Here is a 59,532-nt window from a genome sequence, read left to right as displayed (position 1 = left end):
TAGTTTGGTACTTATTTGATATTCATATAATGGTGCCCTTCTGAACCGAACCGATACTAAAACCGAAACGAACCGAATCGTTTAACATTCGATTCTAATTTAGTACACTTTTTATAAAACCGAAAATACCGTTTCCGAACCGAAATTCAAAACGCCCACCCAAATTTAAAATCCATGTTAACAATTTTATATGGATACAATATATTCCTTGGTAAATTATACATGTAAACTATTGATCAGGATTATAAAAAAAAAGTAAAAAACGATTTCTTTATTTATTTTAACCGAACACCACTTCAATATTTGTAAATTTATAGATTGAAATTTTACAAAATAAAACGTATGTTTTTAGATTTTTTTTCACTTATCATATTATTTTAATTTTTAAAAAATATTAAAAATATGCGAGATATATTTCTCTAGCCAAAAAAAAATCCTTGTTCTCATTAACAATGTTAAAAAACTGAACTTCGATGGATTCTCATTAACAATCCAAGTATGGATTCTCTCAAAATTTTACCATAAATTGAGAATATTTGGATATCTTTATTATTATTTTTTTATTTGAAAAGAAATTCGAACGGATCGATACTTGGGTTCAAACATTTAAAGCTAAAACGAATTAAATAACATCTATTTATAGATATAATATTAATTGAAAACGATAAGATTATATAAACAAATAGAAAATAAAGTATAAATGGCACTAAGATTTGGAGGCCACAATTGATTTTTTTTATTGAATATTTCATAAAATCTTTTATTTGTTATATAAGAATTTATGTTTTTTTTTTATCACAATGCATGTGATGTGAAGAGTGGAATCGGTTTGAAGACATTTTGACTAAAGCCCTTCAAAATGGCAAGTTTCGAGTTTATGATTTTATATCCTTTAAATCATATAAATTTGGGCGGCATGAATACTATGGCACATACTAATATATATATATATATATATATATATATATATATATTATTGATTGGGGGGCATGAATACTATGGCACATACAAATATATATATATATATATATATATATATATATATATATTTTATAATTCAGAAGTTTACGTAACCTTTAACCTAACTATATCTTTCAAAAGATTGGAAAAATTCAGATGAATACTCTTTTTCAAGTTTGAATTTGAACCTCAGATAAAAATATGTTTTACATATTATTTTACTACCAGACCATCGAATCCTCCTAGATACATACTAATCTATATTATACGGAAGGAAATGGATTCTCGTATTCACAATAGGATATTTAAGGACATTTGCACTCTATTCAAAGAGATCGATAGGGCTTTCCAACCCAAGATGGCGGCACTACGAGGCTCTGCGCTGGAGTTCATTAGCTACTCGATTTGTTTATGACTCTCAAACTCTTGATTTTAGGAATTTTAGGAAGATCTTAGGTTGCATGTTTTTTTTTATAATTAGGAAGTTCACCGGGTCTTCGGTCCGACTACATTTTCCATGGTCCGAGAACAGTTTTTAAAGTACATTTAAGGGCCCAGAGAACAACACCTTAAATGCACCCCCTCCTTCCCCAATAGCTGGATTCGAACTGGTGATCGGAATTCCAAGAATAACAACCTTTCAACCATTCGCCCACTGCTCATTGGGTATCTTAGGTGCATGCTGCTCAAAAGTTGCATAGTCTCCGCAGTCACTCCTACTCATAGGGGATCTCACACTCTTGTAAACAAAACATTTGTAAATAGAAATACAATCTTTAATAAAAAAAATCATATAAATTTGAAGAGACCGTTAGATCAATTTTTTAAGCAAGCTGAACTCGTATTCAATTTACCATTTTGTTCATAACATTTTCTTTTATAAATAGCGATGTAAAACGGGTTGGATCGTCCGATACGATCCAGAACTATTCGAATTATTTTATTTTGGATCTAGATCGATACATCCCTTTTTTAAGAGTAACAATATCCCAACTCGGTCTAAATCGCTCTAGTTCTCGAGCTAAAAAATATGAAGTATAATATAAAATATTAAAATAATAATAAAAATTGTTTAAGAATAATAAAATAATAAAAAACATAATAAAAAAATATTCTTTTCTCGCGAGCCACCTCGTTCGACCAGCTCGTCATATAATGCATCCTGAAATAACGAGAAAAAATCCAAAACAAATCAAACTGCTCTGTAGTTTCCATCATTTTCTCTCCTTTTTTGTTCTTTTCCGGCTCCCAATCGCTTCTGTTTTTGGATTTAATAAAGGTATATCTGACAAAGGCATTTTGACGGGCAAGTGATGGAGGATATTTAGAATCCAATGCCATAAATAAAGGGGAGAGAAATTAATTGATGGAATGGTTTGGGGTATTTCAGAAAATAATTTAAAGTATCCGTATATTGAGAAGAGAAAAAAATGAATTTATAAAACGATTTATAATTAACTCGTAATTTTATTCCTAAAATTTTCTATACTAGAAATTTAGGATTTTTGGCTTAGATTTTTTATAAAACACTGAGAGGATTTAAACGACTGGGGAATGACATGTTAATACAAGCCATTAGAAAATTTGTATAATAATATTATATAATAAATTTGGATGTGGTTGGTCAATTTGTAGAGTGCAAAAATACTTTAATTTTTAAATTATGTTATCGTAGTTTATTTTAACGATTAGAAAAATTATTTGAAGGTAATAAAAAACAGAAAACAATTATTTTTAGAAAATTAACAATTAAAGAAAAAAATATCTTAAATAGTTAATATAAAATATACTTTAGATAAGATACCTCTAGAAACCTTTTAAAAGGGAATTATATTAAAACTATTTTAGTTAATATCGAAATTAAACAAAGATATAGTTCACAACATATAAATTGTGATATTGAAATTAAATTATTCTTCTAGAAGTTTTTTCAGGGATAATTCAGCAATTTTAGTGTTTTACCATTAAATTATTATTGAGCATTACGAAGGGACAGACTTCATTTCCTCCAATTTCTTTGTATCTTCCTGATTTCTCCCTCTCCCTTTACGGAAGTATATCCTTCTAAAATCTCCGATTCAGCTTCCATTTTTGCTTCTAGGCCATGTATAGCTTTCACTGGTCGTACAGTATAAATGCTTTTGCATACATTCGTTTTCAAATGAATCACAACGAAAATTTTCCAGATTTTCAAATTTTCTGTGGAAACTCTGTCGTGGGATTCTTCACCCATTCAGTCGTTGCAAATGGCGGCGATGCTGGGGCGAGACGAAGATATGGTCCATACGATGAGCGGAGGCAGGAGCTGGGGCTCCACCAGTCACCGGAGCATGGCGCAGGCCGACGAGGTTTTCGGGAACAACTTGAGGCGAGAGGACGACGAGGAGGAGCTCCGGTGGGCGGCGATCGAGCGGTTACCGACGTACGATCGGCTCCGGAAGGGAATGATGCCGCGCGTGACGGACACCGGAGGGATGAGGCTGGAGGAGATCGACGTCACCAGACTCGGGCCCCAGGAGAAGAAGCAGTTGATGGAGATGATTTTGAAATTCGTAGAGGACGACAACGAGAAGTTCCTCCAGAGATTGAGAGACAGAGTCGACAGGTGAGTCGAAATCGACGGTCTCTAATTTGAAACTTTGATTAGTTATGACTAAATGCGTGTAATTTGATTTGATCTTTTTTATTTGGGATTTAGGGTTTCGATCGAAGTGCCAAAAATCGAAGTTCGGTATGAGAATTTGGCAGTGATGGGAGATGTGTACGTTGGAAGCAGAGCGCTTCCGACTCTCTTCAACGTCACCTTGAACACTTTAGAGGTGACCTTTTTTCTCTTTTCCCTTTTTGGTCCTTCTTTTGTTTGTTTGATAAACTAAAACAAACTATGAATTATCTCATTTATCAAAACAAAAACATTTTTACTTTACAATTATTATAAAAATTCAACTATTATTTTTTAGAAAAAATATCAACTATATAAACAAAAACATTCACCTTGAATTTATTATAGAAATATATATATATATATATTATTAATTTTAAAAAATCAATATCCTAATTTATTCAAATATTTACTTCAAATTTATCATAAATAACTATATATAAACTATACAATTCTAAATATTATAATAAAAAGTAAGTATTTGTATAAATTTCTGATATTGTAATATTTATAATTTGTATAAATATTAAATATGATATTTAGAATGATATAGTTTATATATACAATCCTCTTCCTCTATAAGATATTTGTATACAAATTTTACGTTAAAACTAAAACTAAGTATATTTTATTTTTTTGAATTCGTAATTATATATTAAAAATTGATAATATTTGTGATTTCAGATGTTTTAAATTATAATTTTTTTTATAAAAAAATCAGTAAAGAAAGTTATGTAATATATAATGCATAAATTTTAAAAGTAAAATAAAAGATTTTGTTTTTTATTTAAAGTTAATAGTCGAATGAATTTTATAATAAATTCTTCATGCCATTGTTCTATTCCTTTTTCCATTTTTCGTGGGCTTAGTTTTTTTCCCAAAAATATTTTCCTTTTTGAACTTTTTGTTCATACAACAAGACAATGTGTTGATTCGTGTTACACAGGCAATGACATAATGATTAATTCTTCAAATTGATGCGAAGCAATTTAAGATAATCCTTCCTCTCTCTCTCTCTCTCGTTGTATTTGACCCTGAATACCAATAGGTTCATTTCAATTCGTATCAAAATCCTTAACAATTTTGAGCAATTTTCATGTGAAATTGTTGTGGGTCTTATCTTATGTAAGGTTACAACTTTTTACGAAGATGCAGTTTTTACTTACGCCCTCTGTTTTATTGTAAAAAGAGCGTTCTTGGCTTTCTACGCCTTGTCCCATCCAGAAAGAGGAAGATTCAGATTCTTAAAGACATCAGCGGCATAGTCAAACCATCAAGGTAAAGCAAGCTTGTGTATTTGCACTGCATCTAAGAAAATAAAAAAAAATTGTGTATTTGGCGTATTTTTGTAGTACTTCAGCATCTTTGTTGTGACGAACCATCCTCTAGGCCAAGCTGGTTTGAACCTGAGTAATGGATGAAAGCTAGTTTAGGCCTCTGTTCTTTGCATTTTGCCTTGTGTTCCTTACATTTTTGCGTTACTTGTTGATGCATACTTACCTATGCACGTCATGATTCCTTTTTGTTTTGATGGTTGTCCAAATGGAAACACTTTCAGGATGACCCTTTTGCTTGGTCCACCAGCTTCAGGGAAAACAACACTGTTGCTAGCTTTGGCAGGGAAGCTTGACGATAGCCTAAAGGTCGGTTTCACTTGCACATATGTCCGAGTGGACGGGTCATTTTTTTTACAATAATCTGAAATAGTATAGAAATACTGAGCTGGAAGTTGCAAACAGATGTCGGGGAGGATAACATACTGCGGTCAAGAGTTTAACGAGTTTGTTCCTCGAAGGACATGTGCTTACATTAGTCAACACGATCTTCACTTTGGCGAAATGACAGCGACAGAGACACTGGATTTCTCAGGCCGCTGTTTAGGTGTTGGGTCTAGATATGATCTCCTGGCTGAACTCTCAAGACGGGAGCAAGAAGCAGGAATCAAGCCAGACCCTGAAATTGATGCATTCATGAAATCAAGTGCAATAGCAGGGCAAGAGACTAGTTTGGTTACCGACTATATTCTCACGGTAAGGTTTTGCGATTTTCTTTCTATTGTGCCCTTTCTAACAAAGTCAAAATGAGAAGGGCTCATCCCTAGAAATGTCCCTCTGACAGATACTTGGGTTGGACATCTGTGCTGACATACTAGTTGGAGATGAGTTGAGACGAGGTATTTCCGGTGGACAACGGAAGCGTCTAACAACAGGTAAAATTCTCTCAAGTCTGATTAGAGACTTTTCTCAATGACATCCTTGGTACAAAATAATGTTGGATTGGACGGAGATCCCTGCGAATCATTACAGATATGATACACAGTAACACAGCTGCATTTTTGTGCCGACATACTAGTCGGAGATGAGATGAGACGAGGTATTTCCGGTGGGCAGCGGAAGCGTCTAACAACAGGTAGACTTTTCAGCTAAGTCCAAGTAGAGTGTTTCTTCTCAATGGCAATCTTGCTACAAAAGAGTAGCGGACGGAAATCCATGCAGATCATTACACATGCGATGGATAACTGTTGCTAACCATGTGGTTTTTTTATTCTTTTCTGAAATGAACAGGAGAGATGCTGGTAGGGCCTGCTACCGCTCTTTTCATGGATGAAATATCAACCGGATTGGACAGTTCCACAACTTTCCAAATTTGCAAGTTCATGAGGCATCTGGTTCGTTTCCTGGATGTCACTACAGTTATTTCGCTTCTACAACCTGCACCCGAGACATTTGAACTGTTCGATGACATTATCCTGCTTTCAGAGGGCCAAATTGTCTACCAAGGTCCGAGGGAAAATGTTCTTGAGTTCTTTGAATTTATGGGTTTCAAATGCCCTGAAAGGAAGGGAGTTGCAGACTTTCTGCTAGAAGTTACCTCTAAGAAGGACCAAGAGCAGTATTGGTACAGGGAAGATCAACCTTATAGCTATATTGCGGTACCTGATTTTGCGAGGGGGTTTAATTCTTTCCACATCGGGCAACACAGTGCATCAGAACTTAGGGTTCCTTATGACAAATCCAAAATCCACCCTGCAGCATTGGTGACAGAAAAATATGGGATTTCAAACATGGATCTTTTCAAGGCATGCTTTGCTAGGGAATGGCTGCTTATGAAACGGAACTCATTCGTTTATGTGTTCAAGACCGTCCAAATAACCATCATGTCCTTGATAACTATGACAGTGTTTTTCAGGACAGAAATGCCCGTTGGCACAGTGAAAGACGGTTCAAAATTCTATGGAGCATTGTTTTTCAGCTTGATTAATGTGATGTTTAATGGAATGGCAGAGCTAGCTTTGACAGTGATGAGGCTTCCAGTTTTCTACAAGCAGAGAGACTGCTTGTTCTATCCTCCTTGGGCTTTTGCTTTACCAGTGTGGGTTCTCAGGATTCCGATATCACTTCTCGAATCAGGTATATGGATCATTCTTACGTACTACACTGTCGGTTTCGCTCCTTCTGCTGGCAGGTAACTTGGCTTCCTGCATTCCAAAATTCACCATGGAAAATTCCATTACAGTAATTTATTGATATATCTTGAACTAACCAAAGTTATGTTCGCTAGGTTCTTCCGCCAGTTGCTGGCATACTTCTCTGTGAATCAGATGGCCCTCTCCTTATTCAGATTCCTTGGAGCCGTTGGAAGAACTCAAGTCATTGCAAACACGTTATTTACCTTCACATTGCTTATTGTTTTTGTCCTTGGAGGCTTCATCGTTGCAAAAGGTAAGTAGTCTACCTCTTTAGATACCATAACCAAGTACGGAAATTTTACTAACTGTAAACAATGTTTCATAATTTTGAACTTTTGGATCCCCTCTCAGCATTCCAAGATTGTAGTTATCCATAAGATTTTCCAATTTAAAAAAGGTTATCTTGTTTTATTGACAGATGATATCCAATCATGGATGATATGGGGCTACTACGCATCACCTATGATGTATGGACAGACTGCTATTGTTATGAATGAATTTCTGGATGAGAGATGGAGTATGGTAAGATTTTACGCAGTTTCTTTTTCTTTTGGTTGTAGCGTTTGCCTACTAACCGACTTGATCTTTCCCCGATCATTGTGATGCAAATTCGTAATGTTACATGATGCAGCCCAACATGGACACCCGCATAAATGCAAGAACGGTCGGCGAAGTCCTCTTGAAGAGCAGGGGTTTCTTTACACAAGGATATTGGTTTTGGATCTGTATTGTAGCGCTGCTTGGATATTCAGTACTGTTCAATGTTCTTTACATTTTAGCTTTGACTTACTTGAATCGTAAGTGATCGTATATTGAATTTTTTTCTCTTCTCGACTCGATATGAAGAGAAAATCTTGATGACAAACCTTATGTTTGCTGAATATCTATTTCCAGCTCTTCATGACTCCAAGGCAACGGTTGTGGAGGAAGACGACCACAAGAAACGGCATAACAGTGGAATAGAAGGTTTAATATTCTCTACTCTTTTTTGTTAAAATATTCTCTACTCTTTATGTTCCATATTGTTGTTTTTGTGACTTATTAGACGTGTCCAAACATCTACATAATTTCTCCATTTTCCTAGTTCCTGACTCTGTAGAAACTTTGCAGGTAATCTCGTAGAACTCAAAAGTTCTTCTAATCAGGGACCAAAGAGAGGAATGATTTTACCCTTCCAATCACTTTCTCTCGCATTCAACCATGTGAATTACTACGTGGATATGCCTGCGGTAAGCCATTCTGCCTCAAATTCGATCCTTTGCTTTTTTAATTTAGAGCATTTGTGAATATCAACTCTTACATGTGTAACCTTTGAGTTTCATGATTCCTTTTCTACTGCAGGAAATGAAGACTCAAGGAGTTCAAGGGGATCGTCTTCAACTACTAAGAGACGTTAGTGGGGCTTTCAGGCCAAGCGTATTGACAGCATTAGTTGGCGTTAGTGGGGCGGGCAAGACAACCTTGATGGATGTCTTGGCAGGTAGAAAAACAGGAGGCTATATAGAAGGGAGTATTAACATATCCGGGTACCCGAAAAACCAAGCTACATTTTCCCGCATTAGCGGCTACTGTGAACAAAACGACATTCATTCTCCAAATGTCACTGTTTATGAATCCCTTGTTTATTCAGCCTGGCTCCGTCTTTCCTCAGACATAGATGCAAAAACACAAGAGGTAATTATAATACCTCCACTTCCTGCCTTCTCATATCATTTGTCAAGTTTTTACAAACCAAGGTGACTGTTGCAGTGGTGTTTAGGGGTGGCACACGTTAGGTATCCGAGATTTTCCGGTTATCCTAATCCGAACCTGAATGCATTGGGTCTCATGAGATATTTCCAATCTCGGAGCTGTTTTGGTCGGTTATACAAGATAATTTTTTTATCTACGTCGATATCCTACCTGAGTTTTAATATGATATTTTGAATTTTTAAGAATTTAACCGATTTTTTTTTATTACTGAACACAAACCCAAAATTTCAAGAGATTTCAGTAGATTTTTATGTAATATATCTAAAACCTAAGGGCAAACCTGTCATTTTATTGTTCATTCGGGTACTCGCGGGTAATATCTGATTTAGGACCCAATTACACAGAAATCGTTTTCTTCCAACCCTAGTGTTCCATATATGTGTTATGTGTTGTTTTTATCCTTGGCAAGATCATAGTCTATAAATGGATGTTAACTTCAGAATTCTATAAAAACTGTTGTCTTTTGATATGATTTACAGATGTTTGTTGAAGAAGTGATGGAGCTGGTTGAGCTGAAACCCCTCAGAAACTGTCTAGTTGGTCTCCCCGGGGTTGATGGTCTTTCAACGGAACAAAGGAAAAGACTCACCATAGCTGTTGAACTGGTGGCTAACCCATCTGTAATCTTCATGGACGAGCCAACGTCCGGTCTTGATGCCAGGGCTGCAGCCATTGTCATGCGCACTGTTAGAAATACTGTGGATACGGGAAGAACTGTGGTCTGTACCATTCATCAACCGAGCATAGATATTTTTGAAGCCTTTGACGAGGTCTGGGCTCCTGGCCTGAATTCTCGTCTCTTGTCTCTTTTTAGTTTCACACAAAAATAGGTAATTCAGAATGATTGACAAACATCTTGGTCATTGCAGCTACTATTGATGAAAAGAGGGGGACAAGTTATATATGCAGGAAGTCTGGGGCGCCACTCGAACAAGCTCATAGAATACTTCGAGGTGATCATTTTCTTCTCTCACGTACTTTGCTTTCTGATTCTTTGGTCATACACATTCAATGCAGATGAACTAATATCTAAAACCGTGCTTAAAGGCTGTTCCTGGGGTTCCAGAGATCAAGGATGGGTACAATCCTGCGACATGGATGCTTGATGTCAGTACTCCATCAATGGAGACGCAACTGGGCGTCGACTTCGCTGAAATATACGCCAACTCCTCGCTATATCAGTGAGTATCAAAAGATCTTGGAGAGTAATCTGTTTCTCTTACGCCATTTCACGGATTAATCTGATTGTGAGCTTGCAATGTTGTTTAGGAGAAATCAGGAGCTCATCAAGGAGATCAGTACTCCACGACGGGGATCAGATGATCTCTACTTCCCGACCAAATACTCGCAATCGTTTTCTACTCAATGCAAGGCTTGCTTCTGGAAACAGTTTAACTCATATTGGAGGAATCCTCAGTACAACGCCATCAGGTTTCTCATGACGGTTGTCATTGGCGTCTTGTTCGGTTTAATTTACTGGCAAAAAGGAACAAAAATGTGCGTAACCCGTTCTCCATCGCTTTCTTTCAATCGTTTAAAACCGTCGATCAGAGTGACTAATTTCTATGCAAATCAAACCAAAACAGAGAGAAACAACAAGACCTGAATAATTTCTTTGGAGCAATGTATGCTGCCATTATGTTCCTCGGTGCCACCAACGCTGTTACCGTTCAACCCGTCGTTGCAGTTGAACGGACAGTCTTCTACCGTGAAAGAGCAGCCGGATTGTATTCTGCTATTCCCTATGCATTTGCTCAGGTACCCTTCAAATACTTTCATCTTCTTACCGGCAGATGACCCTTTTACTAAATCTAACCAGAACCATGCTAATAGATTTGGTTTAGTGTCAAGATATCTCCTTTTTCATCATCCAAATGGAGATTTTCCGCAGTTATGTTCAAACAGAAATCTGAATCCTAATTCTGCAGGTGGCGGTGGAAATGATATACAACCTTGCACAAGCGGTTATTTATTCACTTATCCTTTACTCCATGATCGGATATGACTGGAAAGTCGTCAAGTTCTTGTGGTTCTTCTATTACATAGTTACATGCTTCATCTACTTCACACTCTACGGTATGATGCTCGTCGCATTGACGCCAAACTATCATATTGCCGGCATCTGTATGTCCTTTTTCCTCGTTCTCTGGAATCTCTTCTCAGGTTTTATCATCCCCAGACCGGTTAGTACTCTTCTACTCTAAAAGTAAACACATCACTCAATATGATATTAACATCGCATGCAAGTTTAGTTCCGATGGGTTTTTATCGTTATGAAAAACATAATCCAAAACATTGGTCTGAAATGCATTCTGTGTTGGCAATACAAAGTTGAGCTAAAAGGAAACCGCATCCCCCGGTTATTCAACCGAAAATGTTGCATCAGTTCAATGTTTTGGATCACGAAAACGTAATATGGCTGTATTTTTGTACGAATTCTTCGCTTTATCAAACATGAACAAGAAAAACTGATTTTTTTAACCGAAAACAATGTAGGAAATACCGGTATGGTGCAGATGGTACTACTGGGCATCACCTGTAGCTTGGACACTATACGGAATCGTCACATCTCAAATAGGGGACAATGAAACATCCGTACAAATCCCGGGTTTGGGAGACATAAGTCTCAGAGTGTTGCTTAAAGACGGGTTAGGCTTCGACCATGACTTCTTACCAATTGTGGCCATAGTTCATGTGGTCTGGATTGTTGTCTTCGTTTTCGTCTTTGCAATTAGCATCAAGTACTTCAACTTCCAAAAGCGATGAACGAAAACATTAAATTTATGCACCACTCGTGTTTTGATACATTATATGTATCCTTGTTTAATTATTTGATGGATGTACGCTCTCCGTCATCTTTTTAATTATAAAGTAAATCGTCCAAAACCTGAGACCATGCTTATCGAATTTATATATATATATATTTTTTGTAAAACATAATAAGCTAACAATTTCGTAAAATAATTATAGTTTACGAATCAGGACAGACAAAAGCTTCTCTCTTTTATACATACGGAAAAAATTGTATAGAGAGAAGATAAGAAAAACAAATGAACAAACATCCAAAAGACAAAATGTGTGAACGCCGATTGAAGTCAGAAGACAATAATCTTGGACATGTCTAAAAGACTAAAAGTATATATACATATATAGCAAAAATATATCTATCTATATACTTTATGTTTTGGAAATTAGAAAAAAAAAATAGACTTGTTAGTTTTCCGACAAAAATACCTATATTATTGATATAGAATGCGTTTAACCTCCAAAAACTAGGTGGCGAGATTAATAAAAGAAACCAATGTATGTTGGCTCTTGTCAGAGTTAAAACAGACTTTCATGGAACGTTCTTGAGAGTTAAATTGATGCATAGTTATTTTTGTCGGACATAAGGGTTTTTTTTTTTAAAAAAAAAAGGTCCATGAAAAATTGAAAAGATATTCCAACATCGGCTTGCGAAAAGTTTCCAGATGCATGCACTAAAAACGGCATTGGAAGAATAAATGTGAGTGGGACTCTTTCACTTGGCAGAAGATGATACATTTTTAAATATTTAATTCTAAATATTTTAAAAATTAAATAAAAAAATCAAACAACATACAACGTATACATGTATAAATAAAATGTTGGTGCTCAATTCTCTTATGTGTGACTGATTGCAGTGGCAATAACCGTAAATCACACCTTAGTCTACACGTTATAGTTAGTCTCCACCAAGATATTATTATGATTATCTTAATTGAGTTAGATGTAATCTAACTAAAGATAATAATAGTTCAAACTTCTCATTTTTTTTTATTTCGTGATATATGTTGAACATAAAGTATAAAATATGTCATTTTATTAGATTCAACCATTTTCTCGTTCATTGAATCAAATAAAAAATAATAAATAATACTCATCTGTAATACGAGCATGTATTTCTACCGTAAGTTAAAAAGAGTAGACATAATTAAACCTGTTTAATGAATTAAGGTATGCTTTTTTTATTATTTAATTCTTCCTTTATTAAAATTTGTTTTAATAAATTAAGCTACACTTTATTTTATTTTATTTTATTTTTCGTTCGTGTAACTTCTTTGGATGCATCAGCAGATGGTCTCTGTATGTTTCGTGGTCCAATTTGGGAGTATTTGAAGCAGATTCGATCCCATGGAGTTGCGGCGCTTTCACCCTACAAGAAACTGAGATTTTTTATTTTTTATTTTTATTTTAAATTTTAACATTAATTTTTTTAACTGAGAGATTTTGTTAGAATAGTTTAAAGAAACGCATACCGTATACGTATACGGTATACGTAATATATATATATATATATATAAAATCAAAAAGAAAAAATTACACTTTCCAATGAATCTCACTTTAAATCAATAGATACATTTTTAATTTTATAAGTTCTTAAAGCATAGAGTTAAGAAAGTAATATTTAAAATTATACAATAAGAGCTTTAAATTTGTATCACCTTTTTCCCAAATTTTTTGGATTAAATTTAAATTACTTTTTATACGCCTTCTGATGACATAACCAAATGGCAAATTTTACGGAAAAAGATAAAAGTAGGGGAAAAAAGAAAAAAAAAAGAAACGAAACTCTGCTTCCCCTCCGCCGTCATTGTCTCCCTTCCGTCGCAAGACGCAACCACTGCGTTTGCGTTTTGGACGCAAACGTCCCTTTGTTGTTCTTTCTCTCGTTTCAATCTTTCCTTCTAGACTTCTACTTTACACTTTCCCCTTGGAAATAAATAATTTCCCTATTTCACCAATCGCCACCTCTTGCCGCGTGTAGATTCCTCTGCCGAGTGGACGGGTCAGCCGTTAGTTAACGGCGTTAATTGACTCCGTTACGACGCGCCGCACAAAAACGACCCTCACGTCTACTTCTTTTCTTTCTCCGTGCACACATGTCCGCGGCCCCAGATTCCTCTTCCCTCCACATATATATTCTCGTATTTCGATACATTCCACGAAAATTAAATCTCTTCGGCGACCCAAATCCAAGAAATTTAAATTTAAAAAAAAAAAACCGAGAAAGTTTAGAGCTTTCTTTTTTTCCGGGTAAGAGGTGTTCGGAAAGTTTCGAGCTTTGAGGCGAGGAATAGTTTGTTTAACTTCGCAAAACACAAGGTGATTCCATTAATCAGCCGACTCACCGTTTCTTCATTTTTGTTGTCTTAGCGTTTGCTTGTGTCGTGATTGTTTTGGTTTGTCTTGTTTCCAGATGAATTTGTTGTAACAATGATTGTTGTTTGTTGCCAAGGGTTTTTATTGTTCCTGATGTTGGCGATGGCTTAATTGCAAGAACATGGTTGAATTTGGTCTGTCCTCGATGGATGCGGGTTTCGATTTTTGGAATCTGGGTTTCAGCTAGAATCACAGTTTGTTAACCAGAGATGAATCAATGATTAAAGGGTTTAGAGTTTGAATTACACGTGCTGTTGTTGTTTATGGTGGTGAAAGTCTATGGAGTTTGATGATGGTTTTGTTTGTGTTCTTGGATTCAATCTGAGATTGTTTATTAAGAATTCATATCATCAGGTTCCTCTGTATCAGTATCTTCATTGGTATTTGAAATGCCAATGATCAATAGCAGAATGGTATGAGGTTTGTGAGCTTTGATAGTGAGCCTATGATCTCTTGTGAGCTGACTCGTGGAACAAGAAAATGTTTGGTTCTATAACATTTGATTAGTTTACTTACTGCTTTTGATTTTGTTGCAGATAAGATAAAGCGGCTAACGCTCTGGACATTGCATATGGTTAGGACATCAAACCCACTTCATTCTAACTCGATCTTGTCCTAATGAGTCCCCAAGTAGAAGACGAAGTGCCTGGTCGAGGACCATCTAAGCAGCGGTCTCGGGCATGGACCGAGGGATTCGGGAATTCCCCGGATAACCTGAAGCAACTCCTTATGGCTTGCTCCCGAGCTTTATCCGATAATAGAACCGATTATTTCGAGATCCTGATCGAGAGAGCAAGATCCCTAGTGTCAATCACTGGTGAACCCGTCCAGCGACTCGGAGCTTACTTGGTGGAAGCTTTGGTCGCAAGGAAAGCGGAGTCGGGGTCGAACATATACCAATCCCTCCTATGCAAAGAGCCGAAAGGCAGAGACTTGCTCTCTTACATGCAGATTCTTTACGAGATCTGCCCGTACTTGAAGTTCGGGTACATGGCAGCGAACGGGGCAATTGCCGATGCATGCAGAAACAAAGACTGGATTCATATCATCGACTTCCAGATCGGTCAGGGAACACAATGGATAACTCTCTTGCAAGCGTTAGCAGCCAGACCAAACGGCCCTCCTCATGTAAGAATCACGGGTATCGATGATCCTGTCTCAAAATACGCCCGAGGAGAAGGTTTGGATGCCGTGGGAAGACGCCTCGACCACCTCTCCTTCAAATTCAACATCCCAGTCGAGTTTCACGCCCTCCCCGACGAATCCATCCCCGAAATCACACCCGAAATGCTCGGCATCAGACCTGACGAAGCCGTAGCCGTGAACTTCCCTCTCCACCTTCACCACACACCAGACGAGAGCGTGGATGTGACCAACCCACGAGACGGGCTGCTAAGAAAAGTGAAATCCCTCAACCCGGTGATCACAACCCTGATAGAGCAAGAATCAAACACGAACACGACGCCATTCCTGACGAGATTCGCGGAGACACTGGACTATTACTTAGCCATGTTCGAGTCGCTGGACGAGACGCTGCCGAGGGAGAGAACGGAGAGAATAAACGTGGAGCAACACTGTTTGGCGAAGGATATAGTGAATGTGGTGGCTTGCGAAGGAGGGGAGAGAGTGGAGAGGCATGAGCTTCTTGGGAAATGGAGGTTGAGGATGACAATGGCGGGTTTCAGGACTTACCCTTTGAGCCCATTTGTGAACTCCGTTATCAGAACGTTGTTGCGTTCTTACTCTCCGGATTACACTCTGATGGAGAAAGATGGAGCCTTGCTTCTGGGTTGGAAGCACAGATTTCTCATCTCTGCCTCGGCTTGGCACTGAATTTTATTTTTCTTTTTATTGCGGTGAAAATAAATAAATTAAATGTATGTTGTTCCTGCTGCAGTAAAGTTTTTCTTTTCCATTTTTGGTTCCTTATAGATTCGGTTTTTTTACCCAAATAACCCACTTGGGTCGCATCTATTTCATCTGTACACCACCGAAAACATAACACATTTTTTTTCCCTGCGAAAAGACGAAATTACCCTTAATGAATTACGATATTTATCCGTTCAAAAACAACTTCGTTATTACGACTTCGTAATTAAGTCTAAATATAGTTACAATTGATTCTAAAAAAGGTGGCAAAAAATCATCTGTCTTATTTTTAGTTGTATATCAGTTATATGTTAGTCGTAATAAAGTCGCAAAAAATAAAATGAAAAGGGTATTTCAGACTTTTCCCACCGAAAAGTGGGTTAAAATTGAAAAAAAAAACATTTTTTTTGGGTGGTGTACACTGAAATAGATGCGACCCAAGTGGGTTATTTGGGTGATTTTCCCTATAGATTCCCTTACAATTTGGTTTCTAGGATTTGTTCCAGGCATTTAATCATTTGGTTTAGAACGCGTATTTGTTTGGATTTTCGTAGGGTTATCAAACGAGCCAACTCAGATCGTTTTTGGCTCGTCTTACTATATTCAAATCGTTTTGGATTTAATTCGTCAGACTCGTTTTCTAACGAGCCAAAAAAACTTTCACTCACATCATTCGTCAATTTTTCGAGTTGAATACTCTTGAATGAGTTGTGTCAATTTCTGAATTAAATGAATCAACTCGTTGAACCAGAGACAAAATATTTTTTATTCCTATTTATTTTTAGTTTAAAAAACATATAAAACTTCAATATCATAAACTATGTAAAAAAAGTGTTGGTCAACGGTCGTAATTTAAAAAGATAGAAAAAAATAATCTAATTATGGTTTAATAGAAAACAAGTTAAAAACATTACAACAACAACAACAAAATATATCTCAATAACATTTATTATGATCGAAACTTTAAACCATAGATTGTTCCTCCTCCTTTTCTTCCTCCTGATGAATATGCATACCCATGAATCATATTATAGTATAGTATCGACATCTAAGAATTGAATATTTGAATTTTGTGTTAATTGATTATGATTCGAATTTTATTTTATCATTTAGTTTGAAACTTTAGTTATTTTTTTAGAACCCATTTTTTAGGCGATGTTTGTAAAGATATATTATTCTTTGCAATAACAAGTATGAAAATGATCTCTTTTCCATATTTATACTCTGATTTTTATTTAATATTTTCAATTATCATCATGGTACTAATTTATATTATAATATATGATATATAAATCAATAAATAAAAATAATATGTTGAACAGTTCACCAATTCGTCGAACTAGTTCGTTACGGACACGAACTCGACGAACTGACTTGTCAAACTCATTTTTAAATGAGCAAAAAAATCATGACTCAATTCGTTCATATTTTGGCGAGTTACGAATCAACTCGGGAGTTAGTCTCGTTTTGATATCTATGATTTTCATTTGATTAATAAAGAAATAATTCATTTTCTAAAGAATAATAATTAGGATGGCCATTTGGTGTTCAATTTGATTATATGCAAGTCATCTTTCGATGTGAGTATATATAGGTTGGACTAAAAAAAATATAACAATTCAGATTTATATAAAATTTGATTCGGTTTTATTTCAGTTCGAGGCTGATTGAAATTTTTTTTTGATAAAAATAATTTTTAAAAAGTTAGTTTTTCATTTATTTTTATTCAATTTGTCAGTTTTAAAGAAATTATAGCTATTTCTTATTCAATATTGAATTTAATTCGGTTATATTTATATTTATTCAGTTTAAATTAGTTATTTTATTCGGTTATTAATCAAATTGATCTACGAATGTTTCGATGATTAAATTATTTTTTTAAATCATTTATTTTAGTTCATATGGTGGGTTTGGGTTTAATTGATGTTTGGGTCGCCTTTTTTAAATTAAATTCAAAAAATATATATTATAAAGAATTTATGTTCGATTTCATTATAGCCCAAAATACAATATGGGAAAGAAGTTTTAGATTAATTTATCTCGTGCTATATTAAACGAAATTTTGGATATTTGATCATTGACGTATCAATGGGTATTGAATGGCATTGTTTGGCAAAATTGAATGTTGCCGTAAGAGTTTTGTAAGAAAACGAGCAATTCAATGAAAAGAGACATGAAAGTATGGTATCCAACTTTTGGATCCGATCTAATTGCGTCAAAAAAAATTCTATATAGTAAAAATATAAGAAACTCTTCTATATAAAAATATATGAAAAAAAGTTAAAAAAGAAATTAATGCATATTTACAGTTATTTAATATAAATGCACCGACAAACTTCTCAAAAAAATTTAAATGCTACAAAATATATCAAAATAGTAATAAATGATTGGCATATCTATATCCTACATTTTTTTATAAGAATACTATATATTTCGTCGTAATAAAATTTTTTAATACTTTCAAATTTAAAAAAGAAATATATTTATTATGATTTAAATAATTGATGTATTGAAAATATTCTTAATTCGCAATTATATACACCGAATTCATAGAGTTTTCTGAAATATATTTTATATTCGTGTGTGTGAAAACTAGTATCTGAATCACCTTAGTATAAAAAGAATATTCTATTTCCAAAAAAAAAAGAATATTCTCTATCACATCGATTCCTAGATACAATCTAAGCATTTAAATCTCTAAAAATTATCTAAACTCGTTTCTCGAAGTACCATAAATCACATTATTATCTTTTTTTTTTTTATTTTTCAAGTCTATTTACTACCTTCGGAATCCTCTTCCAGATAAAACCTTTAAATAAGGTATAATTTATTTGTTTGTTTATTCATGCACCAGTTGCGTAATATTTAAGATTATTATCTCCCGATAATAATATAAAATATTTTCCACGTGTCAAGCATCGACTCAATCTGAATCTGACGTGTAAGAAAATTAGTTTCCGATTTAAGTTTCAAAGAAGTCAATGTTACAAGAGGAAGAAAGATGTATATCGCAAAACCAGTAAAAAAAAAAAAAGAGCTGTCCCTTCCTCCATCTATAAATACGACAGAAACAGAGCTTCCTGTCTGTGCAAAAAAAAAAAAACCAGTAGTCCACCGTCTCCGCGGAGACCGAATCCACGCCGAATTTTAAAAAAATCCAAAAAAACATGGATCCGGGTTCGGCGGCGGCGGGGGATTTGCGGCAACCGTTGGTGGAATCTACGGCGAAGATTCCGGCGGCGGAGAAGGAGAGGCTTGGCATAGACGCGATGTTACAGAGACATTGCGGGGAGTTTGGTCGGTGGCAGATGAAGCACTTTGTGCTGACGTGTCTCGCCTGGGCGTTGGAGGCGTTCCACACAATGGTCATGATCTTCGCCGACAGAGAGCCCGATTGGAGGTGCCGGGTCGGGTCCGGATCCGGTTCGGGTTGTGGGGTCGGATCTTCTGTGTGCGAACTGGATCGGGGTTCGTGGGAATGGGTCGGGGGACGTGGAAGCTCGACGGTGTCGGAGTGGGGATTGGTTTGCGGCGAGAAGTATAAGGTCGGTCTCGTTCAAGCCATCTTCTTCGCTGGCTGTATGATCGGTTAGTCTCTCTCTCTCTAATTTTGTTTAATTTAAAAGGGTGATAAATCAAAAAGGTTTAAGCGAATTTCGGGAAAATTTTTAAATTTTTATTTATGTTGAGAAAGAAGACAACTCAAATTCTCTGTTTGAATGTTGCTTTTTTAGGAAAAAAATTATGTTTTTTTTATTCTTAGCATGCTATTATTATTATTATTATTATTATTATTATTATTATTTTTACGAAAATTTATGTTTTTTTTGGAAGGTGAAAAAATTGGAAAAATATCAAACCTTAGGGCAAAACATTTATTTTTCGTAAAAAAAATAATTGTATTTTCTTTTGTAGGATAAAACTAAACAAAAAGCATATTTTATTGTTATTTCCGTGGCTCTAGGTCTCTGACAAAATCAATTGGATAGAACTTTTAATTAGTTAGAGAAGCTCTTGTGGCACATGTTGTCCCGATTCTGGCAGCCAACACCACGTGCCCGCTCACGTGACCCTTTTTTAAAACTCCAAAAATACAAAAAAAATTACTCCAAGCCTAACATCACATTCAATTTTTTTTTATTAATCGATCCTGTATTTATATCACATTGATTGATGTCTATACCTACACCCTTTTCTTTATTTAATTTATATTTATAATAAATAAAAGAGACTTATCACACCTCCACATCCACATTAAATTCCCATCTCTTCATTTTTAAAAATTGTGAATAGACGTACACATTTAAAAACATTATCACTTCATTATAGATAACTCCGAAATAATATAATTACAAAGTACATTTTTTATAGTACTTATCGTATATTATATACTTCGGTAACTGGATAATTCCACGTTGTCGTGCTGTGTGGTCAAACTCGCAACTGACCCATCTGATTTTTCCACGTTTTGCAACCCAACTCCTTATATTTTACTTTTGTACAAAAGTCTAAATCCACTTTTAAAATTATTATTTTGTATGTATGCTTTGAAAGCAAAATGTGAATGACATCACGAGAAGATTCAACGTAGGAATATAAAAATAAAATAATAAAAAAAGTTAGTAGAACACGAATCTCGTGGTGATGATTCGGTCTGCTGATGTGATATGACTGATGAATCCGGGAAGTCGTAAACATGTGAATAAAGCTGCAACTTTCTTTTTTTTTTTTGCTTCGATATTGATTATGGACTTTTTATTAGGCATTTTATGTATCCACATGTGGTCGCATATACGATCGTACCATTAATTAGAAGTTGGGTATTTGTGAGTATCTAAATTCTAATTTCGTTATAAACAAATTTATAGTTTTTATTAAATATGAGAGTTACTGCAGTGATTTCAATGAGGTTAATTTCATCTAACAAATATTAGTTTTTTTTTAATCTCTAGATGTAATTAGAACTCATCCGAATTCTCTGAGTATTACAATATTTTTTTTATACAATTGAAAAGTTTACCGAACCTTTAGATTTTGTTCTAGTAGAAAGTGAGATGTAAAAAAAAAATCGTATTCATATGCGCTCCACTAGTAGCCGTTTAGAATAAGAAATAGATTGAGAATTTTCTTAGTCCGGCTGCTAAAAAAAGCTCGGATATTCAAAAAGCATATTCCAAAAATATTTTGTTGCATTGTTGCACATATTTGTATCGTAAGCATGTCAATGTCCAACTCCATCTTTGAAGTCATATCATTATCCACAAAGATAGAGAATCACGTGCCCATATGTATATATATATGTATATATAACAAAGTCCCCACCTTTAGAAGCCAACTATGTTTATATTGAAACAAAAAACACTCCTTTTTTTTTCCAAGTGGCCCATAGAATAATGATACAAAAGGGTTTTTGTTAAAAAGCGTAAGAGCTTTGATCTAACAATGGAGGTTTTCTTGAGAAAATGCAGGCGCAGGCATATTCGGACATCTCTCGGATTCGAAACTCGGAAGAAAAGGCTCATTGACAGTAGTATGCCTCCTCAACACAGTCTTCGGAATCGCGACTGCGTTTTCCCCGAACTACTTGACCTACGTTTTCCTCCGCCTCTTGACTGGATTCAGTACCGGCGGTGTAGGCCTTTGTGCGTTTGTGTTAGCCACCGAACCCATTGGACCCTCGAAACGTGGAGCCGCTGGAATGTCTACCTTCTACTTCTTCTCCACGGGCATTGCTCTTCTCTCGGGTATCGCTTATATCTTCAAGTCATGGCGAGATCTCTACATAGCGACATCTATCCCATCTTTGCTGTTCCTGGTTATCGTTATCCCTTTCATCTCCGAGTCCCCGAGGTGGTATCTTGTGCGAGGAAGAGTGGATGAAGCTATGAAACTGATGCGGGCTATTGCTAAGAGTAATGGACGTTGCCTTCCCGAGGGAGTGGTTCTCGTTATGGACAACGAGGAAGAAGAAGAAGATGATAACGAAAAAGGGTACCCGTATTCAGACGAGAATCTACCACTTTCGGTCCCGAAAAAAGCGGTTGAAGGTTCTCTTAAAGACGTGATTCGCTCGCCCCTCACGCGTATACGTCTCGTATTATCCGTTTTCATCAGTTTCACGGTCTCTGTTGTTTACTATGGGCTCAGCCTCAATGTTGTGAACCTCAAAACCAACCTCTACCTCAATGTACTCCTAAACGCAGTCGCTGAAATGCCAGCGTTCACCATAACAGCGGTTTTACTCGATCGTTTTGGGAGGAAACCCCTAATGATCGGTACGCAGTGGTTCAGTTTTGTCTTCTGCTTCATCGGGTGCCTTCTCGGGTTGACTGGCCCGTGGAAAGTGGTGAGAATGGCATGTGGGATACTCGGGATTTTCGGGATGGCTGGCACGTACAATCTTCTGTTCATATATATCTCCGAGCTTTTCCCGACGGTGGTTCGAAACGCTGCCCTCGGGTGTGCGACTCAAGCGGCCCAGATGGGTGCGATTTTGGCGCCGTTCGTTGTGGTTTTAGGGAGTTGGATTCCGTTTGGAGTTTTTGCGTTTTGCGGTTTGGTTGGGGGCTGGCTTGCGTTTTACTTGCCGGAGACGTTAAACCTGCCCTTGTACGATACAATGCATGGGATGCACGAAGGTGAGAGTAACAGAGGAGTGTGTTGATGCTTTTCCAAATAATCGCAAACGCAAACGCTAATAAATAAACGCGGATTCGAAACGCAAATCCATTTGGCCTCTGCCGATTCTCTGTGTTAGGCGTCAACAAAGGCTGTTGGGTTTTTATGAGTTGGTTTGTTTGCATTTTGTGTCAGGAAAATGGAGACATGGTTTTGTCTTGAATTGAGAAAATGTCTCTAATTTTTGTATAAATTAATTAATTTTGCTTCTTGTCATATTTACATATTAAAATTTCTTTTTCTTTATTTAAATTAATTTGGTTATTATTATTTCTTGAATAACCATCATATAAGATCAATGTAATTTTAAAAAAAATATCAATCATACAATGAAGAAAAAATTTCATAAAAATACTATAATTTATGTAATTGAGTATTTATTTAATAATTTGAAAAGTAAGGTATTTATGTGGTATATTTAGACAAATTATAGCTGCCAATTTCACATCTCTTGGTTTCATCTGAAAATGTCATGAGTCATCATCAACCTGAAAAAGATTCTGTTACAGGACGGTGCAGGGACACCGTTCTGCATTGCTACAAGAAAGGTGACGGATAAAGCAAGGCGATGAATGTGCTGGACTGAGGAGTGATCCGACATCATCGTCCTCAATAACCCACTTCAGCTCGAAGTCCATTGACAGAGATTCGTCCACTTGCTGTATCTCAGGAACCGGACCTGGCTCTTCACCGTCAAGCTCTGGTTCTTGCCACGGCTGCGTCTCCCGTCTCCTCTCGACAGGTTCCATCGCGAGGATAGACGAGCCAGCTGGCTCAAGGGCCGCAGCCTGTACTCGCACCAGCGGTCGTCCCCTTAGGTCTGTCTCAACAGTCTCCATCCATATCTTCTTCCTTGCGCACATCTCTCTCATCAGTGGCATGCACTGTCTCACTTCTTCCTGCAAAACCAAGATAACATATACACAATCTTACAGTTTTCGATCCAGAGAATGTCAGAAAAAACTGTCATTTGTTTTTTTCTGTTTACCTTGTCTATGAAATCGAGCGTCATGAGTATGTTCTCGTAGAACATGTAATGCTTGCGGTAGAGATACGAGAGAGCTGTAAGAATCGCCGATGCGGAGATGACAGAGGGCTTGAAGACAGTGAATCTGATGTCTGCAATAAAAAAACGGCTACTGGGGTCATTGAAGAGCTCTATCTTTAGAATATGTATGATTGTTACTTGTGTCACAAGTAACATCCTAATGAACAAACTACATAGCACAGAGTACAGAGCCATCACTAACTATGAGTGGAAACGGGTCTGGTACACGGTCTCGGCATCACCTTTATGACCGTAGTATTTCGGTCTTTAATTTCGCTCGACTCGAGTTTCCGGGGCATAACAGTCATTTTACTCAAAATATCTTAAAATGCAGGGGTATAAATGTCATTTTGTATTTACTCGGATACCCGCGTTGAACCCGTCGCAACCACAAAACTCAAACCCGAAACTGTGGTCGGGGTTCCTCGTCTCGTTCCACCCGTATTCGGCCTTGTTCTCTGCCGAGCACTCGCATTCGGGTACCCGCAAACGTGCGAGTATCGGGCTTTACAGCAGCTCCTGTAACTAAAGGTAAAAAGTGAAAAAGTTTACACCACAATCAAGATTTACCGTCTTGAGTCTCGAGGACAATCTGGCAAACAGTCTGCGCTCGCAGACCCTTGCGAGGTTGACAGAGCTCGATCAGGAACGGAGCAAAGCACAGAGCAGTAACAGATCCCATTTGCCCAGAAAGCCCTTCGAGAATCCGATCCTCCGCCTCTTCGATCTTCTCCTTCTTATGGCTTATCCCTTTTTCACTCTGTCCCAACAATGATCGAAAAATTCTCAAGAAAACATCAGAGGAAGACGCAAAGGTTGTTTTGTTTTCTTTACCAGAAAGGCGGAGAAATTGAACGACTCTTTCCGCATTTTCCACGCGAACCAGAGGCAAGAAGTAGCAACAAGGTCGGTGTCGTCGATCCAATTATCTTCTATGTTCTGAATTCAATCGACAATATGATATGTAACGTTAAGTATAACACGAAACGAAATGATTGAAAACGAAGAATTCTTCATGGTATTACCAACCGGTAGGCCATTGGACGAGACGTAGCGGTCGAAGTAGTTCATTGCAAGATATGGCATGAACGAATCGAATTCCTCGCTCCTAGAGTACTGCAGAACTTAGAATCAAAATGACCGTAAGAATTCGTAATCTTTGTTTTTGGCGGGAAGAAGGAAAAAGACTAGAAACTTTCTTGAAGAGTCCTGTGAAGAGCGATTTGGCGTCTTCGATTATTCTCTGGGAGATCGGAGTACCCACGATGGGCCATAAACTCGGATTCGCGGCGGAAATACGCTTCAATGGCAGTTTCATTGTGCAGACGAATCGGATTATAAGGATCAAAGCCCATTTTCTTTCCTTGCACGCTGTTTGTTTCCCGAGAAAAGAGGGGAGAAGAAAATGAGACGTTGAAGAAGAAGAGGGGAAAAAATGGAGGGAGGAGCCCAAGTGGTTAATATTGGGAGTTGTTACGATTAGTGTGATCGTTAGCGGCAGCTCTCCGGTTTAATCTGTTGTGTATGGTATACCAAACCAAGTCCTAACCGGAGGAAATTGTCCACCGAACCGGTTTTATTTCTTTATTTTTTTCTTTCGTTTCTTTTCTTTGGATCGTGAATCTCTTTTTGTGTTGTTTATTTTTACGAGACGCTTTCAGAGATATCTGCTTTCAGCATCTATGCTTCTGCGGTATTTTATATTTATATGAAATTAAAATAAATAAAACGGCAATTTGCTCATAATTAATTCCCCCCTCTTTGCTATTTAAGACTTTTGGTTTAAAATTGGAAAATCCCTATATTGTTCACGTGACATGAGTATATACAATCATGCTAATTCTGTAAGCAAAATAACAATATGATGTTCAATTCTTCTATATATAAAAATTATATTCTGCAATACATATATATATATATATATATTATACTATTTACATAATTCTTATTTGTTTGGTTGATCAAAATTTTCATCTAAAATTAACACATGATCTCCTTATCAGAGAAGGGTTGTGACAAATCTGACCCACTTGTTATAATAACGTAGAGGTACTTGATCCAACGGTTCATTTGATCTCTTTACGATCAAACGGTGGAAATTCCATTTCCATGGTCCATGGCTTACATCAGATGACTGAACGATTCAACGGTTCACATTTCCACCCTTTTCTTTGTAATTAATCAGCATAAACTCTGTGATGTCTAATTCTTTAATTCTCAAACCTTTTTTTTTTTGGTCATTTGGTTAATGTCTAATTCATCACTTACATAAAGGATAACTTAATGTTCTATAATTAATACACAATTTTCCAATCATACTGAAGGGGAAAAAACACAAAAGAAATCTTCCGCAAGAAGAATATTGGTAGCATTTTCCCCGCCTTCTTTGGCATTTCCCCTTTTGACTTTCCATATCTAATGATGCAGACGGTACAGAGAAAACCAAATATCCGGTACAAACAAACCGGACACATAACCAGGAAGACGCACTAAAAAATTTGGAGTAAAAACCACCAATTGAAGCTGCTCTGTTCCTGAGACAAAAATGGTTGGAACAGCGTCCTCTCTTCACGTTCTGTTCTATCCTAAAAACACAGTTTCACTTCAGAGATCGACCGACCGACTGATCAATTGATCATAAGATCTCTCTCTGTAACAAGTGGGCGCGAGTGTACGGTGTCGGACACTCGGCTCGGAGGCCAATACCTAAACACTGATCTCCCGACGATGTTCTTTATTGGTAGCGGACCCCTGCAAGTATGTTCCAGACGTGTTAGAAAACGAATATCGACGCTACTTCTATCGCCTGTCTATTTCTCCAATCCGATAAAGAGACTATTTTTGTTTCTGAAAGGATTCGATTCGATTGATCTGAAAGGATTCTTCTTGGAATATTTTGATAAAGAGACTATTTTTGTTTCTAAAGCCCATCCTATTGCCCTTTCCTCTTACCAAAATTTCCCACGAAGAAACCAAGAATCAGGTGAGTGAATATTCACGGCACCATGCTGAAATGTCTGAGACCCGACCAACTTAGCAATAGGTATATATGACTGTATGATTCTACCAAAGGTATCGGGATTCAGACAAATACCAGTTATGAGAATCGAAGCTCTTGTTGCGGTTGTCTCCTAGAACAAAGACACAACCTTCGGGGACAAGCTACAAGCAAGCAAGCAGAGAAAACCGCTGTCAAGAACAATGCTTAAACACAACCTCAGGTATTGATTGGCAAAACAAGAAGAGGAAGTCAGACTCAGAGTTTCTCTCACCACTGGCTCCATTTCATATTCAAGTGGTTCTGAAGCAAAATCTTCTTCTCGAACAGTGCCGTTCACAAAGAGCTTCCCATCACAAACCTACAAGAACGGGTTAGAAACTAATAAAGAAAATCGAACCGAAGAAGTCCATTTCGAGGTGGCTGACAACTAAACATATATGATATTCAAGACTTACTTCAATCCAGTCACCTTCTTTTGCAACTATCCTCTTTATGAACACATCATCAGAACTGTAACCCCATTCCTGTAGATCCAATAATAGTAGAATGTATACCCTTTTGTTTACAAGGAGAAAACATTTAAGTACCAAGAAGGACGGATCTGAGACTTACCTGCAAGATGGGAGGGGCCTTGAAGATCACTATATCCGAAACCTTTGGCTTCCTGAAAAAGTATGAAACCTGACAGACACCCGATCCGACACAAACAGAAACAACCACTGAACATCATCAGTGAAAAGCCGTAACTAGCAAACCAACTGAAGTGTCTTGTTCAACATGAAACAGACAAACAACTAAATCCCAGTTAAAAGCAATAGACACATTCCATGTAAGACAATAACCATGAGGATAGCAACCAACTTTAACCCTCTCCCCAGAATCTAGAAATCGATTTAACCCAACATTATTCAGTCCTGGAGAAAACAAACATCAAGACAATATGTCGTCAGAAACCAAAAAACAATCTATATTCACATCTACAGTATGCTTAACATTAACAACATCGAAGCACAGTGATCTTTACAGAATCATTGAATCTTTATTGATAGAAAATTAGCTCCCACGCTTAATATTTCTTAAATCAGAAACAATCCGGATTCTTACCTTCTCCGCGAGAACTCGATCACCCACATCCAAGGTAGGGTACATAGACGTGGATGGAATCGACTTCGGCTCCGCGAGAGCCGACCGGAAAAGCAGAGTCACAGTCATCGCCGTGAAAGCTGCCTTCGCATCTTCCGAGCAGACATTCAAGAGTTTGTCGATCCATCCACTCTTCCCACCGAAATCCTTATCATTCAGCTCCAAATTCAGACAGACCCCTTTGCCTGGGTCACACGCCGCCGTTCCTCCCCCGTCCACGTCTTCAATTTCCGGTGACAACGTCTCCGCATTGTTATGCGAAAGCCACTTCGACCCTTGAAAGAACGGGATGATAGAAGAAGCATTGAAGGGCGAAATTCCCAAGATGCTCATCGTTGAAAACTGGGGAACACCTGCTGTGGACTTCATTATCCATATCAGACCCACAACAAGCGGGCTCTGGCAATCTTCTCCAAGAATCTCCCTTGCGAGGGAGCTGTACATAGAAGCTGATCGGAACTGGGACCCGGAACCAGCGATGCACGGGTTAGAACCGGGAGACTTGTCCAGATCCGTCTTCTGGTTGTGTCCAGAGATTCTGGGTCGGACAAAGCACTCGAAGCATGAGCGGAAGTCGCAGGTGCCGAGTCGAATCCCGGCGGAGGACGCGAGATTCCGAGCAACGTAGCCGGAGTAGGTGAACGTAACTCTAATCGCCATAAAACTTGACGAAGAACTGTGAGAGGTAGAGGTAAATCGCTGTGTCGTTGATTTAGAGGCTTTTGGTGCAATGAAGACTTAGAAGAACAAGAACGCCATTCCTAATCAATCGACTACTTAATCGGAGACGGGATTGAACGATTGAAGGAATTTAGCAGCGCCGGAGAGTCAACTCGAAAGCTATTTCGACGCCGAGACCGGATTTCGGTGACGATCGATCAAGCGAACGAGAGAGAGAGAGAGAGAGAGAGAGAGAGAGAGAGAACGAGAGAGAGAGAGAGAGAGAGAGGGAGAGAGAGAGAGAGAGAGAGAGAGAGAGAGGGAGAGAGTCGGAGGCGAAGTTGGTGACTCAGGCGAGGAGGGAACGGTAAATGCTGAAGAAAATGTTTAGGTCTTTTAAAACGGCAGAGATTTCTGCGTTTCGAGAACAAGCATTTCTGTTTACATTATTCACGATAATGCGAAAAAATTATTCCCATTCTCAATTTCTTTCTACCGTCAGATAAGTTCTAATTAGGGTATGGTAAAATTTTGATGGTTTTGAGGTGGAACTTTCAGAATTTGGTTACGAATTTCAGCAATTTGATTCGAAAACTATTTATTCGGTATTTTAAAATTTATACCAAATTATTATCATATATTATTCGATTCGATATCGGTATCCATTCGGAACGGTACAATTCTAATAAATAAGTATCAAATAAAGATACTTCAGAATGATTCGTACAGTTTGGGACAATTTGGGACGGTTTAGAACTATTTGAAACGGTTTATAACATAATTATATCTCATATAAACATAAAAATAAAGAAATTTAATTTAATAATTTTAGATAACAAAATAAATATAGTTACTAAGTATTTATTAATAACAAAATAAACATCATTATATAATAGATAATATTAACCAAACTAAATATTATTATTAATTATTAATATTTAATATTTTTAATTAAAAAATAAAAATACCGTTAGATTACCGAAGCGAAACGAACCGTTCGGTATCCAAAGTCTTGTACATTTCAATTTTTTATATAATATCGAACTGAACGAAATCTAATTAATCGATTTGATACGATTCGGGACTAAATTCCTGAATCGAAGTGTCCATCCCTAGTTTTGATTTGAATATTTTATTGAGAAAACAATAAATTTTTAAACGTTTTAAAAAAATTTAAAATTAAATTATCTGAAAATTCAAATAAATATAAATATATCTCAAACTAAATTCTAAATAGATAAATTAATAAAATATATTTTAACTCCATCCAATATACCCAGTATATTTTATTAATTTAAATTATATTTATAAAAAAAGTAAATGGAAAGCGGATGACGAGAGTGCTCACGTCATATCAAATTGTGTTTTGCTATTATTTTTTAATTAATTAGAGATTAGTCGTCAGCTTAATGAGGTAAACTAGTCATGTTTCTTATCAATTACCTTATCAAATTGTTAACATGTTGGGCTGTGAAGGCTAGTTCCATCTCGTAGAACTTACGCAGGTTGATAAAACTCAAGGAACAAGCAGACCAATTCATCAGATGCAAGCTGGAAAATGGGAGAACTGCATCTTTATGGTACGATCTTTGGACTCCGCTTTTCGGGGGAAAATGGGCCAAGGCTGCTCCGTATACCGCTGCTTGCGAAGGTTGCTGATGCAACAATTGGTTCAAATTGGTCCATGCCAGGTTGTTATTTTACACACACTTAAATCTGTTGCTCCTTTTACAAACTCAAGTTTTAGAAATCAAATCACTTGAGATGTACTACAACAACCAAAATGATGTCACAAAGTTTCTCTCGTAAACAAAACCTTGCATACATATGTTCATTACAACATAAAGTCATTAAATACAAAATAAAACAGTTACAAACTTAAAAGTTAAAAAACTGACGTAAACTCCTAAAAACTAAACTACCCATTAACAAAAGCAACCACTACTATTTCCACATCAGCAATTAATTTTCTGAAAATCCAACAAGTACTGCAAAGTCTTCTAAACATAATTTGAGCCACAAATACTAACAAACTCCTCCTTGGCTCAAAATCCTTCAGAAACACCAATCAATAGATCAATCAAAAGAGTTGTTCCTCTTCCTTTTCTTCAACCATATTTGCTTCAACTTCAACATTCTCTGTGTTCTTTTCTTTGCAAATCTTCTCAACATGTCCCATTTTACCGCATTTTCTGCATTTAACATCGGGTCTTTTCCAACATCTCCAATATGGATGACCTTTCTTACCACAATGTTTGCACGATTCAATGAATTGCTCACTAAATTTTTCATTTCCTGCAGAATTTATTCTTTCTTTTGCTACTAAAGCACCTTCCACTGAATCTTCCTTTCGCATAAGCCTCCTTTGTTCTTGTGCTTGAAGGGCATTAAGAACTTCTGAGAGCTTGATTTTTGACATATCTTTAGTGTTTTCCAAAGATGCCACCGTTGCTTCAAACTTTTCCGGTATAGAAACCAAAATTTTTTGCACAATCTTAACATCTTCAACTTTAGTGCCAAGAATTCTTACCTTATTGATTATATCGACAAGACGATCGACATAATCTTTTATTGACTCGCTTCCCTTCATTTGTTGTCGCTCGAACTCTCGCAACAAATTCATGACTTTCATTCCGTTGATTTTTTCGTCCCCTTCATACTCCTTCTTCAAGAAATCCCACATCTCTTTGGCAGACTCCAACCCCATGATCTTCGTGAAGATCGACGGTGACACTGCCGAGAAGATGCAAGACATGGCCTTTGCTTTACTCGCCATTCTCTCCTTGTACAACTTTATTTGATTCGCTGTAGGATTAGCACCCAACGGAGTAACTTCATAGTCCTCTTCTACGGCTTCCCACATATCTGAACCCTTCAAAAACGCTTTCATCTTCACAACCCAGACTTGGTAATTCTCACCATCAAACACCGGAACGGGGAGAGTTACACCGACACCAACATTTTGATCCATTTCGTTTTCACTTTTTAAAAAAAAACACTCACAGATCCCCAAAGATCAAAACCGCTCTGATACCACTGTTATTTTACACACACTTAAATCTGTTGCTCCTTTTACAAACTCAAGTTTTAGAAATCAAATCACTTGAGATGTACTTTGAACAACAACCAAAACGATGACACAAAGTTTCTCTCGTAAATAAAACCTTGCATACATATGTTCATTACAACATAAAGTCATTAAATACAAAATAAAACAGTTACAAACTTAAAAGTTAAAAAACTGACGTAAACTCCTAAAAACTAAACTACCCATTAACAACAGCAACCACTACTATTTCCACATCAGCAATTAATTTTCTAAAAATCCAACAAGTACCACAAACTTTTGAACCAAAATACTAACACAGGTGCTCGGTCTCCACGTATATAGGATCTACAGATAATGCTCCCTAGCATTGCGGTGTCGAATGATAGCAGGAGAGAAGACATATATGACCGGAAAACATGGCAGATATAGAATATCAGACCTCGTTCTCAGCCGCTAGAACTTGGAAGCTCATTCGCTCCCCAGCAATAGCAGTCCGCTAGCTAGCACTTCGCGGTCTGGTTTAAGGAAACGATACCAAGATATGCATTTTGTCCAGTGGATGTGTTTTCATCGCGGATTACCAATGAGGGATCGGGTGACACCATCTGATGGGAAATTGTGATAGCTCTAATTAGGTCCAAGAATCATTGAATATGACCGAGTAGATTGAGAGAACGGATGGAATTAAAGAGCGGCATGATCATCTCTTCTTCAGTTGCTCCTTTAGTGCTGAGATTTGGAAACCCTTGGCCGGCCGCATACAACCAAAACCTCCCACAGAAATATCCCAGATCATTCCCTGGATGGACGATTTGGACAACCTGCAAGATCCAGGAAGATCGTTTTTTGGCAAAGTAACATACTATATATTTAGTCTCTCATATAAAATTATAAATAGGCTTACACTATGTTACATTTTTTGGTCACCCAAACCATCATTAATTTAAACATTGATAATATGTATGTTTAAGATCGCATGGAGTTATAATAATATTTAGGGTTTTGTTTTCATTTATCCTGTTTTTGAATTGATATTTTGAGGGCTCCGGTTTACTTCGGTTTGGAGACTAATATGACCGAAATGAATAATCAGGTTTGAGTTCGTGTTTTTGTTTCATAAATGAAACAAAATGATCTCCTCTGATTTGAATAAATAAATTTCGATGGGTTACTCAATTCGGTTCGGTAGAAGTTGATGCTGAAATAAGCCAAAATCCGGTTAGGTTCGGTTTGATTTGGTTTTGCAAGGTAAGTGCTAAGATTCGGTATTTATCTATGCTTCTGAATTCGTCGTATAGTTGTGGTTCTGAAAAAAAAAAGTTTTCCAAGAAACCTTTGATATGTCCCAATTTCCAAGGAAATATTTTGAAGAAAACATTTTACTCTTTCGTCAGTGGCATGATCTGAAAAATCATTTTGCAGGTCTTAACAAGAAAATGTAAATCTACTTTATAAGAATTTTGATATATTTCTGTAATAATTAGAGGTTATAAATGCTAGTTAAAAACTAACTATACCGGTTAACAATATCCGTTCGTGTTAACCCAACTTGGATAGCTCAACCGGTGAAATGAGAATGCAAAACGTCTCTTCCGTCCCGAATTCGAACTCCAATTTGAGAGGGGAGTCTATATTCTAATCAAATGGCTTGCTCCCGACTCCCGAATTAGTCTGGACCTCGATCTACAACACTCGGTTACCCAAAAAAACATATTCACGGGTGTTTCTGACAAAATTGCAAACAAAACGGCGAAACATTTCAGACATGTTTCATGTCATTTTTTTGTCCTTCAAAGATCATCTTTAAGACAAAATAAAACACACTAGATTCTGATTTGGAATTCCAACTGAAAAAAAAATGTTTGAACAAAAATCGACGTGTTATTGGTAACTATATCTCTCCTTACCAAAAATAGCATTACTATGTATTCCAACATTTCTCCGGTGTCCAAGAAAAGCCAAAGGCCGAGAAAAAGAGGCAAGACTTGGTCTTCGTCTCCATCAATTGTTTCCTTCGCATCTATGAGAGGGATTCTTCTTCCGGAATCCCAAATTGCACGCACCTTAGATCATGTTCTAGGGTTTGTGTAAAAGGTATTTCTCGCTGCTTCGTTGGTCGAGACATTCAGGGTGGTGAGAGAACGTAATGAAATCGACCAGATTTAAAATCGGAATGAAGATACCTTGGGACCGGTATTTTACCTATTCATTCACTTTGTTGATCGTTTTACCGATTCTTCTACGCATCAATGTTTGCAATGGCCAAGACTACGGGACACCGAGCGAAGAAGGGAGTTCGGAATCGCCTCCCGAGATGGCCAAATGCAACGGAATTTTCATGAGTTATAGCTTCAGTGGCCGCGAAAAAGAATACCCTCATGTCAAGAACGCTACAGCACAATCCTGGGCATTTAGGGCGAATGCCATGATCGTTAATGTGGGAACGGAGGAGCTCAAAGGCTGGCAGATGTTCATCGGATTCCGCCACAAGGAGCTCATCGTTTCAGCAACGGGTGCCTCGCCTATGGACGGCGATTTTCCCTTGGATGCGAGCAATGGAACAACGTTCATTGGATCGACCAACACAGATTTGAAGACGTCCATTGAAACAGCTGGTGATTACAACCAGATATCCGCGAATATCGAGATCGTAGGGACTCTTTTTGGGGTAAAATTGGGCGTAACACCGATGCCTAGTAACATTAAGCTCATAAACGATGGTTGGCAATGCCCTCCTGCGAAGAGGCGAGGTTAGATTCATTGATCTTTTTTACATTTTGCGATATTTTAATATACACCTTTTAAAGGGTATGTGATCTTTCATCGTTTATACTTCCATCCAAAGGTTTATCCATCAATATTGGGTATATTTCATTTTCTAATCTTTTCTTACACATTGTTTCTTGCGTAGGAGGCAATATGCATGTTTGTTGCAAGAAGAACCCCAAGTTCAAGGCCAAGACAGTGCCAAAGACGAAATTCGCATCAAGAAAGTACGGAGATTTAAATATGGTTTATGATGTTCTCCAGGCATATGGCAACAACTACTTAGCCCAAGTGACGATCGACAACAATAACCCTTTAGGGAGATTGGATCATTGGAATTTAACATGGGAATGGATGCGAGGGGAATTCATTTACTCGATGAGAGGTGCTTTTACACATAAGAAGGATGCGTCTGAATGCATATACAGCAAAGCGGGACAATACTATGGGGATATGGATTTCTCTCAGGTCGCAAATTGTCAGAAAAAACCTAGCATTTCTGATTTGCCACCTGAGAGAAAAGACGATAATGTGATCGGGAAGTTACCTTTTTGTTGTAAGAATGGCACCCTCTTGCCTCCTACTATGGATCCTTCAAAAGCTCAATCTATCTTCCAGTTGCAGGTAATCTCGATGCGTTTGCTTTTATACGATGAAATGTTATGTATTATCATTCATTGGAATGTAAAAGGTAATATATAGAGAAAATACAAGGCAAATCTAGGTTAAATTATTAACATAATGATTAATTACCTTAATACTCTTATAATCATGGTGGAAAATCATTTGGATTTAACGATACAAGAATTGTTATTAAAATCAAGGTTTTTGACAATTTTTTTGTTCTTTATGCAACTTTAGGTTTTCAAGATTCCTCCTGATCTGAATAGAACAGCGTTATATCCCCCGCAACACTGGAAAATTGACGGTGTTTTAAACCCACAATACAAATGTGGACCACCTGTTCGAGTGGACCCGACACCGTTCCCTGATCCGAGCGGCCTCCAAGCCACGACTTTCGCCATGGCAAGTTGGCAAGTGGTCTGCAACATAACCAAACCTAAGCATCAAGCATCGAGATGTTGTGTCTCGTTCTCGGCTTTCTACAATGAATCTGCCATCCCTTGTAACACTTGTGCTTGTGGATGCGATGACATCGATACTGACACCTGCAATGCGAATGCAAACCCTATGTTGCTTCCTCCCGATACCCTTCTCGTACCTTTTGACAACCGCACCATAAAAGCCAAGGCTTGGGCTAAACAAAAGCATATGCCTATTCCTAAGAAGCTTCCTTGCCCTGATAATTGCGGCGTCAGCATAAATTGGCATGTGAATACCGATTACAGAAGCGGTTGGACAGCGAGAATAACAATCTTTAATTGGAAAGAAGTTGTATTCGAGGATTGGTTTGCAGCTATTGAGATGGGAAAGTCCGGTTTAGGTTATGAAAACGTATATTCCTTCAATGGCACTCGCCTTCCGCCTAATAATCGAACCATTCTATTCCAAGGATTGCCTGGATTGAACTACTTGGTGGGCGAGGTGAACGGAACAGATCCAAACAAAGATCCACGAGTTCCGGGGAAACAACAATCGGTTATTTCCTTCACCAAAAAAGGCAATGACAACCTTAATATCCCCGGTGGTGATGGATTTCCTACGAGAGTATTCTTCAACGGAGAAGAATGTGCGCTCCCAAAGTATTTCCCGAAGAAAAATGTAGGAAACAAGCATGGAATCAACATCTCGACAAGCCTTGTTCTTGCAGCAGCCGTGAGTCTTGTATTAATGATAAACAATTTATTGTACTGATGAAGATAAGCCAGATTTATGTTCCAAGACTTGTATAGTACATATCCACAATGTTGTGTTGAACATAAGAGTTAAACATAAGGATGCCTAAGATTTCGAATGGATAAACAAAAGGTTATTCCAAGCATGTATGTTTTGTTCTCTACTTATAATATTTGGTAATCTTCAAATGCTTAGAATAAATAGGTTTTGTCGAAATACGAAAATACCCTTCTAATAAGAATTTTAGAGGTTTAATCCAAAATCAAACATGTGAAAATTTTGAAATCTAAAAATATTGTTAAGAAAAATTCAGAGACTAATTAAAAGCTTAACACTTCGATTAAATTATCTTCCCGTCGATTGCGTTCTCGATTATCTTAAAGAATTAACAAGGAAAGATATTTTACGGATAAAGAAGAATGCAAATACAACATTTGCAAGTGTTTGTCTATTCACCAAACCAAAACTCGGTTAATTAAGGATGACTACAACCACTGCTACACGAACACACTGGTAGCCAAATTTATTGAAGGAAAAACATCAGAAAACTGCCGAAAGAATGAGAAACCCGTCACCATTGTAATGCATGATAGAACTAAGGACTTGTCCCCTCTTTCGACTTTTCACCCTCTCCCGCTCCCGCAACTTCGCCATCTCCTGAGTCTCGTCCTAAAAATGCAGGGTCTTATAGTTTACGAGTTCTTACCGAGTGTTGCTATCCTCCATTTGGAGGTGTTTTGTTAGCTTTGCGATTTTACTTTTCTAAGTTTGGTGGTTTGTTTACAAATTAATTTGTTGTGTGACCTTATTGTTGTATCTATTGTTTTCTCGTGAAAAAACGAATAAATGTCACCGTACATGGACACATATATTTGTCGGACGAAGGATCTGAATAAAACTATGGGTTTCTGTAGTCTTAACTTGAAGAAGAACTGACCTTTCTCAATCAAATGTTTTTCCCGAGCTCCACCTTCTTCACCAGTCTGATCCTACTGTAAAAAAACAAATCTAGTATCCCCGCAACCTGAAATCCACAAAGCCAAATCGCAATGGAATTCCACAGGAGAATCATCGAACAAGACACCGATAATGATACTGGCCGTGAAAATGTCGCCCATTATAGCACAAACATTCGTGATGAAGTGTGCAAAAGACTTCGGGTTCTCTGTTATAAGCACCTACAGAAGAAAAAAAACAATCACCGGTGGGGGGGCGTGGGCCGGATACCGCAGATTTTCGAATACCATTTTGATTCGACACTTGAAAGTCACGTACCCAAGATACCTGAACAGAGGTCCAAATACAAAATTTTGATTTTTTTTCCAAAGTAGTATCATATGCTAGGGGTCAGGAGTCCAAAATTTTCGGTTTACCCAAAGCCAATCCCAAAATTACGAAAGATTTCAATACAAAACCGTTTGGGAAAAAAGGTAATTTTACTCTTATCCAGTATCCAGATATGATAACCCATCTCGAATCCAATTACCGAGGGCCTGAGCCTGAACAGTGAACACGGTCCCAATTTTTGGGTTTTCCTCATAACCAAATCCGATCTCATCTTATATATTAACCGAGTACCCGATCGACTCGGATACCCAAATTCCGGGGTTCTCTGCCAAGCCCCTAGTTGAGATAGACATTTGAGATGGGTACTAATATTTTGTCATGGTGAAATTTCGCGACAGGTAAATAGAAAGTCTGAGCCACGCTGCTGTGAGCGGTGTACTCGTATTCCTCAATCATTGTCTGTTCATGATCGGATCTTCTTGTGATAACCTCGGTTTTCACTACTTGGAGATAGTGTTCGATCTGTATTCAACATTTACAAGAGATTTAGACACTAGACCGATCCAAGTTTGGGAATCTAAAAACCGCATTGAAAACGCGAGCATACACTTTGGGTTCCCCGAGACTTACAGTAGTGTTGGCACCTAACTCACGTTTGTTAATGAACGCCTTTTTAAGATTTGCCGACACATTATCAGATTCATCCTCCAAGGCTAGCTTCTGAGACTCCACTTGGATTGGTGCAACCAGTCCTTCCACCATCTGAAAGAAACAAGCTTTAGTAAATGAGAGATTTCCGAGGAACCATTGTACGGAAATATAGAAATTGCTTGTTCATAGTGAAAACACGCATTTCAATATAAAAACGTACACACATCACATGTGAACCTTAGCTATTATTTCGTGATGCAATTACAAATTGGTTTTAGCAAGTCAATCCAGTCCAGAGATCTAGAAGTTAAAAGTTTTAGCAAGTTTCATATGCCCCCAAAAGGGAACTAAAAGAGCAGGAAGGATTAGCTTGAAAGTACCTCCTACACGGAGCAGGTTCCTCCGTGCAATCGACTTTCCCTAGAAGAACACGCCCGTCAGTTTCAGGACCATATCTGCAGCAAAGTATGAACATGAAGATGCTCCAAATAGAAAAGAATTGCAGCTAGCTTGGCTTAAACTTCAATTGTCCAATGAAAAAGGGAGGAGAATAAGGCACACCTCTGTCCTGTTACATTTGCTGCTTTCTCCCAAGATGGTTTCTGAAAGTTGCAAACAGCTCATAAATGACAAACTCGAAGACGAACACCCATCTCCCGGTAACACAAAAAGCAATACGCGAAAATGTAAGTAAAGTAATGCTCCTCTACAGCATTGTGGGTCTGATGAGTCTCAGATATCCTAATTAAACTCGTCAAAAAAAATATGACAGAGAGCTTTTTAAACGTTCAGTTCACTTTCCCTAAGCATCTATAAGATATAAACAAGACAAAAAGAGCATAAAAATTGATAACCAAAATCTAGTAGCTGCACATAAAAGTTCAGTCATATTAATCGATAAACTGACACTAAAGAAGGTTCATTTTCTTTGCAACCATCACACGTCGGTAAAAGGAGTCTTTGTCATTTTGCCCACTAAACAAGATTCGCACGACTCAATTGATTCAAAATCAAACGAGTCTAGAAATCCTTCATTGTGGAGCTTCTGTATGTATGCGTTTCTCGTTTATATGACCTAAACTACAATGCCAAAGGTAGGCACCTGTTACCATTATAGAACCATCAACAGTCCCTTCATTAATTCCCTCGCCATGGTTCATAAGATGCAACACAGGTCCTGAATGGCCCTTAAGTGTGGATCAATTGGAAATTTACCAATTGTTTTTGTTATATTCAACCTGTTCTGTAACATTGAAAATGGTAATCAGGCCCTAGCCAACTGCACTAGGATTATAAAGAGTACAGTTCTCTATTGCTCTGGCAAAAGTGGTAAATCTTATAACAATTTGTGAGATCAGTTTTCACATTGAAAACTCTGTCTAAGGTAGGGGTGGACGTTTTGGTATTCGGTTCGGGTTCGGATCAGGAATGGTTCGAATCGCTTCTTTCAGTTTTATAAAATAGACACCAATCGGTTTTATATTATATTTGGTTTTGTTTCAGTTTGTTTCCGGTTTTTATTTAAAAAATTATATCTTTTTTTTTTTTAAAAATCTGTTCTTCGGGTTTTTTTAAATTTCGGTTCGATTCGATTTCGCAAAATTCCGTTTTTCTAAAATTAATACCGTTCAGGAATTTGAGACGGTTCGGATCGAAAAAAAATACCGCATTTTTCGGTTCGGTACGAAACGAAATCAAAACGTCCAACCCTAATCTAAGGGACAATTTGATAAATAGAAGTTTCTGTCATGTATAATTTTGTAGATAAATTGATAAACCTCTTTCCTTATTAGTAAATTGCTAATAAACACACTCTGACCACTGTAGTTGCGTCGGAACTTGTTAATATCTTGAAAAAAACAAACAGATAGGAAATCCAAAATGCCAGACAAATTCAAGATTCACAGGAAAGAGCAAGCCTTTTCCTCATTTATTAAAGTATTTACTCGGTTACAATATGGAATCAATTTCTATTGTCTAAAGACATAAAGGTGACAAAAATGAGAAATTCAAAAACAAAACAAAAATTTGGGATCAGAACTTAGCACCGGGATTCAACAATAATACTACCCTGGCATGGAAGCTTCAAGACCTACATCTCATAGGACTCATACAGAGAATAAAACCATCATCAAGGGTTATATGGAAAGAGACTCGTATCTTTTCTGATTCAGATAGATAAATCCATGCTCTTTGAAGATATATGCAGCGGTTGCACCAACGCCTAACAAAACAACTAGGGCATTCAAGTGGAGGAAACTAGATATCAATACAAATCCATCGCAGCAAAACGTAGGCATATATATTCCGGCGAAACATTTTAATGGAAGACGCGGGAGTTCGTTGCTCTGTTATTCAGTTTCCTATTTCTAGTGACAGAGATAAGTATAGAAAGATTTTATTGTTGTTCAGTTGTTATCAACTCATCTGTATAAAACTCTTTGTATAGCTTCATTCTTTATCAATGGAAAAGATATTGATTTCCTCCACTAAAATGGTATCAGAGATCCTTTTCTGATTCCGCTTCTTCTCCTCCGTTTTTCATCTCAGTCGATTTTATTTGGTCTTCATGGCGGAATTTCCTCCTCCTGCCGACCCTGCTGTTGGTCCCCTTGCCGGCCCTGTTGCTGTTCCTCCTGAGTTTGATAGTCCTTACTATCTTTCCTCCACTGATCATGGCGGCGTGCAGATTGTCACAAAGCCATTGAGCGGTGCTGCCGATTTTCCATCTTGGTTTCGATCCATCACACTTGCTCTTGAAGGTCGAAACAAGATGTGTTTTGTTGATGGGTCTTTACTCAAACCAAATGAGCCTGATCCAAATCTCAGATTCTGGATCCGAAACAACGCCATCGTCGGATCTTGGATAATGAATTCGATTGCTGAGCATATCTCTCAAAGTCTCCTTTATGTCGAGACTGCTCGTGATATGTGGCTCTTTCTTACGAAGCGTTATCAGCAGAGCAACGCTCCTCGTAAGTACAGAATCAAGCAGAAACTACGTGATCTCCATCAAGGTACCATGGATGTCACTTCCTACTTCACTGCCATTATTACTGTGTGGGAAGAATTCAAATATGTCCGGGCGAATCATTCATGTACCTACGGCCGTTGCACATGCCAACTGTCCAAACGATGGAATGATGAAGATGAAAGTGATTTTGTTATCGATTTTCTGATTGGTCTTAATGCCGATTATGAAGGCGTCAGAAGTCATATCCTTGCTATGGATCCACCTCCAGACCTTCAGAAAGCGTTTAACTTGGTTATCCAACAAGAGTAGCAACATCTGATTAAACCTGTGAAGTCATCTGATAATGTGGTTTTCCAAACCACTTCCTCCTCTCCACTGTCTTCGTCTGACAAGGTTGCTGCAGTCTCGAGCGCAAATTTCATATGTAAACAACGACCCATCTGCACACATTGTGGTCTTTATGGGCACATTGTTGCTAAATGCTACAGACTTCATGGTTTTCCTCCTGGATACAAGCACTCGTCTGCTAAGCCTCATCTATACAACAATGGTTCTGCTCTTGCTCGTAATCAGAATTCCTCTGCTTCTGTTCGTCATCCACAACTCCAGCCGACAGCACAGTTTGCAAATATGGTTACAGAACCATCTCCTGTTGATTGTGCTGCTGTCGACAAGATGAGCCTTGATCAGATTCAGGCTCTTTACACCCAGATTAACAATCGAATGAAGGTTTCAGGTGCTTCTATAACTGAGCATGGTGCTCCAGATTGAACTGTCAAAACTGGTACATCCTTCTTGATCTCTGCTTCTACATGTTCTGCTACTCCTGTTTCTGGTCAAATACGTCATACTTGGATTCTAGATTCTGGAGCCTCCACTCATGTTTGTTCTACCAAACACTTATTTTCTGAGCTAGTATCTATCGTTCCCTGCACTGTGAGTTTACCTAATGGAATTCAAATTACGGTAACACAGGCTGGCAAAGTTCCCTTGAATGATCATCTTTTATTGACAAATGTTCTTTATGTTTCATCCTTCACCTTCAACATTGTTAGTGTCAGTGCCTTGCTCCGTAGCACTAATCTTTGTTATCTTTTTTCCTCTGATTGTCGACGATTGGGAAAGCTAAACTTTTGCACAATTTATACTTCTTCGAGTCTACTGTTGTTCCGCATTCTGCTTTTTCTTTGTTTTATATCCAGTCTGTGCATGTCGATTCTTCGATTTGGCATAACAGGCTTGGTCATTTGTCCTTTCATAAATTGAAAACTATGTCATTTGTTCTTTCTCTTTCTAAGTTCTCTGATCATTCTCATTGTCGTGTCTGTCATTTGGCAAAACAATGTCGTCTTCCTTTTGCTTCCAATAATAATATTTCTAAGGCTTTATTTGATCTTATTCATATTGATGCCTGGGGTCCTTTTTCGGTTCTTTCTCATGATGGATATAAATATTTTTTGACAATAGTTGATGATCATTCTCGGGTTACTTGGGTTTATATGCTCAGAAATAAGAATGTCGTGCTAAAAATCATTCCAGATTTTTTAACCTTGGTTGAAACGCAGTACAAGGTCAAAGTGAAAGTTGTGCGATCCGACAATGCCCCCGAGTTGGCTTTTGAAGCTCTGTTTACCTTCAAAGGAATTTTTCATTACTTCTCTTGTGTGCAAACTCCGCAACAGAACTCCGTGGTTGAAAGGAAGCATCAGCATATACTTAACGTCACTCGCACATTGTTATTTCAGGCCAACATTCCTCTACAATTTTGGACAGAATGTGTTCGAACGACGGTTTTTCTAACTAATAGAACGCCTTCTCCATTGCTGTCAAACAAGTCACCATATGAGATGTTGAAGCAAAAGCCACCAGATTATTCATTCCTACGCGTCTTCGGATCTTTGGCATATGCCTCGACTTCTGTTTCAGAGAGACACAAATTTTCAGCCCGAGCTCGAGCTACAGTATTCATGGGTTATCCCTCCGGCTATAAAGGTTATAAGCTTCTTGATCTTGAATCCAATTCTATTTTTATTTCTCGAAATTTCGAGTTTCATGAACATATTTATCCATTTCTTTCTAACATTTCTGTCATTCCAGATTCTGTTTTTCCAAACAGCGTTTTACCTTTACCCATTCCAGATTCTTCTCAGTCTATTTCGGTTCCTTGCTCTCGGCAGGCTATTTCCCCTTCTAATTCTCCTGTTCATGTTTCTACCTCCCCGATTTTACCACTCTCAACCAGACCTAAACACACAACCCACCCACCTTCTTATCTTCGTGATTTCCACTGTTATTTAACCACTCATCTTCCTCCTTTTTCTCCTTCTTCTCATTCATCCTACCCAATTTCTTAAGTCCTCACCTATGATCTGATGGATGTGATGCTCTAGGATGATCATACGATATGAGAACTATGTATGATACGATGTATTTATTGGATGAATGCATTGTTTGTTAATTATTTATTTTGCGTATTTGATAAATAATGACATCCATGGATCGTTATGAACGATCCTAAATTCCTTAGTCGCTTGTCATTGTGGGAGCAATGATGAATTAATACTAACATGAGACGTGTTGGATGATCATGGTGGTGATCATGTGTATTTGATACGGATCACGGTCATGAGTACTTGTTTGGAACAAGTGACTGGATGACTCGCGTGAAATTGTCGATTGGATTTAATCCATGACTTGAATCTCACTTGATGGTTCACTTTGGATCCTCAGACCTGAGATATCTATTGTATCCATCATGACGAGTAATGTACTTTGACTGCGTCAAACGTCATCTTTAACTGGATGATTATAAAGGCGTGGCTCGGGTACATTATGAATCATGTAATGGTTAGTAGATAGTCAAGATGAAACTTTGTCCCTCTCGAAAGAGAGAGATATCGCTTGGGCTCGTCGTAGGAGTGAGACTGTAGAAATGTGTGGCCGCACTATAGATGAATGTCATCTATTTCTTACAGTCTACTCGGAATACGACAAAGCATTCGAACTGTGAGTTCGATTATGATATCGTGAGACAAAGAAGATCATCGTTAGAACTATCTCTGGCTTTTTGGTTAGATCACATCTAACTCTTTTTGATACGGGTAATCATAACGTCTTGCTAGAGACCGCTTATGATTTGTAAAGCGAGATTGGATCTCGCGTTTACTGTCGTATTCGGAGGAGCCTAAAGGGTCACACACATATGGGATGGACGTGTATGGACGGGATCGAACGGACGAGAAAAATCGGATTTTTCTCCGTCTTAAGGTCTGGTCCGGAGCTGACCAAGAGTTGGTCAGCCATACCAGACACACTTGGGAGAAACAGACTGATTTGTCCGAAATAACTGGTTGATCCGGAGCTGACCAAAAGTTGGTCAGCCGGGCCAGTCCAGTCAGTCGGAGTAAATTGTGTTGGGTCGGAGTAGGGCCGGTCCGGCGGACCGAAATCTTGGTCCGCCGGACCAAATGGTCAGACGGAGTGCGCGTGGTCCGGAGCTCGTCTGGTTCGCCGGATCGCGGAAAATTCGGACTGTCGGCAGGACACTGTGCTTGATCCGGCTGATCAAGAGTTGGTCAGCTCCGGACCAAGCTTTTGACTTGGCAAACTTGCGAGTTTTTCAGGCCTGGTCCGACGGACCAAGAGTTGGTCCGGCGGACCAAGCTTTAGAAACTCAAATTGCTTTTTCTCGCCTTTTCTCTAATGGGAAGCAGGTGGGAAAGGTTTGGCTCGATCTAATCTCGTCCCTTGGCCTTCAGAAGAGCTAAGAAACGCTGGAGAATTCTCTCCCAAGCTCAAGAGAGTATTCTTGGATCTAAAACAAGAGTTTTGAACTCTTCAAGCTCTAGCAAGCAAGTTTCCAAGTGTTAGAAACCATCCCAAAGGTGTGGACTGCTCAAGAGGGTGTTGGCTCATTCAACACCTAGGCTGTGATCTTCTAACTGCAATCAAAAGGTTGGTTTTTCAGTTTAAGAAAGTTCTTCATCGATAGATTGGTCCGTGGGCGGTTCAAAACGTTTTTGAACACTAATTCCGCTGGGTAAGCCCGCGGACCAGATCCTAGCATGGATTTGAACCGGCAGTCTAGGATCCCGTGTGACCCAGCAGTGGTATCAGAGCTCGGTTCTTCGTTTCGATGAAGAACGATCACTCTTGAGCAAGTTTGAAAATTGTTCAAACTTGATTTTTCCTTGGTTTTGATCTAAGATAAATCTGTTATATAATTGAATCTGTGAAAGATTAATTTATGTAACAAAACTTAGATATGTGGAGGTTTGAATCATGAATTAACTCAAGAAAACGGAACGAAAAACGGATTCGAATGGAGCAAGAAATCAGATCAAGTTGAAAAACTTCGTCTGATTTTTCTGCCCAGAATCACGTGGTCTGGCGGACCACAGGTTGGTCAGCTCCGGACCACGAGTTTGAACTCAGTCAGATCAGTTCGACGGACCAGAGAAGAAGCTCGGACCAGAAGAAAAATATGTCCTGGTCCGATGGACCGGACTTCGGTTTTCAACAGCGAGCTCGGCGGACCAAGAAAGAAGGAATCGGACCAAACTATCCTGGTTCGACGGACCAATCTGTTGGTCCGGCGGACCGGACGAGAATGTTTGGTCCGACGAGAACAGTTGGTCCGAGAGAAAGCTGAGTGGCGGATTGAGTGGGGTTGGTCCAGCGGACCAACACTTCAGTCCGCGAGTCCCAGGTCTGGTCCGACCGAGGAGAAGAGATGGAGTGGTCCTGGTCCGGAGCTGACCAAAAGTTGGTCAGCCCCGGACCAACTCAACTGACCACGACACGTCTCTTCTTCCGGTTCGAGCTGAGTCCGAATTCTGAGTTGGTTTGGTCCGGCTGACCAAAAGTTGGTCAGCCCCGGACCAACCACCTGTTTTTCGGGTTTTCGCGTTTTTCTGAATTCGATTCGGTTAAGTAATGGTTACTTGACTGAGTTAATCATGATTGTTTATGGTTTATGACTTAATTATGTAGAGGGTCTACATGAATTAAGTGCATAGAACTTAATCAAGTATAAGAGTTACTTGATTGAGTGGGAGTTTCGGGACTTAGTTTACTAAGCTGAATAGACGGTCTATTTGGGCTAAGTAACAAAGTCGGATCAAAAATATAATTGTTATATTTTTATCAATCGAGAATAGAGCTATTACAAGTAGAGTTCTTGCCAAGACCTTGATAATTCGTGTATGGGACATGCCAAAGCTGTGCATACCGGATTATTTAAGTGAGACAAGAATTGAGAAATTGTGCTTCTCATTTCTCGAAAGTAATAAGTTGCTTCTTGATAACGATAAAATCCCTTGTTATAATTTCAAGCTGATACCGCCCATGTTTCGAACACTTGTCAAGGCTTCGATCGTCTGTGTATGGGTCATGCCAAAGCTGAGCATATCAGACAATCTTTGTGAGACAAGATGGAGAAATGGTGATTCTCATTTGTTCGAAAATGGTTTGGCTTGAATTAGGTTATCAAGTTGGACTTGGACCGAACGGTATGGATAAGACTAGAAATATGCGATAGTATAATGATACTATTTTTCCATAAACGATCTAAGAGTCACATTGGATGTGATTGACATTGGATGTCTACCTAAATAGCATAGGGTTGAGCGTCATGCCAAAGCTGACTCAAGTCTATGTGAAATATGGATCTTAGCCTACTAAGAAAATTACTAGAGGGTTATTTTTCTTAGTGAGAGTTTATCTCATATTTGCATCATGTCATCCGTAATAGTAAAAGTACTATAATTAGTATTGTACTAATTGATCTTGCATATTGTGTTGTTCTGTTCATCTCTGTAGGACATGGCGACAGGTGGTAGTGTACCAACCGTGTCATTGCGATCTATCTTTGAGAATGATAAGCTGACCGGGACGAACTTCTTGGACTGGTATCGGACCTTGAGAATTGTTCTCAGGAACGAGAAGAATATTACGTCCTGGAAGGAGCCTGGAAGGGGCTCTTCCTGCTGAGCCCCCGGCCAACGCCGCGAGAGCCGTTCGTGATGCTTGGTTGAAGCATCAGAGTGATGACCTGGAGGTCTCTTGCCTCATGCTCGGGATAATGTCTCCTGAACTGTAGCGACAGTTTGAGGGCGTCAACGCCTTTGATCTGCTCGAGCAGTTGAAGACTATGTTCTAAGAGCATGCGCGTGTTAAGAAATACAACACGTTGAAGAACCTGCTTGCATGTCGTATGACGGCAGGGCAATCGGTTAGCGCTCATGTTCTTAAGATGAAGGGTCATCTTGAAGAACTTGAGCGTTATGGCTTGAGGATTGACAGGGAGTTGGCTGCTGACCTTGTGCTCCAGTCTCTTCCAGACTACTATGATCAGTTCAGCTATCATATGCATGGCATGGATAACACCTTGATCGAACTGCATGGGATGCTGAAAACGGCCGAGACGAGCCTTAAGGTTGAGAAGAACGTACTCATTATTTCGAAGAGTTCGAAAAAGCGGAAACGTTCCAAGGGAAAGCGCAAAGGTAAGGCAAGTGGGGCAAGTGTTGCCAACAAGGCCAAGCCTAAACCCGAGAAAGGAGAGTGTCATTTCTGCCATGAAATTGGTCATTGGAAAAGAAATTGCAAACTCTTCCTGGAAGATCTGAAGAAGAAGAAGCTTGCTGAAGCTTCTACTTCAGGTATTTACGTTATCGAAGCTAACGTATTCACTTCTTCATCCTGGATATTAGATATCGGATGTGCCTTACATATTTATGAAAATGTGTAGGGTCTCAGAAGAAGTAGGACGTTGGCTCGAGGTGAAGTGGATCTACGCGTTGCGAATGGAGCAAAGGTTGTTGCATTGGCTGTCGGCGTTTATGATTTATCTTTACCGTCTGGACTGGTTATAGAACTAAGTAATTGTTACTTTGTGCCTGCTATAAGCAGAAACATCATTTCTATTTCCTGTTTGGATTTGGATGGTTTCCGGTTTGTTATTGAGAATAAGAACCTGATGATGTTCAAAGACGATGTCTGTTATGGTAATGGTTACCTTGTAAATGGATTGTATGTCTTGAACGATCAACCTTCCGATTCCATGTCCGTATATAACGTAAATGTGAAGAGGTTTAAGCCGAACAACTTAAACCCGACCTATCTCTGGCATTGTCGTTTGGGCCACATCAACGAGAAACGCATACAGAAACTCCTCTCCGAAGGATTTCTGGATTCTTTCGATTATGAATCGATTGAAGCATGCAAGTCTTGTCTGATGGGTAAAATGGCAAAGTCTCCTTTTAGTGAAAAAGGAGAACGGGTGTTAGAGCTGTTGGACCTAATACACAGCGATGTATGTGGGCCCATGAGCTTACCCGCTAGAGGAGGTTATTTGTATTTCGTCATATTTACTGATGATTTCAGTAGATTTGGTTATGTCTATTTGATGAGACATAAATCTGAAACTCTTGAAATGTTCAAGGCTTTCAGAAATGAAGTACAAAACCAGCTTGGCAAGACTATTAAGTCATTGCGATCGGATCGCGGTGGCGAATATATGAGCCAAGAGTTCACTGACTATCTGGTAGACTGTGGAATTGTTTCACAGTTGACCCCTCCTGGAACGCCACAGTGGAATGACGTGTCTGAACGGAGGAATCACACCCTATTAGATATGGTACGGTCTATGATGAGTCAGGCTGATCTTCCAAAGTCTTTCTGGGGTTATACCTTAGAGACTGCTGCTTTCATACTGAACATGAGTTCGACGAAAACGGTTCAGAAGACACCATATGAGATATGGACTGGGAGGCGTCCCAGTTTATCTTTCTTGGAGATTTGGGGATGTGACGTTTACGTGAAACGTCAGGCTTCTGATAAGCTATCCGCCAAATCGGACAAGTGTTTGTTTGTAGGATACCCTAAAGAAATTAAAGGGTACTACTTCTACAACCCGGTCGAGAATAAAGTGTTTATTGCTCGGAACGGGAAATTCCTAGAGAGAGTTCGTCTCTAAGGGAATTAGTGGGAGTAGAGTTGATCTCGAAGAAGTTCGAGAACTACAGACAGATGTTGGACCGAGTGAGCAGGTTGAAGATGATCGACCTGCATCACAATGACTTGAGACTCCGCCTGATACTTGTGAACTTCGGAGATTAGGGAGAGTTCGCCTAAAGCCTACGAGATTTGGATTTCTCGTGACTAGTAATGATGAACTCATGTTATTGGAACATGACGAGCTTACATCATATCCAGAGGCTATGGCGAGTTCCGACTCTGAGAAACGGCACGAGGCTATGAAGTCTGAGATGCAATCCATGTACGACAACAAAGTATGGACTTTGTCGATGCATCCGAAGGGGTAAAACCCATCGGATGTAAGTGGGTTTTCAAGAAGAAAACCGACATGGATGGCAACGTGCATACCTATAAGGCACGATTGGTGGCGAAAGGGTTTTGGCAAATTCATGGTATAGACTATGATGAAACCTTCTCGTCCGTCGTGATGCTTAAATCCATCAGGATTCTACTTGTCATAGCTGCATATTATGACTATGAGATATGGCAAATGGATGTCAAGACTGCGTTCCTTAACGGGAACCTACTCGAGGACGTGTATATGATACAACCCGAGGGTTTTGTCGATCCAGAGAGTCCGGGGAAGGTGTGCAAGCTTCAGAGATCCATTTCAGGCTTCAAGAAGCTGGAATCTTCGATTTGATGAGACAATCAAACAGTTTGGTTTCTCTCAAAACGAGGATGAGCCATGTGTTTACAAGAAGGCCAGTGGGAGCACGATTGTTTTCCTGGTGCTATTCGTGGATGATATCCTGCTCATAGGGAACGATGTTCCTACCTTGCAAGACATTAAGTCTTGGCTAGGAACAAGTTCTCTATGAAGGACTTAGGGGAAGTTGCCTATGTCTTAGGCATCAAGATCTATAGAGATATATCTCGAAAGCTTCTTGTCCTAAGTCAAAGTACATACGCCGACAAAGTTCTGAATCGGTTCAGAATGCAAGAGTCGAAGAGAGGACTCTTGCCGATGTGTCATGGTGTTGTTCTCAGCAAGACTCAGTGTCCTAAAACACGTGATGAGCGAGAACGTATGGATAGGATCCCATATGCCTCGGCAATAGGATCTATCATGTATGCCATGTTATGTACTAGGCCGGATGTATCATACGCTTTAAGCATTACGAGCATATATCAGTCGGATCCAGGAGAGTCACACTGGATCGCGGTCAAGAATTTCCTTAAGTACTTGAGAAGAACTAAGGATCTATTCTTGATATATGGTGGATTGGAAGACGAGCTCGCTGTAAAGGGTTACACCGATGCTAGTTTCCAATCGAACCAAGATGACTACAGATCGCAATCAGGCTATGTCTTCTGCTTGAATGGAGGCGATGTTAGTTGGAAGAGTTCCAAACAGGCCACCATAGCAGATTCTACTACAGAGGCTGAGTACATTGCCTCATCGGATGCTGCGAAGGAAGCTGTTTGGATCAGGAAGTTTTTGGGTGACCTCGGCGTCGTTCCTAGCGTTGTGAACCCCATTGCGTTATACTGTGATAACAATGGGGCGATAGCACAAGCTAAGGAACCTAGGTCACACCAACGATCCAAACACATACTCAGACGGTTTTACCTCATAAGGGAAATCGTAGACAGAGGCGATGTGCACATATGCAAGATATCGACGGATGACAACATAGCCGATCCCTTGACGAAGCCTCTCCCTTCGTCAAAGCATGAGGGTCATGTTCGGGGAATGGGACTTAGATGCATTGTAGATCATACTTAGAGCAAGTGGGAGACTGATGGATGTGATGCTCTAGGATGATCATACGATATGAGAACTATGTATGATACGATGTATTTATTGGATGAATGCATTGTTTGTTCATTATTTATTTTGCGTATTTGATAAATAATGACATCCATGGATCGTTATGAACGATCCTAAATTCCTTAGTCATTTGTCATTGTGGGAGCAATGATGAATTAAGACTAACATGAGACGTGTTGGATGATCATGGTGATGATCATGTGTATTTGATACGGATCACGGTCATGAGTACCTGTTTGGAATAAGTGACTGGATGACTCGCCTGAGATTGTCGATTGGATTTAATCCATGACTTGAATCTCACTTGATGGTTCACTTTGGATCCTAAGACCTGAGATATCTATTGTATCCATCATGACGAGTAATGTACTTTGACTGTGTCAAACGTCGTCTTTAACCGGATGATTATAAAGGCGTGGTTCGGGTACATTATGAATCATGTAATGGTTAGTAGATAGTCAAGATGGAACTTTGTCCCTCTCGAAAGAGAGAGATATCGCTTGGGCCCGTCGTAGGAGTGAGACTGTAGAAATGTGTGGCCACACTATAGATGAATGTCATCTATCTCTTACAGTCTACTCGGAATACGACAAAGCATTCGAACTGTGAGTTCGATTATGATATCGTGAGACAAAGAGGATCATCGTTAGAACTATCTCTGGCTTTTTGGTTAGATCACATCTAACTCTTTTTGATACGGGTAATCATAATGTCTTGCTAGAGACCGCATATGATTTGTAAAGCGAGATTGGATCTCGCGTTTACTGCCGTATTCGGAGGAGCCTAAAGGGTCACACACATATGGGATGGACGTGTATGGACGAGATCGAACGGATGAGAAAAATCAGATTTTTCTCCGTCTTAAGGTCTGGTTGACCAAGAGTTGGTCAGTTGGACCAGACACACTTGGGAGAAACAGACCGATTTGTCCGAAATAACTGGCTGGTCCGGAGCTGACCAAAAGTTGGTCAGTCGGACCAGACCAGTCAGTCGGAGTAAATTGTGTTGGGTCGGAGTAGGGCCGGTCCGGAGCTCGTCTGGTCCGGCGGACCAAATGGTCAGACGGAGTGCGCGTGGTCCGGAGTTCGTCTGGTCCGGCGGACCAAAGGTCTAGTCCGCCGGATCGCGGAAAATTCGGACTGTCGGCAGGACGCTGTGCTTGGTCCGGCTGACCAAGAGTTGGTCAGCTCTGGACCAAGCTTCTGACATGGCAAAGTTGCGAGTTTTTCAGGCCTGGTCCGACGGACCAAGAGTTGGTTCGGCGGACCAAGGTTCAGAAACTCCAAATTGCTTTTTCTCTCCTTTTCTCTAATGGGAAGCAGATGGGAAAGGTTTGGCTCGACCTAATCTCGTCCCTTGGCCTTCAGTAGAGCTAAGGAACGCTGGAGAATTCTCTCCCAAGCTCAAGAGAGCATTCTTGGATCCAAAACAAGAGTTTTGAACTCTTCAAGCTCTAGCAAGCAAGTTTCCAAGTGTTAGAAACCATCCCAAGGGTGTGGACTGCTCAAGAGGGTGTTGGCTCATTCAACACCTAGGCTGTGATCTTCTAACTGCAATCAAAAGGTTGGTTTTTTGGTTTAAGAAAGTTATTGATCGATAGATTGGTCCGTGGGCGGTTCAAAACGTTTTTGAACGCTAATTCCGCTGCGTAAGCCCACGGACCAGATCCTAGCATGGTTTTGAACCGGTGATCTAGGATCCCGTGTGACCCAGCATGATCGTCTTTCTCCCTCCTACCGAAGTTTTGTTCTCAACTCGACTGTCACAACTGAACCGAAATCTTTTAAAGATATTGTAACCCATGAAGCTTGGAGGGATGCTATGAATCTCGAACTCGATGCTCTGGCTAAAAATGGCACGTGGTCTATCGTCTCTTTGCCGCCTGGGAAGAAGGCTATTGGTTGTCGATGGGTTTATAAAATCAAGCGCAATTCTGATGGTACTGTCGATAGATTTAAAGCACGATTGGTAGCCAGGGGTTTCACACAACAGGAAGGTGTCGACTTTCTTGATACTTTCTCACCAGTGTCTAAGCTAGTCACCGTCAAATTGGTTCTTGCTTTGGCGGCGACATGAAATTGGTCTTTATCCCAAATGGATGTCACAAATGCATTCCTCCATGGTAGTTTAGATGAAGAAATTTTCATGGCTCTGCCGCCAGGTTATACCAATGCGGATGGGGTCTCTCTACCTAAGGATGCGGTCTATCGGTTACACAAATCTCTGTACGGACTACGTCAGGCATCACGACAGTGGTATCTTACCTTCGCTCGTGTTCTTCTCGCCGTGGGATTTGTTCAGTCTCAATCTGACCATACCTTGTTCGTTCGCCATTCTGGGAGCTCTTTTGTTGCATTGCTTGTATATGTCGACGACATTATCATCACTGGCAATGATGATAATGTTGTGCGGAATTTGAAGGAGTTACTCAGTAAGAAATTCTGCATTAAGGATTTGGGCAAATTGAATTTTTTCTTGGGTTTGGAAATTGCCAGATCCCGTCAAGCTATTATCGTTAATCAGAGGAAGTACTGTCTTGAGCTTATTGAAGATGCTGGTCTCCTAGCCAGTAAACCTGCATCGACTCCTTTGGATCCCAACATTCGACTGTCGAAAACCGTAGGTGATCCTCTGCCTGACATCACGAGTTATCGACAACTGATTGGGAGGTTATTGTATTTAACAATTACTCGTCCCGACATTACTTATCTGTTCACAAATTGAGTCAGTTCCTTTCTTGCCCGACAACTGATCATTTGCGAGCAGCTCAGCGCATAGTTCGGTACTTAAAAGGTAACCCTAGTCTCGGTCTTTTCTACTCAGCCTCCTCTGAAATCTGTTTAAATGCTTTTGCGGATGCGGACTGGGCTTCTTGTCCCGACTCTCGGCGCTCTACCTCGGGATTCTGTGTTTTTCTCAGTGATTCTCTGATTTTCTGGAAAGCAAAGAAACAAACTACAATCTCTAGAAGCAGCACAGAGGCTAAATATCGTTGATAACGCAAATCTAGGTATAGAAGTAACGCTCAAGTGATAACAACCTAGATACAGCGAATACCGCAAGGATACGGATCAACTGTAGTACCAGGGTCGAACACAGGGAATAGTTAACTCCAGGAACATGACTCGACTAAGAATTAGATCAGAAAATATGGAATGAAGGATGTGAATATCGAAAATAAAGCAATAAACCAACTAAGTAAAATCATATAACTAAACCACCATAGTTTCGGGATAACCTTAACGCGCATGGATTGTTTCTAAGGATGGAGAATCTACGAATATCGAACTCTAATCGGGGATCTCAAGTTCTAATATCAGATTTGACTCTCTCAAGTCCTAAATCCACTATCCAATAATTTAACATATCGATCTCTCAACCTAATAGATTAAAATATCAAATGCATTAACGATCACTATCACAATTCTTAAACCGATTAATCTATCTTTCAATAGTCTTAATCAATTCATTCAATGAATTCGTTTCGAATCTAATCTCAACTCTCATTGTAAATCAGAATCTAAAATCAATCAATCAACTAGCCAAGAAGATCAAAAGCAATAAACTCAATTCAATTAAACCGAAGAGTATCGATAACGTAGTCTCGGAAAATAAAAACCAAACAAATCCCTACAAGGTTAAATACCTAACTACAGTGAAACGACTACTCGCAACCCATAACAACAAACGAGTTCAAATCAATAAGAAGAAACATAGAAACAAATAAAGAATACTCGCAACGATCTCTCGACGACGATTCTTCAATCTCTGCTCCCGAGAAACTCCGTCTTGATTCTCTCTCGAGTTCTCTGGCTTCTGCTGTGATCTCTCGATGATCCTGAAGCCCAAGACGTCCTCTATTTATTTGTTTGGCAGTTAGGCTTCTTCCTTTGCTGAAAACAGAAGTTCGTATGCAAAATAGGAAGTTTTCCCGTAATGTAACACGGCCATGTCGAATGCAACACGGTCCGTGTCAATTCTCTGTTAAAAATCTGCACTTTAGACATGGGCTGAATACGGGCGAGTTTGAATCAACACGGCTTGTCGAATGATGACACATCCGAGCCAATTCTCTGAGCAAAATTTCACTTTTTTCAGCACGGACACAACACGGCCGTGTCGAATGCAATACGGTCCGTGTCGATTCTTTGACTCGAACATGCTTGATAGATTTGCTCATAACTTTCTACTCCAATGTCAGATTTATGTGATCTTAGGTCTATGCGTAGATATTGAAACGAGCTTTCCAATGATATAGAAAACACATGATTTGGATTTATAGAGTGAAAGTTATTGGACTTGTAAGATCTGACTTTTTAGGATTCATGTTTTTCCTCGAAACAACTCCAAATGTTCCCATTTCGTCTGTGATGTTCCATAGTCCATGTTTTACGCTCTTTTTGCTCTCTTTTATGCATGAATACCTGTTTTGACACCAAAGAAAGCAACCAAGCAATATCGAGACCAAATGTGCTCTAGAATACCTATAAATATGCAAAACCGAGTAAAATGCACTAGACATCCTATACCAAAATATCACCAAAATACATGTTATCAATCGTTCATTAGCCAATGTCACTTGTGAACTCGTCTGGTTGCAGAAGTTTGTTGACAGATCTTTGTGTTTCAGTAACCGGTCCGACAAACTTATTTTGTGACAACAAGTCTGCCATCTTCATTGCTTCCAATCCAGTTTTTCATGAGCGGACAAAACATATTGACATCGATTGTCATCTTGTCCGAGAGAAGTTGAATTCCGGTTTCTTACACATGCTACATGTTTCTTCGGACAATCAGTTGGCGGATATTTTCACCAAGCAGCTTCAACCAGCTCCTTTCTCATGTCTTCTTCGTCGAAACATTTTAATGGAAGACGCGGGAGTTGCCAGCTCCTTTCTCATGTCTTCTTCGTCGAAACATTTTAATGGAAGACGCGGGAGTTCGTTGCTCTGTTATTCAGTTTCCTATTTCTACTGACAAAGATAAGTATAGAAAGATTTTATTGTTGTTCGGTTGTTATCAACTCATCTGTATAAAACTCTTTGTATAGCTTCATTCTTTATCAATGGAAAAGATATTGATTTCCTCCACTAAAAAGAAGTGGGAAGATGGTAATGACGTACCTGCAGAAATCGACGGATTTGATCTTGTTGGTGGAACCCATGGCTGCGGATGAAGAGATGAATGGGATCCTAGATTTGATCTGGTGGAGTGAGAGAGAGGGGAAGACGGAGATGAGTTCTGTTTGTTTATGACCTCCGTCCCCGGATCCCGCTAACGTAGCCTCCCTTCGTTTGGATTCTTTGAGCTAGAGAAAATGTGTTTTATTTTTTAACGGAAAGTAAAACACATTTTAATTCTTATAAAATAATATTTTTATTATTTATAAGATAATATTTTTCTAAGATCGGGTTTTATCAAAAATATCATTGAAATTTATATCTTACAAAAAAATACACATAATATATTTATCATTATGTTGTTTCTCTCGGATTTTTCTTTTCCTTACGAAATCTTAGCTAATTTTCATCAAAATTGACAGTAAAAACCGAGGTATATCACATGAGATTTTGAAGAATCATATAAAACTTACAATTACTTACATTACCATCTAGATATTTATTTTAGACATCTAATCTAAGATTTATTTAGTGATCATCTTTGATCCATGTGACATGGATGCGTCAAACTGAATGACAACGTATATAAAAAAAAAAAAAGTGGTATTTGTATAGGTATGTATGAATCAAAGAAAGAAATACGAACATTTATTATAATTTCTCATTATTTTTGTATTCGAAACATATAATTTCTTATATAAACAGAATTATATAATTTGTTGTCTTTTTATATAAATCAAATTATATAATTTGTTTTCTTTTCATATAATTTAGGAAAAATGATATTTTTCTATACGAACTTTGTAAAATGTGACTTTTTCCTACACGAACTTTTAATTTGACAAAAACCTATACCAACTTATTAAATGTCCCAAATCGATACACGAACTACTTAATATTATTGCAATTTTCTACACAATCCGAAAACGATGTGGAATACCACGTGGCGGCTGGCACGTCACATAGAAAATTTTGTCACGTCAGCATGTCACGTCAGATTAAAAAAACAAAAAAAAATGAAAAAAATCGAAAAAATTAAATATAAAAATAAAAAGCAAAAAAATATATATATACATACATATATATATATATATTCATATCTATATACAAATACAAATAAATATATACTCCTATATATAAATATATCTATATATATACAAAATAAAAAATATACACATATAAATTAAGTCCACAAACAGTTTTTATGTCGTAATTAAGGTTCATATTCCTGATACTTTTACATTGGTAAAACATTATATAGTTATCTCACTTTTTGACATAAGTATGTATATTAGTTTAATATTTACAGATTTTTAACCTGTGAATGTTACTAATATGAAATGCGTTATTCCCGAACTCAAGGGCGATAACTACAAAATTTGAAAAGAAAGAATTCTTCTTCATTTAGGATATATGGACATTGATTATATTATTCATAAAGATGAACCAGGTCCGATTACTAAGGACAGTTGTGCTGAGGATGTTGAACTTTATAAAAAATGGAAGCGATCTAATCGCATCAGTATTATGTTCATAAAGGCAAACATCTCAACTGGCATTCAGGGTCCTGTCGAACAGTATGATACTGTCCGCACACTACTGAAGGGCTAGTGATGAACAATTTGAGTCTTCAGATAAAGCATTAGCAAACATCATGATCATGAAATTTTCAACCTTAAGGCTCAGCGGTGTCAAAGGAGTGAGTGAACATATCATGCAAATGAGAGATATATCGGCTCAACTCAAAACACTTGAAGTTACCATGTCTGACTCCTTTTTTATGCATTACATATTGAACACTCTGCCGCCTTATTATAGACCCTTCAAAATCTCCTACAATACACATAAAGATAAATAGTCAATCAATAAACTATTGACCATGTATGTTCAAGAGAAAGGGAGATTTCTTATGGAAGTGACGGAGAGTGTGCATTTGACAACTCGAGGAAAAGACAAATTCCAAGCCAAAAAAAGGGAAGGAAAAGTTATCCCTTCTAGGGGACAACATAAAAAAAGAATCCAATTGTTTCTTCTGTAAGAAAAAATGGCACATAAAGAAGGATTGTCAGAAATTTCTGGAATGGCTTGAGAAGAAAGGTAATTTACTATCACTCGTCTGTTATGAATCTAATATGATTGATATTGATCACAATACACTGTGGATTTATTCCGGACCTATAATCCATGTTAGGAATTCCATACAGGGTTTAACAAACCTAAAGAAATCAATGGAAAATGAGCAGTATATCTATTCGGGAAACAAGATGTGCTCACATGTGGAGGCTATCGGAACATGCAGTTTGATTTTAAATGGTGGTTTTATATTAATATTGGGATAAAAACCTTTTATATTCCTTGTTTTTCAAGAAATTTGATTTCGGTTTCAAGACTTGTACCCTTTGGATATTCCTTCAACTTTTCAGACTCTGGTTTCAACTTATTTTATAAATATGATATTGTTCGGAGTGATACTTTGTCTAATGGTCTTTTTTGTCTTACTATGCAAAATGATGACCTTTATACCACAATGCATGTCCATGTTGGTATTAGAATATGTTTTGTGAATGAAGAATCCTCTATGTTATGGTACCAGAGATTGAGACACATCTCCATTGAAAGGGTTAAGACATTAGTAAAAGATGGAGTACTTAGAACTCTGGATTTTTCTGATTTCGAGACCTGTGTGGACTGCATAAAAGGTAAGCAGACCAACACATCAAAGAAAGGTGCAAAGCGGAGTTTAGATCTATTAGAGATCATACATACATATATATGTTGTCCAGACATGGACACATATCATCAGAAATACTTTATCACTTTCATAGATGATTACTCACGATACATGTATCTCTATATTCTTAATAACAAGAGTGAAACACTAGATGCTTTTAAACTATATAAGGAAGAAGTAGAGAAATAATGCGGCAAGCAAAAAAAGATCGTGAGATCGGACAAAAGTGGTGAGTATTATGGTAGATACACTAAGAATGGATAGGAACCTGGTTTTTTTTGCAAAGTTTCTTGCTGAACATGAGATTATTGCCAAATATACTACACCTGGTTCTCCGAGCCAGAATGGTGTAGCGGAAAGAAGAAACCAAACATTATTGGATATGGTGCGGAGTATGTTATCATGCTCAAAACTTCCTAAATCTTTGTGGACTAAAGCTCTTAAAACCACGATGTATATATTAAATCGTGTTCTAACCAAGGTTGTCTTAAAGACACCATTTGAGATATTTAAAGGTTAAAAATTGAGTTTGCGACATGTACACGTTTATAAATGCCCGTCTGAAGTAAGAGTTTATAACCCACAAAAAAAAATAAGTTAGATCGGAGAACCATTAGTGGCTATTTCACTGGATATGCTGAAAGGTCTAAGGGATACACTGGCCATCTCATAGTACACAGATCATGGAGTTAAGAAATGTAAAGTTTCTTGAGAATGACTTGATTAGTGGGAGTGACAGATCATTAGGTAAAAGATCTGAGAGTGGTCACTCTATTTCACAACACTCTACTTCAAGTCATGCTCGAAGTATTGTCATTCGCCATGCTTGTTAAAATCTTGTGCGTATTGAACAACAAGTTCTTGAACCTCCATAAACTGATGATTCGGTAGATCTTGTTCAACAAATACCAGACATTGTT

General features: G+C 38.4%; 7 protein-coding genes across 7 annotated transcripts; 4 read left to right on the top strand and 3 right to left on the bottom strand.

The window, feature by feature from the left end:
* Nucleotides 1–2,881: 2,881 nt before the first annotated feature.
* Nucleotides 2,882–11,719, top strand: LOC104798784 (ABC transporter G family member 39-like). The gene is made up of 20 exons (XM_010520981.2): nucleotides 2,882–3,565; nucleotides 3,659–3,779; nucleotides 4,812–4,900; nucleotides 5,181–5,265; nucleotides 5,362–5,652; nucleotides 5,741–5,831; nucleotides 6,187–7,087; nucleotides 7,184–7,344; nucleotides 7,510–7,613; nucleotides 7,723–7,888; nucleotides 7,986–8,057; nucleotides 8,202–8,320; nucleotides 8,433–8,765; nucleotides 9,323–9,613; nucleotides 9,713–9,796; nucleotides 9,891–10,024; nucleotides 10,113–10,340; nucleotides 10,430–10,601; nucleotides 10,772–11,026; nucleotides 11,340–11,719. Exons 1-20 carry the CDS (start codon nucleotides 3,207–3,209, stop codon nucleotides 11,607–11,609), a joined length of 4,326 nt encoding a protein of 1,441 aa, XP_010519283.1. The 5' UTR covers nucleotides 2,882–3,206; the 3' UTR covers nucleotides 11,610–11,719.
* Nucleotides 11,720–13,803: 2,084 nt separating this feature from the next.
* LOC104798783 (chitin-inducible gibberellin-responsive protein 1-like) lies at nucleotides 13,804–15,949 on the top strand. The gene is made up of 2 exons (XM_010520980.2): nucleotides 13,804–13,967; nucleotides 14,561–15,949. Exon 2 carries the CDS (start codon nucleotides 14,643–14,645, stop codon nucleotides 15,855–15,857), a length of 1,215 nt encoding a protein of 404 aa, XP_010519282.1. The 5' UTR covers nucleotides 13,804–13,967; nucleotides 14,561–14,642; the 3' UTR covers nucleotides 15,858–15,949.
* A 2,965-nt stretch (nucleotides 15,950–18,914) lies between these two features.
* On the top strand, nucleotides 18,915–22,795 carry LOC104798782 (organic cation/carnitine transporter 4). The gene is made up of 2 exons (XM_010520979.2): nucleotides 18,915–19,481; nucleotides 21,362–22,795. The coding sequence occupies exons 1-2, from the start codon at nucleotides 19,061–19,063 to the stop codon at nucleotides 22,555–22,557; spliced, it is 1,617 nt and encodes a 538-aa protein (XP_010519281.1). The 5' UTR covers nucleotides 18,915–19,060; the 3' UTR covers nucleotides 22,558–22,795.
* Nucleotides 22,796–23,074: 279 nt separating this feature from the next.
* On the bottom strand, nucleotides 23,075–24,301 carry LOC109116028. The gene is made up of 4 exons (XM_019200738.1): nucleotides 24,190–24,301; nucleotides 24,103–24,144; nucleotides 23,560–23,690; nucleotides 23,075–23,470 (listed from the first exon to the last, which is right to left on the bottom strand). Exons 1-4 carry the CDS (start codon nucleotides 24,299–24,301, stop codon nucleotides 23,075–23,077), a joined length of 681 nt encoding a protein of 226 aa, XP_019056283.1.
* Nucleotides 24,302–25,973: 1,672 nt separating this feature from the next.
* Nucleotides 25,974–28,712, bottom strand: LOC104798781 (probable thylakoidal processing peptidase 2, chloroplastic). Its single transcript, XM_010520978.1, has 6 exons — nucleotides 27,725–28,712; nucleotides 27,233–27,301; nucleotides 27,076–27,144; nucleotides 26,892–26,978; nucleotides 26,714–26,781; nucleotides 25,974–26,370 (listed from the first exon to the last, which is right to left on the bottom strand). The coding sequence occupies exons 1-6, from the start codon at nucleotides 28,421–28,423 to the stop codon at nucleotides 26,247–26,249; spliced, it is 1,116 nt and encodes a 371-aa protein (XP_010519280.1). The 5' UTR covers nucleotides 28,424–28,712; the 3' UTR covers nucleotides 25,974–26,246.
* Nucleotides 28,713–30,503: 1,791 nt separating this feature from the next.
* On the bottom strand, nucleotides 30,504–31,394 carry LOC104798816. Its single transcript, XM_010521021.1, has one exon. The coding sequence runs from the start codon at nucleotides 31,392–31,394 to the stop codon at nucleotides 30,504–30,506; it is 891 nt and encodes a 296-aa protein (XP_010519323.1).
* Nucleotides 31,395–33,452: 2,058 nt separating this feature from the next.
* Nucleotides 33,453–36,080, top strand: LOC104798780 (COBRA-like protein 10). The gene is made up of 3 exons (XM_010520977.1): nucleotides 33,453–34,222; nucleotides 34,384–34,862; nucleotides 35,100–36,080. Exons 1-3 carry the CDS (start codon nucleotides 33,619–33,621, stop codon nucleotides 36,051–36,053), a joined length of 2,037 nt encoding a protein of 678 aa, XP_010519279.1. The 5' UTR covers nucleotides 33,453–33,618; the 3' UTR covers nucleotides 36,054–36,080.
* Nucleotides 36,081–59,532: the final 23,452 nt, after the last annotated feature.

The sequence above is a fragment of the Tarenaya hassleriana genome, unplaced genomic scaffold (assembly GCF_000463585.1).
Source record: "Tarenaya hassleriana unplaced genomic scaffold, ASM46358v1 Cleome58, whole genome shotgun sequence".
Taxonomy (NCBI): Eukaryota; Viridiplantae; Streptophyta; class Magnoliopsida; order Brassicales; family Cleomaceae; genus Tarenaya; species Tarenaya hassleriana.
Note: the sequence above shows the minus strand (reverse complement) of the source record. Positions and strands in the feature narration are given on the sequence as shown.

What these genes read in the sequence shown, in the direction of transcription:
- LOC104798784 (XM_010520981.2), top strand. Translation starts at nt 3,207, where the DNA reads ATGGCGGCGATGCTGGGGCGAGACGAAGATATGGTCCATACGATGAGC. An exon ending in TTCGCTCCTTCTGCTGGCAG is followed by an intron (nt 7,088 to 7,183) that starts GTAACTTGGCTT and finishes TATGTTCGCTAG; the next exon opens with GTTCTTCCGCCAGTTGCTGG. An exon ending in AGGCTTCATCGTTGCAAAAG is followed by an intron (nt 7,345 to 7,509) that starts GTAAGTAGTCTA and finishes TTTTATTGACAG; the next exon opens with ATGATATCCAATCATGGATG.
- LOC104798783 (XM_010520980.2), top strand. Translation starts at nt 14,643, where the DNA reads ATGAGTCCCCAAGTAGAAGACGAAGTGCCTGGTCGAGGACCATCTAAG.
- LOC104798782 (XM_010520979.2), top strand. Translation starts at nt 19,061, where the DNA reads ATGGATCCGGGTTCGGCGGCGGCGGGGGATTTGCGGCAACCGTTGGTG. An exon ending in CTTCGCTGGCTGTATGATCG is followed by an intron (nt 19,482 to 21,361) that starts GTTAGTCTCTCT and finishes GAGAAAATGCAG; the next exon opens with GCGCAGGCATATTCGGACAT.
- LOC109116028 (XM_019200738.1), bottom strand. Translation starts at nt 24,301, where the DNA reads ATGGGATCTGTTACTGCTCTGTGCTTTGCTCCGTTCCTGATCGAGCTC. An exon ending in CGATACTCGCACGTTTGCGG is followed by an intron (nt 23,691 to 24,102) that starts GTACCCGAATGC and finishes TTTTTATTGCAG; the next exon opens with ACATCAGATTCACTGTCTTC. An exon ending in CGCTCGATTTCATAGACAAG is followed by an intron (nt 23,471 to 23,559) that starts GTAAACAGAAAA and finishes TTGGTTTTGCAG; the next exon opens with GAAGAAGTGAGACAGTGCAT.
- LOC104798781 (XM_010520978.1), bottom strand. Translation starts at nt 28,423, where the DNA reads ATGGCGATTAGAGTTACGTTCACCTACTCCGGCTACGTTGCTCGGAAT. An exon ending in AAGAAGGTGACTGGATTGAA is followed by an intron (nt 26,979 to 27,075) that starts GTAAGTCTTGAA and finishes CCGTTCTTGTAG; the next exon opens with GTTTGTGATGGGAAGCTCTT. An exon ending in AATATGAAATGGAGCCAGTG is followed by an intron (nt 26,782 to 26,891) that starts GTGAGAGAAACT and finishes GCTTGCTTGTAG; the next exon opens with CTTGTCCCCGAAGGTTGTGT.
- LOC104798816 (XM_010521021.1), bottom strand. Translation starts at nt 31,394, where the DNA reads ATGGATCAAAATGTTGGTGTCGGTGTAACTCTCCCCGTTCCGGTGTTT.
- LOC104798780 (XM_010520977.1), top strand. Translation starts at nt 33,619, where the DNA reads ATGAAATCGACCAGATTTAAAATCGGAATGAAGATACCTTGGGACCGG. An exon ending in CCCTCCTGCGAAGAGGCGAG is followed by an intron (nt 34,223 to 34,383) that starts GTTAGATTCATT and finishes TTTCTTGCGTAG; the next exon opens with GAGGCAATATGCATGTTTGT. An exon ending in AATCTATCTTCCAGTTGCAG is followed by an intron (nt 34,863 to 35,099) that starts GTAATCTCGATG and finishes ATGCAACTTTAG; the next exon opens with GTTTTCAAGATTCCTCCTGA.